Source organism: Capra hircus, chromosome 24 (genome assembly GCF_001704415.2).
Source record: "Capra hircus breed San Clemente chromosome 24, ASM170441v1, whole genome shotgun sequence".
NCBI lineage: Eukaryota > Metazoa > Chordata > Mammalia > Artiodactyla > Bovidae > Capra > Capra hircus.
In genome coordinates, this window is record NC_030831.1 from 62245368 (window position 1) to 62310066 (window position 64699).

The window sequence follows — 64699 nt, forward strand, 5'->3', positions numbered from 1 at the left end:
TGGAGAAAGAAATGGCAACCCACTCCAGTTCTCTTGCCTGGAAAATTCCATGGATGGAGGAGTCTTGTAGGCTACAATCCATGGGGCCTCCAAGAGTCGGACATGACTGAGCTTTCTAAGTTAAATTGTGTTCAAACATGGGTGAGCCCGCTCTGCCTTCCCACCCCAACAGCAGAGTAGAGGCAGCAGAGACCATAGGCTCACAAAGACTGAAGCATCTAGGGATTCTTCGGCTCTTCATTTGCTGAGACCCACTCAACATTCAGAAAACGAAGATCACGGCATCCGGCCCCATCACTTTATGGCAAATAGATGGGGAGACAGTGGAAACAGTGTCAGACTTTATTTTTTTGGGCTCCAAAATCACTGCAGATGGTGACTGCAGCCATGAAATTAAAAGACGCTTACTCCTTGGAAGAAAAGTTATGACCAACCTAGAAAGCATATTCAAAAGCAGAGACATTACTTTGCCAACTAAGGCCCGTCTAGTCATGGCTATAGTTTTTCCTATGGTCATGTATGGATGTGAGAGTTGGACTGTGAAGAAGGCTGAGTGCTGAAGAATGGATGGTTTTGAACTGTGGTGTTGGAGAAGACTCTTGAGAATCCCTTGGACTGCAAGGAGATCCAACCAGTCCATTCTGAAGGAGATCAGCCCTGGGATTTCTTTGGAAGGAATGATGCTAAAGCTGAAGCTCCAGTACTTTGGCCATCTCATGCGAAGAGTTGACTCATTGGAAAAGACTCTGATGCTGGGAGGGATTGGGGGCAGGAGGAGAAGGGGACGACAGGGGATGAGATGGCTGGATGGCATCACGGACTCGATGGACGTGGGTCTGAGTGAACTCCGGGAGTTGGTGATGGACGGGGAGGCCTGGTGTGCTGCGATTCATGGGGTCGCAAAGAGTCGGACATGACTGAGCGACTGAACTAACTCTAGGGTATGTACAAATAGGACCAAATTTTTATAAAGCTCACACATAAGCTAAACTCAACAACCTGTTATTAGACTTTAAGGTAGTAAAGGCATAAAAATAAAACAAGGGACTGATGAGTGTAAACTTAGAGTAGTGTAGGGATAGAAAAGCAAAAAATAGGGTGGGAAGGGATCCACAGTAAACAGAAGCTAATGGAAATTTTTATGTGTCTTGTATCTCTTTCAGTCAAGCAAGTCAGCTAAAAGCCATGAGCACGAGATGGTGTTTTTATAATCTCTTCAGCGCGTTGTGTTGTTGCCATTGCTCAGTTGCCAAGTCGCTTTCGACGCCGTGACCCCATAGAGTGCAGCACGCCGGGCTTCTCTGTCCCTCGCCATCTCCTGCAGTTTGCCATCTTAGTGCGGCGACTTGACATGAATCGGAAGACAGCACAGTGTGCTGGGACTTCCCTGGCGGCTCAGATGGTAAGGCGCCTGCCGGCAACGCGGGAGACCTGCGTTCGACCCCTGGGTTGGGAAGTTTTCATTGTAGCACCTTAGCATATTGCTCCATCCTCCAATTCATGCCAATGTCTTTCTCCAGAATGACTGCTGTTTACCCATCAGGACGAAAACATACAAATGGAAAGAGCAGCAGCCCCTGACATTTCAGAAGCTGGTCTGACACAGCCAGGTCATATTACTCTCCTGTTAGACATAAACTACCATGTCATGGGATACCAACCTCTGACAAGTCACTCCGAGACCATGAAAAAAAATGAGACAAAATAAGGTCCTTTCATAATATTGTCCAAACTCAGACAAAAGTGAAGTCACTGTGCCCCTCATGAAATACCAAACACCCTTAACCTTCACCCCTCCAGTGATTTCTGCTTATTGATCATTTAGTTTTATCCTCATTCTAGTCTCCCCACCCTATAAGCAAAAGTTTAATCAGATACTGGGAAATTATCCACCTCTCTTTCTGACAGCATCTAATGCAGAGAAAACCCCAGCCGTAAGTAGGTTGGGATGTTAGACAATGTGTTGCCAGAGGTCACATATCCTGGGAGGGTCCGGCTTAGCATATTGACTGAAGACTTATCATTTGCTAATGACTTTGCCAGGCTCTGGGGAAGTCAAGAGCGAATACCACATTGTCTGATCCTGGTGGTCCTGGTAGTTCCTTAAATAATCACAGAAATACAGACTCATACATTTCAAAAGTGGAAAGAGCATTGACCTAAAACATCTAGATTTAATTTAATTTTGGCCATCATTAACTATGAGGTACATTCTTTGACTGCTCTCCTATCTTATTTCCTCAGCTGTAAAACAATGATTTATCTGGTCAAACAGTCACTGAACATATTTAATAAGATAACGTGCACTAATGGGGCTTCCTGGTGGCTCAAATGGTAAAGAATCTGCGTGCAATGTGGAGACCTGGGTTCAGTCCCTGGGTGGGGAAGTTTCCCCGGAGAAGGAAATGCAGCCCATTTCAGTATTCTTTCCTGGAGAGGTCCACGGACAGAGGAGCCTGGTGGGCTACAGTCCATGGGGTCACAAAGAGTGGGACATAACTGAGCAACCAACACAATGTACATTGAAATACTTATGATTTGTTTGGGACCACCACAATGTGGTGGACTTCCCTGGCGGCTCAGAGGGCAAAGCGTTTGCCTACAGTGTGGGAGACCTGGGTTCAATCCCTGGGTCAGGGAGATCCTCTGGAGAAGGAAATGGCAACCCACTCCAGTACTCTTGCCTGGAAAATCCCATGGACGGAGGAGCGTAGTAGGCTACAGTCCATGGGGTTGCAAAGAGTCGGACACGACTGAGCGACTTCACTTCACTTCACTTCACCACTGTGGAAAAGAATGCCTAAGATGACCCAGCCATTATCACACAACTATTATCAGATGTCAGTGTAACACTCAACTGTTGTAATTAAGAGATAATTATATCTTAACTATATCTCTTAATATCTCAAGAGATAATTACTAATAATACTCTAATGATGTGCTCAGTTGCTCAGCTGTGGCCAACTCTTTGCGACCCCATGAACTGTATTGTAGCCCACCGGGCTCCTATATCCATGGAACTTTCCAGGCAAGGATACTGGAGTGGGTTGGCATGTCCTTCCCCAATAATAACAATATTGGGTGTTTAATACGCTCAGATGTTTTCTTCATGCTTCACCTGCGTCATCTCATTTATGACAACAATAGTTCTGAAAACAGAACATGCAAACATTTTCAAATCTCTCCTACTTTATAATTTTATCCAAAGCTGTTGGAACTCATGAGTACTGTTCATTATATTTTAGATGACTATATCAAACATTGGAAATGCAGGGCATGTGTGCAAATTTCCACACTGATATGATACGAAGGAAGAGGATCTTGCTTCAAGTTTGTGATGCCATATTAGAAAGTCATGCAGCATAATTTCAGTGTGAGTCATAGATTCAGGCTCAGAGGTCATGACTATTAGGCAAGTATGGTGACCAAAGGCTCTTCCTTGATGGTGGAGTTCTCCAAAAAAATTTTGTTATGAGCTTTAGTTACAAACTCTTATTTCATAACTAATTTCTGTGTGCCTGGACAATTCCATGAATTGGTTATGGAGTAAGAGTTTGTAACTACTAAAGAAAAGTTAGATTATTATACTCAATCTCATGTCCTGCCAGCATGTGGACAGATAAGCCAGCACTTTCAAACTGGCTTGGCCAAGAATTTCATTTGTGTTTTTCCATGATGTACTTCTTGGCCAACCCAATTTTAAGGCAACATGCTTGTGGGGGCAAGTATGGAATTTACCAAGAAATAGGATTAAAATAGTGTTGGAAGGGCGATAAGAGCAAAATTCACAGAGACACAATATACTTTGGGGAACATTCATTCCTTTGACTCAGACTTCAGATGAGCAAGGGCTCTGAAGGAATGGAGTAAGTAGCTAGAAGCAAATGTCAGGGAAAAAAAGTGATCACAAGTCCAGACCTGATGGAAATCTGAGATGTCCTGATCTTTGTATGATCTCATTAGCTTATTCACTTCAGTGCCACTGATTTCTTTCAATCATTGATTTCATTCAATTCATTCACTCATAAATCATTGATTTCTTTCAATGAAGCTAGTAATCTTGCCAACTCACATAGTCTATAACCTAAAAGGTGGTGTTTAGCAGCATCTTTAAAAATTCCTTTATCGATTGGAAGTTTTACTCACTTCTGTTTGGAGTCAAGTGTCCAACACAAAACTTGGGAGATAAGGGCAGATGGAGCAGACTTCTCCCCTGCGCAGCCCCCCTTCTGTGGCCTTGACCCTCAGCATCTTAGTTCTTTGCCTCCTTCCTTAGTTCTGTTACTTCCTCACTGTTTGGACTCTTGGGGTCCCAACTTCACTCAGACTCTGGAGTAGAGGAGATGTTTCCCCTTTCACAGGCCTGTTCCCTTCCATGCCTGTTGTACAAGGTAAAGGTGTCTGATCCTTTGCCTACCTGCCCCTGAAATTCCCTGAGCTCCTAGACCCAGGGTCCCAGCACTCACCTCACATCCAGTTCATGGGGCTCACTCTTAACTACTCTCTGTCCTGGAATATTAAGTTTTTGAAAAATGGAGTATTTGCTGCCATATTGGTAAAAAAAGAATGTCCTAGTCACCAGAGATTGCAGTCACCATGGATGGTGAGCTGGTGTGCCCTGGGAAAGCTCAGGGAGGAAAGAATGCCTGCCATCCAGCAGCGATCAGACTGCACCCACTCCCTACAGTGAGCCCTGGGGAAGCTCAGGTTGTGAAAACACAGGATCCTGGCCCCAGATAGCTGAGATACATACCAAAGGAATGATTTCAGTGAGCCCAGACTCTTGCATCTTCCCACATATAGAAAAGTGCTAAATTCCTTAACTTGGAATACTGATTTTTTTTAATTGACAATAATCTTTTGACATTCAGACTACCTACCCTTTGTTGCAAAACTTCCATATAACCTGGTTCTCCCCCATCACCTTGTTGGAGAGCAGTTCTCTCAGGGTTACTTGAGGTGGGCTTCAAGTCCTAAAAATTCCCACAAAATAAAATGCAACTCTTAGGTTGTGAATTTTTTTTAAAGTTGATATTTTCTATCCTCATAGTGAAGGGGAAAGAAGAAAAAACCATACTTCAGGTAATTCAGTAGTTCTACAAAAGATCAACATTGAGACACAAAACCTCATTTTCAGTTTAATTCAAAAAGCAGTAAGTAGATATCCACAATGAGCACATATTATACCAAGTTAAAAAATGAGACACCCAATTTCTGCCCTGAAAGAGCCTTACTGGGGAAACAAATATGCAAAGATAGCCCTTTAAGATAATTTCTAAGTACATGAGAGAGGTGAATGCGATAGTAATCACTAATTTTGAGGACTTACTATGTGCCAGCTATGGGGTTGGCCAAAAAGTTTCCCAATGTTATGATGAAAGCTTATCTAGAGTCTATAATGTGGTTTGAGAGGAAGGCAGGGGATAGGTAACAAAAGGTCTTAGACTCATGTGAACCCAGTCAGGACATTGAGTGTGTGTGTGCTCAGTCGTGTCTGATTCTTTGCAACCTTTTTGGACTATAGCCCACCAGACTCCTTTGTCCATGGGATTTCCCAGGCAAGAATGTTGAAATGGGTTGCCATTTCCTTCTCCAGGGGATCTTCCCAACCCAGGGATCACACCCATGTCCCCTGTGTCTCCTGCATTACAGGCAGATTCTTTACTGTCTGAGCCTCCAGGGAAGCCTTAAGTGACAGGTAGCATAATGGGGACTCACTGAAGAATTTGAAGAGTCAAGGCTGGGTCAGATTTCTGTTGTAAATACAATAAGCTGTGGCTTAAAGACCAAGACACGAAAGGCAGATCACGGCAAAGATGATGAAGATCTGAGCCGGGGCAATAGCTTAAGAGAAAAAAGAAGAGAATTCAACTCAAAATATCCTAAAACTGGAATTAGGGAATCTGTTAAATGATAGATGAGACAGTGGATGAAAAGAAATGCATCAAGGATGTATGTGGCTTTGATCTTGGCTTGGAGGACGAGTGTGTGGGGGAGCAGATAAGGAGACACATGTCTGGGAGGATGATGGGGAGATGATGTGTCCAGTTTTGGACACACTGAACCCCAAGTGGCCATGGTCAATCGGTGGAGATGTCCCTAAGAGGCTGGGTTTGGCATCTCAAGGTCTGGGAGAAGTCAAGCCTGGAGATAGAGTTGTAGGAGTCTTTGTTGTTTCCTGCACCTCCTCCTCCCCAGTCATCCACACATCCCACTCACATCCCCAGATTGCTGTCCATACATTCCATGAACTGTGACTAATGAACAGGGAAGAACTAAGCAAGAATTTCTTCTCCCTCCTCCTCATTTGACACAAGTCTAAATAAGGCTATCATAATCTGAAGCCCATGTGGATTCTCTGGCTTGACCCTGTGATAAAACACGTCCCTGCCTCACAATTCTTTTCCTTGCCCTGTCCTTCCTAGAGATTAAAAGACTCCCCTAGTCATTTTATACGAGGCCAAATCTGGACGTGCTTGTGAGTCAGGAATGTAGTCTGGTCTCAGATCGTTTATCTACTCAAGGGGAAAAAATACAGAAATTCATAACAGTGTGAAGCAAAAGTAACTGATACCTAGACTTGGAGTGCCTTAAATGAAGATGTGGTTATTCATCGTCTGTGTCTGTTTTATGGAGGCTGAAACTGAAGTGTTTGCTTTTACCAGGCGTACGCCTTTGACTGAGATGCCGTGGGAGCATGCTAGAGAAGGGAGAGAGGGAGCCAAGGAGAGTTAAGTGACACAATCGCCCGTTCCTAGGGGAGTGTCCGCGAGGACAGTAGGGTCGGCGGGTGCATGCCGCTGTGGCCTCAGGAGCCCGCTAATGCATCACTAGGTCCCTGAGGGAAGCGCAGCATCGTCAGTGCAGAGTTTCACCTGCTGCGTGAGGCGAGCGAGTGCATGCGTCCCGATGCATTCCGAGGCTGCTCTGGAAAGGCAGTCTCTTCGCAAGCTTTTGTCCTGACAAGACTTAGGGAGGTTGTTGACTTTCTCAAACCACTGAATCGCAGAGCCTTGCATATGTGTTCCCACAGTCTACCAACCATGGAGCCAGGTTGGGTTTATCACTTGGCAACAGGATAAATACTCTGATGAGGTGTTACACTCCCAAACAAAGCTCGTTTCCTGTACAAACTTTCTCACACCTGTGGCTAGCCTGGGGCAACATCTTAAAATTCGTGAGGTTTGCTTGCTGTTGTCCTGGATTCTGGAACTGTCGCTCTCTGTGGCCTAGCCCCCATCTCATTCTCTTGCTTGTCGTCTTCACACACCCCAAAACTCCTTCCTAGACCATGTCTCCTTCCACTCCATCAAAACCCTCTCTGCAGGAATTTTAAAACATGTATCATCTTTCCAAGAGACATTAACATACTATATTTTTTATTGCCAACTGTAAAAGGAGGTATTTATTCTCTTATAGAGATACTTCAAGGAATGTATGTTGGAGGATGTTTTAGTCAAGGTGACCCCAAATTCACACTACAGGGGTAACTACTTTCGTATACACTTGGTCCTGCTCCCAGCAACAACTATTCAAATTTCTAAAGTGAATCAGGCTATTTAAACACACAGGCTAGTTTGTTTTAATGATCTTTGTTATAAAAACAATGTTTTAATATATTTAACTGAAAGTATTTTATAAAGTAAGATTACTATATGGAGTTTTTTAAAAAATAATTTATTCTTCTTACAGTGTTGTGGGTTATCTGAATATGTTTTTTCATTCCAGTGATGCTTGTTGGAATCATCTGATACTGGAGCTGTCTGAGCTCAGCTGGTGTCCCACTTGGGCATGCTCCTCCATACATTTTCTCTCTCTGCATGATGTCTTATCTTTAAGGGCTGTTTATTTTTTTGGCTGCACCATGCATGCGGGATCTCATTTTCCGGACCAGGGATCAAGCCTGTGCCCCCTGCAGTGGAAGTTCAGAGTCCTAACCACTGGACCACTAGGGAAGTCCCACTGTACGGACTTTTGTGTCAAACTTTTGTGAAAATGACCTACATTTTCATTATCCTTTGGATAGCTTCAATAATGACATTACTGCCAGGGTAGATGCATCTTTCTAAATCATACAGTCCCCAATCACATGGAAAGGGTAAGTAGGAAGGGTTAGTGTTTGCTCATTCAAGTTGGAGGGAACAGGAAGACGTCACAGTACATTGAGGATGAAGAAGTCGTCTAACAAGCACTTAGTGAGGAGCAGTCTGAGCCAAGTGTCTATCCTGGCCGTCAGGAAGGATGACTGTGGCTGTGGGGCTCATGATGCTTACCCACCTGGCAGGAAAGCGGGCTCTGAATAGGTAACTGCAAGCACTATTCAACCACGGTTGAACTTGTGCTAAAAAAAAAAAAACAGGGTATGTCATCTCTAAATTGGAATATTAGAACTGTATTCGTAAAGCTGCTTTCTTATTTGGGGTATTCTGCATATTATTTCTACTTTGTACATAATTCATTGCAGTGCTACTGGAAAGAAAATGAACACTTCAATATAGATAATTTGATAATACATTGCTGATTTTAGAATAAATGCATACCAATTATAGTATATGTAAAAAATTTCTAAAGTAAATGAAAAAATGACAAACATATATGAAGCTGTAATGCAGATATATCACTGCTTACATTTTGACATATTTCCTTCAAGTCATATTTTTCCGCACATTAATTATATGTAGTTCACATCACACTATATGTTTATCCTTCCTTTTTCTACTGAAGATAATCATATGCACATTTCCTAGAAAATAAGAAAATGAGAAGGTGAAAGGTATTCTGTTCATTTTATTTTTTACCTCCATAGAAGTGATCTGTTCTGCAGTTGTTACATGTACTCTCTCAGGGTCACTAATCTTACCATAAAACCAAATCAAATATATTTAACAAGAGCAAGGGACACTTCATAGGGGCTGTGCTTTTCAAACTGGTACCCTAAGATGTGTTTCGTCCTTTGGGTTCTTTCTCTTCCAGACTTCCCAGAGTTTTCTCAGTAAAACGCCACCTTTTACAAGTTACTTCCCTTCTCCAGGGTGTGCAGTAGGCTGCCTTTAGATTGGGTTTTCCTGGTGGCTTATTGGTAGAGAAACTGCCTGCCAATGCAAGACACATAGGAGATGAGGGCTTCATCCCTGGGTCAGGAAGATCCCCTGGAGAAGGAAATGGCAACCACTCCAGTGTTCCTGCCTGGAAAATTCCATGGACAGAGGAGCCTGGCGGGCTACCGTCCATGGGATTGCAAATAGTTGGACAAGACTTAGCAACTGAACATAAAAGCGCACCTTTAGATTAACACCCAACTCCATCCAGCATTAAAGGTCCCTCCGTGCGACGCTGCCTCCTTCGCTCTCTCCAGCTCCTGGACAACGAGCTCCAGGCAGACCTCGGACAGCCAGTCAGCGTGCTCCCCACTTGGTGATTTCAGTGTCTTTTCTTCTCAATCTTCATTTTTAAAATTTATCTCAACCCTTTCCTTGCGGTCCTCACACACAGCTTCAATGCTTTCCCCTCCTCCCTATGACACTTCCTACTGTTGGCCCTATTCAGTGTGGTTCTGAATCATATATTGCCTTTTACAACTTTCTCCAGTTGCTTGATTGGTGAATGTCTTTTTCGGATGTTGATCTCATCAAATTGCTCTAATCTAGGCAGGGTGGTGACTTCCACACCTGGACACCAGCGATCACTCTGTTATACCAGCTAACACCATGGGGCACATGCCATGTAAAGGACAGTATGTTAAGTACTTGACAGCCAGTAGCTCATTCAATCTTCAGAAAAGTCTGTGTCTTTTAGGAATGCTTTTGGCTGCAAACAAGGACCCAAGATGTCTCACAATGCCTAAACAATACAGACTCATTCATTACATAATGTGACAGTAACAGCAAGAGGAAAACCGGAGGCAGGTGCCTTCCAGCACATGCTTAGGCTCTGAGGTCAGGTTTCTGGCTGGCGTCTCTACAAGCCTTTCTGCCTTCCCCGTGGTTGCCATATGGCTGCAGCATTTCCCGGTATCACATTGTCATACAACGCTGCTCAAAGTTGGGCAGGAGGGGATGGTGTAGAGAACAGGGGGTTCTCTTCACATATCTCCTTCTTATCAGGAAGGAAAAAGTTCCCCAGATTTTCCCCAGCAGGCTTCTCCCACATCTCATTGACTAAAACTGTGCTATCTATCCACCCTCCAGATGAGCAACAACTAGATCCTTCTTCCCAAGATCAAGAAATCTCTGAATAATCCTAAAAATCAGGAAGAAAGACGTGAACAATGAGCTGCTCTTGCCTAGGCAATACACAGTGCCAGCTGTGCGGCACGTTAGGGAATGGAAGCGCAGAGAAGTTGAAGTCTTTGCATAAGATTACCCATTCCAGCATTCTTGCCTGGAGAATCCCCATGGACAGAGGAGCCCGGTGGGTTATAGTCCACAGGGTTTCAGAGTCAGACGTGACTGAGTGACTAAGCACAAGGACAGGACATACAATTAGTAAATAGCATCTTTGTTGCTGTTTCATCACGAAGTTGTGTCCTATTTTGCAACCCTATGGACTGTAAGACCACCAGGCTCTTCTGTCTATGGGATTTCCCAGGCAAGAATTCTGGAATGGGTTGCCATTTCTTGCTCCACAGGATCTTCCTGACCCAGGAATCGAACCTGCTTCTCCTTCATAGGCAGGTGTATTCTTTACCGTCTGAGCCACCAGGGCTTCCCACTAAATGACAGGAAGAGGATCCAAATCAAACTTTCGGAGTCTCTCAGAATCCACATCTTTGCTCACCACACTATAAGGTCTTTCTAGAGAGTTTTAGCATCTTATTCAATTCATCAAAAAATATTCAGTACTCACTTGATGCTCAGCACTGTTCTTGCTGCTAAAAGGGAATGAAGTATATAATCTAGTTGGTGACAGAAGCTCAACCTAGATGAAACAGCTGGAACACACAAGGTTAATTAATTAATAATCATACATTTTTATGTTGCAGGTTCAACTTGAACGGGTATGGTTCTATGTAGCAGAAACTCACCAAAGTTGGTAGAAGTCAGACTGGACACTATGAAGTATGAATCAAATCTCACAGCCTTGGTTCAATGGAAATAAAAGTGACTAATGTTCTAGGTATTAATATGTTCACTTTTTTTTCTTTCTTTAAAAAGATTATTTATGTTAATTGGAGGCTAATTACTTTATAATATTGTAGTGGTTTTGCCATACATTGACATGAATCAGCCATGGGTGTACAAGTGTTCCCCATCCTGCACCCCCCTCCCCCCTCCCTCCCCACCCCATTCCTCAGGGTCATCCCAGTGCACCAGCCCTGAGCACCCTGTATCATGCATCGAACCTGGACTGGCAACCTGTTTCACATATGATAATATACATGTTTCAATGCTACTCTCTCAAATCATCCCACCCTCACCTTCTCCCACAGAGTCCAAAAGACTGCTCTATACATCTGTGTCTCTTTTGCTGTCTCGCATACAGGGTTATCGTTACCATCTTTCTAAATTCCATATATATGTGTTTGTTAGTACACTGTATTGGTGTTTTTCTTTCTGGCTTACTTCACTCTGTATAATAGGCTCCAGTTTCATCCACCTCATTAGAACTGATTCAAATGTATTCTTTTTAATGGCTGAGTAATACTCCATTGTGTATATGTACCACAGCTTTCTTATCCATTCATCTGCTGATGAACATCTAGGTTGTTTCCATGTCCTGGCTATTATAAACAGTGCTGCGATGAACATTGGGGTACACGTGTCTCTTTCAATTCTGGTTTCCTTGGTGTGTATGCCCAGCAGGGGGATTGCTGGGTCATATGGCAGTTCTGTTCCCAGTTTTTTAAGGAATCTCCACACTGTTCTCCATAGTGGCTGTACTAGTTTGCATTCCCACCAACAGTGTAAGAGGGTTCCCTTTTCTCCACACCCTCTCCAGCATTTATTGCTTGTAGACTTTTGGATAGTGGCCATTCTGACTGGCGTGGAATGGTGCCTTATTGTGGTTTTGATTTTCATTTCTCTGATACTGAGTGATGTTGAGCATCTTTTCATGTGTTTGGTAGCCATCTGTATGTCTTCTTTGGAGAAATGTCTGTTTAGTTCTTTGGCCCATTTTTTGATTGGGTCGTTTATTTTTCTGGAATTGAGCTGCAGGAGCTGCTTGTATATTTTTGAGATTAATTCTTTGTCAGTTGCTTCATTTGCTATTATTTTCTCCCATTCTGAAGGCTGTCTTTTCACCTTGCTTATAGTTTCCTTCATTGTGGAAAAGCTTTTAAGTTTAATTAGGTACTGTTTGTTTACTTTTGCTTTTATTTCCATTACTCTGGGAGGGGGGGTCATAGAGGATCCCGCTGTGAGAACACACTCGCCATTGGCTTAGCAGACTGTTGTGCTGCCTGTGCGGCTAAACAACAGCTGAGCAAATCAGTGGTGGTGTCAGGGGTGCCCTCCAGGGGACTGAGCCTGAAACAGAGAGAGACCTCGGCACCAAGCAACAGCCCCACTGAATGCTCACTTAGAGAAGTGGCTGAGCCCCACTGAATGCTCTCTGAGACGGGGAAGTGGCTGAGTGCCGAGGGACGTGAAAATGCATAAAAGGGTCAGTGCTGCCTGCAAGGTTTCTGTGGGCTAATGAAGAAACCGAGGATTTGAAAGGTCACCCTTGAAGTGAAATGTCAGCTCTTTTTCTTTATGTGACCTGAGATCTTCCAGAAATTAATAAACTGAATAATTCGGCTTTTGAAGGCCAGATTCTGAAGAACACACCTATCTCATGGCCCCTTTAATAATAATGAGGCATTTGGGTTAAGTCTGGTGGTTCAGATGATAAAGATTCTGTCTGCAGTGCGGGAGACCTGGGTTCGATCCCTGGGTGGGGAAGAGCTGCTGGAGAACGGAATGGCTACCCACTCCAGTATTCTTTCCTGGAGAATCCCATGGAAAGAGGAGCCTGGTGGTCTATAGTCCATAGGGTCACAAAGAGTTGGACGCAACTGAGCGACTAACACTTTGGGTTAAGTCAGTCCACTCCTTTTTGGCCAGAGACTCACATTAGCAAGAAGAGTTAAAGATAAGTCTGGCTCTGTGGACCACAGCCAAGCTAAGAAGCTCACACAGTGCTCAAACCTACAGGCTTGGTTTCAAGGACACTCCAGATTGTCGACACAGCTCTTCAAGAGGAGACATGGGGCTTGTGACACCAGCAGAGAAGAGGCATCTGCTTTTGCTTCTTTCCATCCTTATCACTTTGGGCATTTCCTGTGCATAAAAGTTGAGTGTGCAGCTAGAGATGCATACTAGGTGCATACTGGTCATACTAGGTGAAGTAAGTCAGGAAAAGAAAGACTAATACCATATGGTATCACTTATATGTGGAATCTAGAATGTGATGTGAGCGAGCATCTGTGAAACAGACTCAGACCTAGTGATCAGACTAGTGGTCGCCACCCGGGAGAGAGGAGGGGAGGAGGGACGGTTGGGATTTCGGCGCAGGCAGATGCAAACCGCTGCAGCTGGACGGCATGGAGCCAGGCCTTACTGCTCAGCCCAGGGAGGCACACCCCTCCCCGGGACAAGCTATCACGGTGCTTGTGCGTGCTCACTCGCGTCTGACTCTGGCTCCTCTGTCCATAGGGTTTTCCAGGCAAGAATGCTGGAGCAGAGGGCGATTTCCTACTTCAGGGGATCTTTCTGATCCAGGGATCGAATCTACTATTAGTGTCCTGCATTGGCAGAAAGATTCTTTACCTCTAGTGACAACCTGGGAAGCCCATGGTAGCAGAATATTAAAAACAACAACAACAACAACTATATATGTGTGTAAAACTGAGTCACTTTGCTGTGCAGCAGAGATTGGGAGAACATTCTAAAATAACTATACTTCAATAAAGAAGTAAAGTGAGAAGAAAATCATCTTTCAATGTGTTGCAAACACTTTTCAATAAGCTCTAACAATATGAACATTTAAAAACTCAGACTGTTTCATTGTGCATATCTTTTATCTGTTTTTATCAGATTCCTTTGGCTGTATCTAAAAATCTAGTGATTTTCAGAATCATGATTTCAACATCACAAATTCCAATTAACACCTTTAATTTACCCACTTAAAAATTAGCTTAAAGTACACAATGGCTTTTCACTGTTGGATTAAAGATAAGATCTATGTCTAAAGAAACGGCGAATGGAATGTTCTTTGGGTTGATTTGTGACAGATTAGGGTGGAACCCAGAATTATTTAGGGAATTATAGCTTGAGAAAATGTAAGAGGGTTTAAAATAGAGAATTTATAAGGAAGAAAAGTGTATTTTTCTTCCCTGTTCTCAAAGAATTGTTTGGGGGCTGTCTAGATTCAAAAGAGAAAGGATTCCATTGCTTTTAAGTATTGCAAAAAGCTCCCAGGCTGTCCTTGTCAAAAGATAGAAGAGACACTGTAGAATTTCTTACCAAGAGAGCAAGCTAAAGAGGGGACTGTTGAAACTGGGGCTGACAGATTTTTAGCTAATTTTATTTTATTTTTAATTTTTTTTAGATTTTAGCTAATTTTAACAGGCATGTATAGGTATTGCTAAATTTTAAAGTTTCTGAATGATGTCATCTTCATAAATGATGCCTTAGCAAACAAGCATTTCTATTCTAATGATGTCTTTCTGAGTAAAATGTTGAATCACTCAAAGGACACAGATAGACATAGAGAAAAAAAAAATGCCACGTGGGAGGGGCAGAGCATTATAAAACCGGTCATTGCCATGTCTGAACTCTAGCAACGCTCAGAAGACCGTTTCCTGTCAGGCAGAGAAGAACCAGGTATTTCAGCCATTTCCATGTCTCTCTCTGGGAAATAGGGTTTTATTTTGCACACTGGTATTATTAATATAATGAAAATTAAACTGTGGGATGTTTTTAGAGGATGAGTAAAAGTTTAATGGTGTTTTCTTGTTTAGTTGCTTGTTTGAGAATGTTTTGGTTCAAGATTTGAATTAAATCAAGTTATACATAATCTTAAATCTCAGAGATCAGAAGATGCCTACGTAACATTCACCAAACCCAAATGTACATTCTGGTTGTGATGTCAGTTTTACTGAACAGCTTAGAATGTGTGTGCCCTTCACTAGTTCTTGTTTGGCACCGAATTTAATGAAAATAGCTAGACCAATTAAAATGTATTTTTTTAGCAGCTGAAAGTAATTTATAAATTGTACATAACTATGATAAAGACAAAAAGAGGACTCAGTTTTCATCTTAAACAACCAGAAATAAAGCAGAAAACTGAGTGGTTCTGTCCAATGCCAGCACATACTGATTGAACTTAGTTTGATGACTGGTCAATTTGGTGAAAGAGGAAGAATAGCCCAGTTAGTTGCTGGATGGACTGAAGTAATAGTTCAATAAAGAATTTAGTATCCCATAAGCAAATAATTATTCATTATGAAATAAATCAAATTCAGAAAGCCTTTTAATTTTATGGGGAAATCTTGGCAATTTGGAACCGGGGATTTCCTTGAAGTTATTGTTTGCTCTGTGTCACTAATTTTTCTGATCAATTTCAAAATATTTACACTGTGTTGCTGCAAAAAAATTCACTTAAAAATGCTACAGCAAACTCAAATCTAACGTTCGATGCCAGTGAGCGGAGGGAGTGTGGCTGCGGGTCTGAGCTCTTGGTCGCCTGTGCCAAGTTTCAGTGGCACGCTTGTGAACTTGCGCTTTAGGGACCAACACAAACATCACGGAGGCCAGCCCACATACGCTTTTCATCTGTTTGTTCTTCTGAGATAGTATCAGATGTTGGTTAGGAGTACAATATCTGGAAATTGTTGAAGTTGTGTAACTCCCTCTAGTGTGAAGAAATCACAGCAGGTATTTCTTGTTCTGAGAGATTCTGATGTCACTCAGTGGCTTCGATTGTACGCGGTCTTAGGCAGATTCCCACTTAAATGCAGGGTGGACGTGTGGTAGAGTCAGAAGACACCGTGTGTGTATACATATATGTATTATACATTCATAGATTCTACAGACGGGAGCTTCCCAACCCTTATTTGAAAGGTCTGTAGGGACAGCAGCTGGAGCTGGGAATGGAAGCCAGTCTGTGCTTGGAAACCAGCTGTGCTATCGCCATCTTCATAGTTTCATCAGTATAACAAGAATCACTAGGTTTACCAGGCAAGTAATTATGCAAGGTAAATAAAACAGTGAGGCTGAAGGAATTTGGTAACTGTGATATAGACATCACACATTATTTTTTATGTTAAATGCAGTTAACTGCACCTATCTGAAAGATAGAATTTAGACTATTTTTAAAACAAGTAAATACATCTGGGGTGATTTAATTCTGTCCTTACTTTTTAATTTTTTTTTTTAACAAAATAGTCGCAGTCAACTGGACTTCCAACTTGGCATTAAAAACCCTCACTCTTTATTTGTCTTGACAAATTTTGCTAGTGTCAAAGTGACTGACTATTCAGGTCATTATAAAGAATTAGGTATAGGAGAAGCCTGCACTAACTAGTCAGTTAATTAATTGGTCACATGATGCAGCTTGTGGGATCTTAATTCCCAAGCCAGGGACTGAGCCCATGCCCTCAGCAATGGAAGTTCTGAGCCTTAAACACTGGGCCACTAGGGAATTTGCAGGCTTAAGTTTATTTTTATAGCTCCAATTCTTTATTTTATTGCACACAATAGAGAAATATTTATGCTATTAATTCTCTGTTTTTGAAATGTTTTTGAGAGGAATAATTCATTATAAAGATGGTTTTAAAATTGAGAAGGAAGAGGAAACAAATTTCTGAGTCATCCAGGTTAATCTAACCTCAGTGATGAAGCAAGAGAAAAAAAAAAGCAGTGATTTTTCGAAACTTAAGCCTTCTAGTAGTATTACAAACCAGCTTCCTTCCTCTTTTTATTTCCTCTTTCTAGCATTTCTCAAACCAGTAACTGGCTGAAACTGTTACACGTAGTAGTTAAACATCAGCAGGTGAGGTGTAAATGACATTGGACAGAGTGGGTTTCTGAAGCTTGAATCCTAGGCTGGAATCCCTGCATCATTACAAACTCTGTGACCTTATATATGTCTCAGGACATCAGGACGTAACCTATAGAATAAAGATCAGAATATGTACCTCACATTGATCCTGTGAATATTATATATTAAAGGAGACAAGAAGACATGAGAGAGTTTTGGGGACATGTTTTATTTAATTTACTATTTTGTCTTGATAAAATACAATTGGGTGGTATCTTGCATGAGAAATTTTGATACAAGTAGCAATCATTTTCTTCACGAGAAATGTTTGTGAACCGAGTGTTCAGGTGTCAGCCCTGGACTGGGGAGATGTGAGCCTGGGAGGCCCCGCCGAGGGAGCCCAAGGCTGTAGAGAGCCTCCTGCAGGGCCTCCCCCAGCGGCTCCCCAGCCACCGTCCCCAGAAGGCTCCTGTGGAATGATGAGTGTCAGCGTAGCTTGGTACATTTATAGATTCTGGTAATTGCAGGGTGTGTTTGAAGCCATTGTGAAAATGTAAGATACAGTCTGTTGGCTAGAACCAGCAGGTACCCACCCACACCCGGGTGTGTCCAAGCGTTTGGCTGCTGCGAGTCTTAGGTCACGGTAGGTGTGACTGTCATTTATCTTCAGATGGTGGATGGGGTGTGTGTGTTCGTGTGTGTGTGTGTGTGTGTGTGAGCTCCATAAATCCAGGACCACTCCTGCAGAGGGACCTGGTGTTGGCTGCCCTGCTAGGGGTGGTGGGAGGAGGGGGCCTTTCCAGCATCTCCAGCAATGAGCTGCTCAGCACAGGGGGTGCTTTGGTAGAAAGGCTGTGGTGTGTGAGTGAGTGGAGGGGGTGTAGGAACGGGAGATAGGGCGGTGTGAAATGCTGACTCTCAAAAGGTGAGTCTAAGCCACTTCTAGAAAGGAGTTTGGCCATCTCTGCTGGGGCCAACAAGAGTATGTGTGCACGTGGCTTGCATTTGGATACGTGTGTGTTTTCCTCTGGTGTGTGTGATGATGACGGTTTAGTCACTAATCATGTCCATTGACTCTTGTGACCCTGCGGACTGTAGCCCTCCAGGCTCCTCTGCCCACGGGATTTCCCAGGGCAGTATTCCCAGAATACTGGAGTGGGTGGCCATTTCCTTCTCCAGGGACCTTCCCGACCCAGGGATCAAATGTGGGCTTCCTGCACTGCAGGTTGTCTTCTGCATTGCAGGTGGATTCTTTACTGACTGAGCCACCAGGGGAAGTCCTAGTGTGTGTATCTGTGTGTCTGTACATGTGACGTGTGTCTGTAGGTACAACACAGAGGCTGAGAGTGTGACCCTGAAGGCCACCCACCCACCCGGCTTCAATTTCCAGTCCTGTCCCTTACAGTTGAGTGACAGGGGTCACTTTTCTGATTCTCTCTGGGGCAGTAGATTTTTCCTTTGTAGGCACAAGAATAGCAGTGCCTTCCTCACAGGGCTTGTGTGAGGACTGACTGGTTTAGTACAGGGGAGAGGCTGAACACAGCATCTGTTACACAGGAAGAATCCGGTAAGGGCCACTCACTGCTACTGCTGTCATTATACTTATTACGAGGTGGAGTGTCACCAGGCACCCCAGGACTGCTCCCTCTATCTCAGGATCAGCTGCGTCATTTGCAGGACCCAGTGCAAAAGGGAAATGCAGGGAGGGCCCTTTGTATAAAGTTATTAAGGAATTGCCGGGTTGTGACCGCAGTGCACTGCGCCGAGAGTGGAACCTTTAGTGGCTGCACAGGTCGCAGGGTCACGATGCTGCGGGCCCTGTTTAGTTAAAGGAGAACAGAGAGGGACCCCCTACCCTGTGCAGGGTGCAGCCTGAGCTACGCCGCTGACATCCCTCAAAAGGCTGAGTCATCTTTTAGAGCTGTTGCTTTGCCTCGTTTTCCTTCCAGATTGAGACAATGGAAGAACTTTATGTGGCAAACACAATCTTTGCCCTCAATTTCTTCAAGCACCTGGCAAATACAAGTGCCGACACACAGAATCTCCTCTTCTGTCCCTGGAGCATCTCCGCCACCATGGCCATGGTGTACCTGGGCGCCCGGGGCAGTACTGCGGACCAGATAGCCCGGGTGAGTTTCTGTTAGGGTTCCCACCTGGGACTGAAGGGCTCCTGACCCGAACTGCAGAACTGCTCTGGTTATGTGCTTGCAGAGTCTGGACTGTAACAAAGTCCGCAGCTAGTGGGGTTAGTTCCCCCACCAGGGATCGAACCCATGCCCTCAGCAGTCATCACAAGCCACCACAACACAAGTTACTCAGATTCGAATGCATAGAAGAGCCAAACCATGAAAACCCTCAATGGTGGATACAGTAGAAGGGTTATCAGTTTTCTTATCCTGCCACGTTAGAAATAGTTAATAATGACTTTATCTGACATCTGATAATGTTTATATTTCTCAGAAGGTTTGTCTGCTTTATCTCTTACTGGTTTTAAGAGCATCAGTGACAGGTGGGCAGTGGGGCTGAAGCACCTTTCCCTGGGTTCCTCTGGTTTCTGCTGTCTCATCTCAGGCTCTTTCCATCTATGTGAAGAATTCCTAGCAGTGGTGTTAAGAGCGTGCCATGAGGAGGAAAAACCGTCCCAGAGCTTGGTCTCTGCACTCTGGGGGAGGCACCGAGAGCAACACAACTTCGGAGGGCCTCAGCCAACACTCTCTGCCCCATGAGCTCATGTCAACAAAATGGGGCTGATGGCATGGCCAGCCTTCAAAGTCAAGGTGGTCGGGGGGGCCGGCACTGTGGGGTCCTTCTGTCAGGGCCGCTGGCTTCCTTCCTTGGTGAATGGACACCAGCTCAGTCAGGGGACCCTCTCACTGGGTCAGGGACTGTGGAAATACATTGACCTACTTCACTTGTACACAGCAGTCATCCTCTGGGATGAATGTGGTGCTATTAAAGTTCACACGATCTTGTCTTCCCTGGGTCCGTGAGCAGACGAGGTAATTATATCGTTAAAATTCCTTCCTAGTCCTGTGTGTGCATACGTCCGCACTGAGTGCTGGGCGTCCAGGCTCTGTTTCTCACAAGCGTGGATGCTGTCCTCAGTCACACCGGAGTTTCCCGTGAGAATCGCACCTGAGTGTGTGAGTACCGGGAGATGGACAGTCTTCCAGGTACACGGTGACCCGCTTGAGGCGGGCCTTGTTTGGAGTGGCTCACTCAGAGCATTAGCCAATCTCACCGCAGGAGGAAAAGGGCTGGGAGCTTCTCTGTGGCAGTTTGAACATCAAGACTCACAGCAAAGCCCAGTTGCCCAACTCCCTGATGCCAGCCGCATTTTGCAAAACTCCTTTCCCTTTATTTTCTTTGCCTTGGAAAAAAAAAATAAAGGCAGTGAACGCCATTAAAATCTTTGGAAAACATCAAGGACTTCAGTTTTTATTTTTATTTAGTTTTTGGCCGTGCTGTGTGGAATGTTAATTCCCTTCGCCCTGCACTGGAAGCATGGGTCTTAGCCACGGGACCTCCAGGGAAGTCTCCATTTTTCAAATGTAAAGGGATCAGAAGCGATTTTTTTTTTTTTTTTTTGAGGACAGATGCCAAACAAAATGCTCTAGGTGCTAAAGAGAAAATCTTGATTTTGCTACCAGAGGAAAATAACTTATTTGTCACTCATGGTACAACACAGCTTTTCTGTGTTTGGAAAGTATTTTCTGCATGTGGGACAAGAATTTTATATACAGTAGTTTTCTTGTAACTCTGCCACATGGGAAGATTATAAAATTCAAAGGCAAATTGGTTTAAGTCTCTACCAAGAAAAAGAGGAGACGCTTTTTGGTTTGGACATGGAAGCCTGGACTTTGGGGACAGACCTGCCTGTCTTTGGTTGGTGGTTTTGCCACTTACTAGGCGTGTAAATGAAGCCATTTAAATGCTCTGAGCCTCAGCTTTCTTATTTTTTATTTTATAAGAAAAACTTTGTTGAGATATAATTCACATTTCATAAAATTCACCCATCTAAAGTTTACAATTCAGTAGCTCTTAGTATATTCACAAGGGCTGTGCAGCCACCACCACGGTCCAACTTTAAAGTATCTTCTTCCCCAAAGGGGGTCTGTGTGGTCTGTGGCTATACCGCCCTGAACCCTCCCAATCCTGGAAGCTAAGCAGGGCTGGGCCTGGTTCATACTTGGATGGGAGACATTCTGTGCCCACAAACTATATTAATTTGATCACACGTAATGCGGATTGGTAACCACCTATTTTGTGCAATGGTTGCAGACCTCTCGAACACCATTTGATAACTCAAAAGAGTCTAGTAGTAACTCTCTTATTTTTAAAATGTAAGTGAAAATGTGTATTGGTCAAGATGAGTATGAAGATTAGAGCTAACAGGAGAGGCATGTGGTGGAACTAACTGTTTTCATAGCTGATACTTACAGTGCCCCAGCCAGGCACCTTGCTGAGAACGTTTTATGAATTTATCCACAGAATACAAAATCCTGTGAGGTAGGTGCTCTGATTGTCTTATTCACTTTATAGATGAGAAAATCAGGGCAGGAAGAGGCTGCCCACACTTGGGAACTGGTTTAGCTGGTAAGGCTGGAACGGTTGTAGTGGGAAAAAAGAGCAAATAGAATAAACAGATACTCTCTTACAAAGCACAGGCCATGTGAGATTTGCAGGGGTATTTTCACCCAGCTCTTTCCTTTAGGATAAGGCCACTGACCGGCCTGGGCCAGGCCAGCTCTCTGGGCAGGGTGCCTGCCTCAGCCTGGCTCAGGAGCGTGACACACCCCCCCCACCTGCAAGGACTCTCGTCATGCCTCGAGTGGGCTTCAGTGCTGCAGAGACCCCGACTTATGGGTCAGCTTCCTCAAATGGTGGGACCACCAGGGAAGCTCTTACAAGAAGTATTCCTCCCTTTTACACTGTCAGTCAGACTGATTTTCAGAGAGTATTAGGTAGGAACTTACAATATATGATCTTAAGAGCAGAGAAAGACCCCAGAGATCCTAACACCTCTCCTTCCAGCCTAGAAATCCACCATCTGCTGGGTAAGGTTACCTTCCCTCCCTTGGCAGAGCCTCCACCATCAATGCTTTACCAATAAGTTCCCCCCTGCCTGGGGCCCCATGGCGCTGGGACCCAAAGGAAGCTGGAGGTAGGGGTGGGTGGGGGTCAGGGCCAAGTGGAGGAGTCTGCTGTACTGGGGGAGGGGGCTTGAGGCACCTTCCAGGGCCAGGCTGCACCTGCCAGCTTCACTGTTAGCTGGACCTGCCACTTTCACCATAAAGAAAGTCACACTGGGATGCAAGGGGACCTGGGTCTGATCCCTGGTCGGGGAACATGTGGAAACTAAAGATCTTGCATGCTGCAACTAAAGATGCTGCCTGCCTCAACCAAGCCCGTGGGCAGCTGAATAAATACACAAATGAAAATAAATATTTTAAAAAAGGAATTCACATTGTCATCTGACCCCTGCCATCTTCCCCCAACATGGACAGAAGTGAGGGATTTCTTTATGTGTAAATGATGTATGTGCAAATGCTTTAGGTGACCCTTGGCAATACTGGGCACCCTGTTTTTGTGCTTAAGCTAGCTGTGGCTGCTAGTTGTTAACAGTCTAGAAGGGTATAATGTGTAAGGCCACTCAGTGGAGAGATACAAGGTCAGGAGTTAACCTTATTACTTCCTTCAAAATACTGGGATGTTTTCAAGGAAGTTTATGAGTTGGGTGATAATTTAATCAAAAGGTTATAAATCATCTCATTATATATATTTTGTTAAAATGGCCACTGTTTGAATTAGTATAAAATAATTCATGCTAATTCCCATGAAGGGAATGTCACTGACTGACACATATTATACCTGAAGAGCATCTGTGCTTGCTGCCCAGACACAAAGGCAAGGAACTTGACGTAGGACCACTAAGGTACTCGACAGCCGTTGGTTTAGAAGCTAAATAATGCAGCAGAAAAACGTGCCCAATTTTCTCGAATTCCGGTTGTAGGTGCTTCAGTTTAGCCACGCTGGAGTCCACAGAGGTGCCCCAGCGACCCCACGGAGCCTCAGCAGCTGTGATTTCTCACAGCAGACCCAGAGGGGCGCCTGTCCGGACGCTATTTTGCAGGTATCTGACTCATCCTTTCCTAGTTCTTTCGTATTTTGTTTTCAGAAAATTCTTGTCTTAAAGTCACAATATTAGGGAAGGAACCTAGTACAACTTCTGCCTTTCATAGGAAGGAAACTAAGACTCTCAGCCCTTGAGCAAACATCTTACAGCCACTCTCATAGGGAAGGGCAGAGCTGGGGTGGAATCCGTTTTTTGGCTTCCAGGTCAAGACTGTAAATTCTCTCACATTACTCTGCCATTAGTTGGGTTTGTATAATTTATTCTAAAGCCACGGTGGAGACTCCTACAACACACATGTGTGAATGCAGTCCAGAGTAAGAGGTGGCGAGTCATTGAGGAGTGGAGGTGGCCAGGCCTCGTGACTTCAGAAGAGGTCACTGGCCTTCCTGTGTCCTTCGTCTCCTCTCTCCCATCTATCTAGCGCTGCCCCGAGGCTCAGTGGTGAAGAGTCTGCCTGCAGCGCAGGAGACGCAGGTTCAGTCCCTGGATAAGATGATTCCCCGGAGCAGGAAATGGCAACCCGCTCCAGTACTCTTGCCTGAAACATCCCACGGACAGAGGAGCTTGGCGGGCTAAGTCCAAAGAGTCGCAAAGAGTCAGACACGGCTGGGCTACTGAGCACAAACGCACATCTATCTCCATCCCTCCCTCCCTCCCTATGGTCGTTACTGTGATCCTCAGCTACCATCTATCTATCTTCCTTCTCTCTCCCTCCCTCCCTCCCTCCCTCCTGTCGTCATTTTGTGATCATCAGCTACCATCTGTCTATCTTCCTTCTCTCTCCCTATCTACCTCCCTCCCTATGGTCGTCATTATGATCCTCAGCTACCATCTATCTATCTATCTATCTCCCTCCCTCCCTCCCTCCCTGCGGTGGTCACTGTGATCCTCAGCCACTGTCCATCTGTCTATCTCCCTTCTCTCTCCCAGTCTGTCGATCTGTCCTCATCATTATTAACAACAGAACGGCGCCAGTCTATCCACCTGTTGTGATCATCGTCTACTCTCTGTCTATCTACCCTCCATTCATCTTATCAGCCTCGAGCCAGCATCTTTCCCCAGTGCTCCACTTCCTTAAACACCACTCAGCTACACTTAGGAGCCTGGTGTAGATGGGCTCCTGTTGGTAAATAACGTCCACAGTCACACCCTGATTTAGGTCCCCTCACAGGTTAGGAATGCCAATGCTCCATCTACCTGTCACAGGGAATTATAGACTCAAGACGAGGACGAGCGGGCTTCTTCATAAGGCGACTCTGTCAGGCCTGAGTGGACAGCTGACGGCCCATCTTGAGGGCTCTGGCCTCAGCCTCACCCAGCCTCTGCTGTGACTAAGCCCCTGTCTGTCATCCTGCTCGCTAACTTCAGGTTGGGGATTGGGATTCCCCTCGATTTCAAGTTTTCTAAACTCCAGATTCCATTGCACAGACTACCCCTTAACTATGCCAAGGGGCTTGTAGAACTTCTGTAAACTTTTAGGAGAGCATTTCTAAGGTAACATTTTAATATAATAAAAGTTGCTTAGAGACTATAGCTTAGGTAAGTATCAAAGGAGCCTGACTTTTTCTAGAATCTCAGTTCTGTTACAGTTAAATCCAATCCTATGGGCACAGAAAAATCTGAAACAAGTAAAAAATTATCTGAAAAGTTTTAATGTACTATATCCATATCAACATTATTTCCTGAGTTACTTCTAAAATGCCAGAAAAAAGTATATTGTAATACAGTATTTTATTGATATCCTAGAAAAAAATACTATTGCTTAAGAAATATCTTGTTTAGAAGTCCTGAGTTACATAAAATGAATCCCTCCTTTCCTTTTAAGGCACAAGCTGCGGGGGTAATCCATTCAGCCTTCCATTCTCTCAGCAACGCCATCAACGTGTCCACGGGGGAGTATTTATTGGAAAGCGCCAATAAACTGTTTGGAGAGAAATCTGCAAGGTTCAAGGAAGTGAGTGAAACCTGCGATCTAAATGGCAGGGTCCCAAACTTGCAACGAGGTCACTTTCAAAGCTGTTTTCTCTGATTCATTCCCAGAGGGTCAGAATTCCACTAGGCTCACAAGGCTCCCCGAGGAGCCCATGGGACATGATCCAACACAGTCATGCTTATGTTCCCTCCGTGGGTGCTTCCTGTTTCTACTGTAAAAACCCCACATGGAAAGTCACAAGTCAGAAGGTGCGCACAGGTGTTCCCAGAACCACTAACCCCACGCCCAGCCTCTCGCTCTGCATTCAGTGTCGTTGTACAGAGCGAGAAGGAGAACAGAGGCCGTCGGGACTGGATTGGGGGGGAGGGTCAAGAGAGCACACAATCAGCCCCCAGCCAATCTCCCCCTACCCTGCTTCAGGCTCCCAGTCTTGACAGGAAACCTGCAATCTACAAATGCACCACAGATGGTTGGATATCCCAGAGGAGGGCATGGCAGCCCACTCCAGTATTCTTGGCTGGAGAGTCCCATGGACAGAGGAGCCTGGCGGGCTACAGTCCATGGGGTCACAAAGAGTCAGACACAACTGAGCAGCTAACACTTTCACTTGTTGGGTATATATTCTAAGTAATCTTGTCATTATTTTTTCGCTTTAAAGGAATACATGGAACTCTCTAAGAAATATTACTCTACAGAACCGCAGGCGGTCGACTTCCTAGAATGTGCAGAAGATGCCAGAAAAAAGATTAATTCCTGGGTCAAGACTCAAACCAAAGGTAAAATCAAGAAGTAGTTTCTGCTCGTCCTTCCATGTAGAAAACTCTGATGTGTGTGTGTTTTAAAATCCTTGGACTTTGCTCTTACTCCTAACCTTAGTTATTTTGGCTAATGTAACCTGATTCTTGTTGAGTTTTGTGGTGTTTGAAGTGAGAAAAAAATAATCAAGGTCTATTAATAGAAGATATATATTCAGTACTTCAATAATCTGGTTTGGATTATTACCGAATAGAATGTAAGAAGAGGCAGACCTTTGCTAATTTAGGAAATATCAGTGTTGAAAGAATTGTGACTTTATGCACACTGCAAACAAAAACAAAGGAAAAAGGAACAATATCCAACTGAGCAATTGGCGCGAGAAAATGGGCAACGGAAAAGGGAGGGATCATAGAACTTTAGCTTTCCTTCTGGTTCCCCGTCCAGAGTCAGTACGCTGTCCGGTTCTGTCAGTCCCTTCTTTATCTCCCGTTAACCGTCTAAGCTGCCTCCGCCTTTCCTATGCGTGTCCTCAGTTCCTGACTGACTCATCCAAGATCCCACTATCTTTTCGTGGAGCAGCTGGGGTTTCCTCTTCTTCTGAGCCTTAGTCTAATTCTGAAATTCTTCAAATTAACATTTAAAGAGTTTGATAATGCAGAAAACATATTTTCACGTATTTCCTATGCTTGTTTATTTACTTTAAAATGCATTTTTATCTGGCGTGTTGGGTCACAGTTGTGGCACGTGAAATCTAGTCGCCTGACCAGGGATTGAACCTGGGCCCCCAGCGTAGGCGACAAGGAATCGGAGCCCCTGGGCTACTAGGGAAGTCCCTGCCTCCTGTGTTTAAAACATTGTTTCAGACCATAGTATGCTACCCTCGTTTCTTAGCTACCATCATAGAAAAAGCACTTGTATTACGTTCTGTAGAATTGAAAAAAGAATTATTGTTCCTCTAAAAACAGTTGGCCTACTTTAGTTCTTCATTCCTAGATTTTTAAATTACTGCTCTGAAAGATTGATGCCCCACTGACAAAAAGGAAGCAGACAAAGTGAAGATTTAACAAAAATGAAGTCAAAGGAGATTGCAAAATCAAAGAGACGCATGAAAGCTTTGCTTTTCTGAGAACAGCAAGAATCTCTTCTTTCTAAGCGTTTGTGGTGAATGGCTACAAATCAATCAGTGAAATTGCAAAAATGCCAAATAGTCATTTAGATTGATTGTTTTACCAATTTTTATAGTACTTGGAGAAAGATTTCTTTTTTCCTTGTTATGATCAAATATTATGTGTGACAAAGTTAAATAAATTCCCAGTAGGTTTCCAAGTAGTGACCAGGAGTTTTATTTGCTAGGGGTTTTACTGATGAAGATATTGAATAGCTATACTGAAACTGGTCAGACTACAGTGGCCTTTTTGCTTGAGTCCTGTATCTGTCAGCAGAAATGGAAGATGGTGGAATTCTGACCAGCTCTCAAGCATTATGACCTTGGAAAGGTCACTAATATCTCACTATGGTGCCCGTTTGTGCTGTTGTTCAGCTGCTAAGTCATGTCCGACTCTTTGCCACCCCACGAACTGCAGCACGCCAGGCTTCCCTGTCCTTCACTATCTCCTGCAGTTCACTCAAACTCATGTCCATTGAGTCAGTGATGCCATCCAGCCATCTCATCCTCTGCTGCCGCCTTCTCCTCTTGCTCTCAGTCTTCCCAGCATCAGGGTCTTTTCCAATGAGTTAACTCTTCTCAGCAGGTGGCCAAAGTACTGGAGCTTCAGCTTCAGCATCAGTCCTTCCAATGAATATTCAAGGTTGACTTCCTATTTGTGTAACATGACACTAATAATACTCCCTCACTTGAATGGTTGTGAGGAGTAAATAGAATAATGTGGTTGAAATATTGCAGAGCAGGTATTCACTATAAATGGGCTGTTTCTTAAACGGACTTAAAATCACAGTCAGATATCATCACTTCTGGGAACTTTCTTGGACTCGGTCATTCATTCCCTTCTCTGCGTTGTTGCTGTTCTCTGCGTTATTCAGCTCTCTTGATAGAACTCACCGCACTTTCTTTCCTGAATGATTTAGAATGTCTCTTCCAAGCCCGCCCCACCCCCAGGACAGTTTTTCCTTTATTACTTCACGAATCTATGCTATTCCTGATGTAGGTGTAGCGCAACTTCCAAAGCACTGTTTTTGGATGAATCAATGAGTTAGACCTACGGGCTGTCTAGAGCAGGTCTACAAGGGGCCCTACTGACACGCTGGGGAAACGCACTATTAAACACCGTGGCAGCGCCAGCCACTCAGCCATGCCTGACTCTTTGCGATCCCATGGACTGCAGCTGGCCAGGATCCTCTGCCCATGAAATTCTCCAGGCAAGAAGACTGGAGTGGGTTGCAATTCTCTTCTCCAAGGGATCTTTGCCACCCAGGGACTGAACTCGGGTCTTCTGCATTGGCTGGCAGATTCTTTACCATCTGAGCTACAGGGACGCCCATTATATTCCTTAAGTCTCTTTTTCACTCCCATCTGAATGAACTAACTTCATATCACTGTAAAACTTTGAGAAAACAGTATAAAAGGAATTTAAAAATTTCTGGGACTTCTCTGGCAGTCCAGGGGTTAAGACTCTGTGCTCTCAAAGCAAGGGATGCAGGTTCAGTTCTTTGTCAGAGGACTAAGATCCTGCATGCAGCACAAAGAGAAAAAAATAAAAGAAACTTAAAATTTTTTTCCAAGTCTGCTAGCAATTCTAAATCTTAGTTACATTACTTCTTCATTTGCTCTTGAATTTCACAAACCTGAAAAAATTTTACTTATGTTTTAAATAAATTAAGAGAAAAATTTGAATGTGAATATCAACATCTCTGCAGAGTTTGATAAATGTGGATGTCAAGCTTGATGGTGACTGAAAAGATTCAAGAAATCATAATGACTTCATAATTGTTGATCATGAAACATAAGCATATATCATATTTTCTGTAGGCAAAATCCCAAACTTGTTACCTGAAGGTTCTGTTGATGCAGACACCAAGATGGTCCTGGTGAATGCTATCTACTTCAAAGGAAGATGGAAGACTCCATTTCAGAAGAAACTAAAGGGGCTTTATCCTTTCCGTGTGAACTCGGTATGAGACAATGACAATAAAACAGATTTTCTTAATATATATTTTAGGGTCTTTGACAAAATAGAAAAAGAGAAATTGGGACCACTCATTGATACCCATACATGATTTGCTATTAATAGTTAGAAGTTATGCACACTGGATAGTTGATTGACTCTTTCAGGTTACTGAATAGCACTTGGTAATTTTCTCAGAGGTCATATGAGTAATGGTAAAGACCATGGGCTTTATAATTACACAATCTTGGACTTATACGTAGGCTGTACCAACTATGATGTTACTTGTGGTTCATGCACTCCTTTTTTTGATCTGTGAAACTAGGATGATAATATCCAACTCAAAATGTTGTTGTAAAGATTCAATGAGATTTTGCAGAGTTCTTGACCCCTAGGAGGTCCTGAACAAATGTTTTAGTATTTAATTATAATTGTCCATTTTATTACTAATGGGTATAATCTTGAAAGAACAAAATAGGTTAGAGTCACTGTGAGAGTATACAAATAATAAATTTTTATTTTTTAAAATGTATTTTGACTTTTTTAGACAAATTTCAAAACAAATTTTTAATTAAAAAAATCTATTTCTTTAGCATGAAAGCAGAACCCATTCTCTTTTATGTCTGACTGTAAATTTTTTGACATCTTACTATCAACTTTCATATTTTACTTTTTAATTACTTTAGACTCAGCGCAAATCAGTAGAGATGATGTTCCTGCACGAAAAGCTAAACATTGGATACATAGCAGACCTGAAGGTCCAGATTCTAGAACTCCCATATGCTGGAGAGGTCAGTATGTTCCTGCTGCTTCCAGATGGAATTGCTGAGTCCTCCACGGGCTTGGAGTTGGTAAGAATTCCAGCTTACATTGTTTTAAACTCCTGGGGCTAAACGCACCTTTGCACATGTCTGCTGCTGCTGCTGTTCTTTAGTCGCTAAATCATGTCCGACTCTTTGAGACCCCCTGGACTGTAGCCCACCATACTCCTCTGTCCATGAGATTTCCCAGGCAAGATTGCTGGAGCAGGTTGCCATTCCCTCTCCAGGGGATCTTCCTGACCCAAGGATCAAACCCACATCTCCTGCATTGGCAGGTGGATTTTTTTTATCACTGAGTCACCTGGGAAGCCTTTGCACATGCCTACATCTGAGGAAATGGTGTGTAGTTTGAATATGCGAACTTGTTTGAGATGAATTGTTCCAGGTTTCCCGGTCATTCAGAAGCCTTAAACACATCTCATATATGCTATCTTGCAAAATTTTTACCTAACTTTTAAATTTTACTTTAATATAGTAAAGTCATTGGTTGTCAACATTAGAGGTTGTTGTCCTTCTCTGCTAAGCACTCAGTGGTTTTATGTTTTGGATTCATAGCTGGAGAGTGAAATCACCCATGACAAACTCAGCAAGTGGCTCAGCGAGGACACCATGGGTGAGGATGACGTGGAGGTGTACATCCCCAAGTTCAAACTGGAAGAGCGTTATGAACTCAAGACCATTCTCACGAGCATGGGCATGGGCGATGCCTTCAGCCAAGGCCGAGCCAATTTCTCAGGCATGTCAGAAAAGAATGACCTGTTTCTGTCTGAAGTGTTCCATCAAGCTTCTGTGGATGTGAACGAGGAGGGCACTGAGGCTGCTGCCGGCACTGGGGCCATCGTAACAGGGAGAACAGGCCATGGAGGCCCGCAGTTTGTGGCAGACCATCCTTTCCTCTTCCTTATCGTGCACAAGATAACCAAGAGCATTCTCTTTTGGGGCAGATTTGCATCACCCTAAATTGAAAGTTTCCGTTTCTGCACAGAAATTTGTAATATGAGGTATAAGCCTCAGGAGTTCTGCAAGTGCCAAAACTTGAGAGACCTCCGCGTGTTTCTGCTTTTCTGAACTTCTATTGCACAATAACTAGAAACACAGACATGGTGTGACATCTGTCAATCATAACATCACCTCCCCCCCCGCCATTAATCATTTGGCCTCCTAAAATGGGATGATCTCTCATTTAGCTCTTTCTTACTCTCAGTTTATTTTATAGCATTAACCTTTACTGTATTATTTATTGTTTTATATACTTTTATAAAAATTATGGTCACTGTCTACTGTAGCTGATACATTTACAGAAGCCGGTCATCACTTATTCTTCTTTCTCAGGAAATATATGTATTTGTGGGCGTCCCTGGTGGCTCAGAGGGTGAAGAATCCACCTGCAATGCAGGATACCTGAGTTCGATCCCTGGGTCGGGAAGATCTCCTGGAGAAGGGAACGGCTACCCACTTCAGTGTTCTTGCCTGGGGAATTCCATGGACAGAGGAGCCTAGCAGGCTACAGTCCAGGGGTTGCAACAAATGAGGCATGACTTAGTGACTAAGCATGTAGGCGTATGTATTTGTTCTTATAATGAAGGATAAGTAGATGGCCTTCCATGCCCTTTTGTAGGAGAGATCTAGAAGAAAGCTTTGAACAACAGGGAAATGTATACTGCGTGCATTTCTAGCACTATGTATCCCATGCACGTGGCTGTAACTTACATAAGGTTGCAAAAATATAGAAAATAAACCTATTTTCACAAACCGTCTGTTTGTTTACATTCTATTAGGTCTTTAGATTACAAGATCTGGCTATCTTGTCTCTCAGAAATCAGGCGTCACAGCTCTTTTGTGAGAACCAAGTAAACAGAATAAAGGAGCCAAAGGACTAACCAACTGCTTTGCAAGGGGCCCCGTGTCGGGGGTGGGATGGAGCTGCGTGAGAACCTGATTAGAGCTGCCTTCTCCCAGCAGGAAAAGTACAGCAGTGCAAAAGGACGGCTTGGGTCAGAGTCTTTGGGGGCCCCTGTGTTCAAATCAGGACATCGGGAATCAACACTGAGTCTAGCAGTGCAGACACAGCACCAGGGTCAGCTCACTGAGCGCACCGAGAGAGGGAGAGTCCAGAGGGGCAGAGAAGAGCTGGGCACGAGGGCAGGAGGAAAACGCAAGCTGACTTCTTTAAGTGTGTTTGCTTCAAATAGCACTGAATACTTTTGAGTGGATCAGCAGCACAGAAAAACATAATTTAAGTTCTGAGAAATAAGGAAGATCTGAGGTTTAGGGAGTCTGACCTGGCTACAGTAGTGTGGCTGGTCCTAAAAATGCATTCCAGGCACTGCCCTCTTTATGATGAAATCTAGGGATGGGTGACCCACTGGAGCATCATGGCCAAAGAGGCAGCCTTATGGCCTTGACTTAACTGCACCTAAATCCCAGTTCGCACACTTATGAGTCCTCTGACCACAAGCTGGGAATGATGCTTCTTCCTGCTTCAGTTTTCTTTCAGTGCTTTTCTCATAAGGTGGTTCTGATGCTGGAATGAACTCATGCCTGACAAGAAATTAAATGAATGCTTAGCACATACAGTACTTAATAAATACTAGTGAGTATAATTATTTTCTTAGTCGGCAATAAAACTGTCTCACTGTCAGCTGGTCAAGCATAGAGTCCCCCAAAATTATTCAGCTAATTCTTTAAGGCTTGAATTGTGATTTATTTCCTCTCAATCAAACATTGTTAAAAATTAGAGGTTCTTCCTTGCTTTCTCTTACCTACTTTTAGATTCATTAAAAATATGTATTTTACCAATCCATTCAGCAAGGTGATAGATAGAAACTTTCTGAATCATTGTGAGGTTGTGAGTCTTAAGATGTATATCACCATCATTACTGAGTTAGAGCATGAGCATAGAATTCTAGGTTCAAAGTGTTCTTCACACTTTGTTGTTATTTGATTGCTAAGACGTGTCTGACTCTTTGTGACCCCACGGACTGCAGCATGCCAGGCTTCCTTGTCCTTCATTATCCCCCTGAGTTTGCTCCAATGCAAGTCCATTGAGTCAGTGATGCCATCCAACCACCTCATCCTCTGTGGTCCCCTTCTCCTCCTGCCTTCATTCTTTCCCAGCATCTGAGATTTCTCTATTGAGTTGGCTTTTCCATCATGTGGCCAAGCATTGGAGCTTCAGCTTTAGCATCAGCACTTCTAATGAATACAAAGGGTTGATTTCCCTTAGGATTGACTGGTTTGATCTCCTTGCTGTCCAAGGGACTCTCAAGAGTCTTCTCCAGCACCACAATTCAAAAGCATCAATTCTTCAGTGCTCAGCCTTCTTTATGGTCCAGCTCTCACATCCGTACCTGACTACTGGAAAACCCAAACTTTGACTGTAGGGACTTTTGTGGGCAAAGTGATGTCTCTGTAGTTTTGCTTCTTGTAGATTAAATTATTAAAATTTAATAATTTTATTTTTGTTTTTGATGCTGTTCTTGATATTTTAGTGCATTAGGAGTCCTTTTAAATAGTTTTCAAAATTTAGCTTATTCATCAGGAGAAGTTTTCCATTTGGAAACCTGTGTCTTGGTTCAGTTCTGGGAAACTCTCAGCCACCACTATGGCCCGAATATTTGTTATCTTCATTCCAACACAGATGTTGAAACCCTAATCCCTGATGTAATGTAGTTTGTAGGCTGGGCCTTTGGAGGGTAACTGGGATTAGAATTGGTCATGAGGGTGAGTCAAGGATGTAATCAGTGTTCTTATGTAACCGGGAAGGGTTAATTTTGAATTCACAATGGATCTGCTCTGTGACTTTAATCCTTATCTTGCCAGCTTTGTTATTATAGGCATACATAGTGGTCTGCCTCAGGGAGATAAGCTGACTCTGCCCACCTGTGAAAGACTGTGACATTCTTAAATTCTTTGTGCGGCATATGGTGAGGCTCCCCTCACCTGCTGCTTACTGGCGTGGCCCAGAAATTCACTGGGGAGGCGGGAATTGCAGACAGATGCAGCATCTTTGTTTGTTGATATGACAGGAGATATTCCATTTCACACCACCTGTGAAATCACTGTAAGAAAGTGAAACCACATCCTCCTGCCTGAGGCTTGCCGTCCTCAGTGACATTTGCAAGGTGACATTTTACTTTGTTGCCTCACCACCTCCCCATCTTTGATCCATAAAAGAATCTGGCATCTAGGCTTGGACAAGATGGTTATTTTGAGGTGCTAGCCTGAAGTCTTCTTGGTAAGCCGGCTCTCGAATAAGGTCCCTTCTTTGACTTAACACCTCGTCTCGGATTTATTAGCTTATCATAAGGTGAGCAGAGAGAGCTTGGACTCTGTAACACCTACGCATGCTAAGCTGCTTCAGTTGTGTCCGACTCTTTGCAACCCTATGGACTGTAGCCCTCTAGGCTCCTCTGTCCATGGGAGTCTCCAGGTAAGAACAGTGCAGTGGGTGAGCCGTTTCCTCTGCTACGGGATCTTCCTGATCCAGGGATTGGACCCACGTCTCCTGTGTCTCCCGTGTCTCTTGCACTGGCAGGCGGCTTCTCTACCACTAGTGCCATCTGTGAAGGCCTGGCGACTTATAGAGAAAGGCGAGAAAGACAAGAGCTCTCAGCCAAGTAAAGACCAGGAGGCAACCACCTGTGAGCCAGGAAGCAAGCCCTCGCCAAGCACCCAGGCACACGGCACCCTCATCTCAGACCTGCAGCACCCAGAACTGTGAAAAATGCATGTTCACCAGGCACCTAGTCAGTGGTGTCCTGTTACCCAACCAGTGGTTGAATGACAGCCCTCACCCACACAACTGTCTCGGCTCCTCTCTATCTCCTCTCTTCTTCTGGTTTCCATTTGAATAATCCTGATGGACCTAGAGTTCTTTTTAATGTTCTAATAGATTTTGAATACTTAACAAATTCCTGCAATCTTAACATCAAATATTGTAAAAACAAAACAAAAGCTAGAGCAAAACTCTCCTTCTATGCCTGTTCTCCATTCATAGAGCCCCTATCCCTTCATTGTTATTAGGGACATTGGTACATGTTGCTAAGCATACACAGGGCAGGCCATAACTAACAACAATAAATAAACATACGGCAAAATCCTGCTGATAATGTTATATTGTTGGCTTAGGATAGCATTACCTCTTTCCCAGCCCGCTCCAAACAGCCATCAAAACAATGCAAAACCAAAATTTTATCAGTGTAGCTAGCAAGTGTGTGCTGTACTCTGTCACTTCAGTTGTGTCCAACTCTTTGCAACCCTGTGAACTAGAGCCCACCAGGCTCCTCTTTCTGTGGGACTCTCCAGGCAAGAATACTGGAGTGGGCTGTCCTGCCCCCTTCAGCCAGTCTTCCCAACCCAGGGATCAAACCGGCCTCTCCCGGGTCTCCTGCTCTGGCAGATGATTCTTGCCCACTGGCGCCACCTGGAAGGCCCATAGCGAGTACACCAACGTACACAGATTCCAGTTCCGTACTCACCTAGTTCCGGCTGCAGTGCAGCCTCTGGGACCTTCGCTTCCCTTGCAGCGGAAGTGCAGAGTCTTAAACAACGGCCTGCCAGGAACGTCCCCGAAGATTTTAAACAAGAGGTAAGTGAGAAAGGAACCTGGCGAAGGTTCGTGGGGAAACATAAATAGAACCTAGTCTGTGGTTTTAGAGAAGAGGTTTTAGAGATGAAACAATTTCTTGTTTGATCCCCCCAAATCTATATAGATGCATTGAATGTAATGCAAATAGCTATATCTGTGCAGTGATGAAGCCTGAGCCACTCTCTGGTGAACCACGGGCAGTCAAGATGGACAATCCCTCTATCTGGAGCCTCCATATGATATGTGTGTGTGTGTGTGTGTGTGTGTGTGTGTGTGTGTATGTGTGTGTGTGTGTGCTTGCTAAACCGTTTCAGTTGTGTCCAACTCTTGGCGGCCCTATTGATTGTAGTCCACCAGGCTCATCTGTCCATGGAATTCTCCAGACAAGAATACTGGAGTGGGTTGCCATGGCCTCCTCCAGGGGATCAGACCCAGGGATTGAACCAACATCTCTTAGGTCTCCCACACTGGGAGGTGTGTTCTTTACCACTAGTGCCTCCTGGGAAGCCTTGAGATCTTCCTGACCCAGGGATCAAGCCCACGTCCCCTGCGCTGGCAGGCAGATTCTTTACCAGATCCAGTAGCTTCATCTAAAACATCCATCCAGACCCCATGTCCCTGGAGTGGGGACAGTGGACACGAAACAGAGTTATGCTTGGGTGTCAACACCAGAGCCCAAGTGAGAAGAACAGAAACATTTCTTGGATATTTCACTCAATACCTTGTGAGCAATTTAACAGCAAACATGCTATTTATAATAATCTCTATTTCATTGCTCATAATTATTCTACTAACTTAAAACTTTCTGTTTTTATGGGAAAAAAAAATCTAGGGGAAGCCACTAATCGCTGCCAGCTGGCAGACTAGGGAAAACATGAAGCCAGGAATGTGTGAGTCACAATTTGTCAGAATTCCAGGCTCTGTGTACAGACAGACGTGGAAGATGTGGGCAATTAAGCAATTTTGGCAAAACCTTGTCTATCTTTCTTTTCTTTTGAGCTTCTGGCCAAGATAAACTTGAAAGGAAGAGTGTATGGGCTTGTAAAAGTGAATCAGAGGGTGGGGCTAAGAAAAGGGTGGTGCTAAAACTGCTAAAAATTACTCCTACAGTTAAGAGTTACTTAACTCAGCCACAATCTCTTACTAAAGGGACCCACTGCCAATTCTGCTCCAGTGGAAGAAAACAAGGTATTGTAAATATTTCTTTGTTTAAAACGTTTATGTTTTCTTTCTTCATTGAACTGCCTAGATGAATAACAAATTATCAAGACCTCCACAGAACAGAAATAATAGTTGAGGCCATCCCCCAAGAATTCTGTGCAAGTCAGAGATTTATCCCTAAACTGGTTCAAAGACTGTGCTGGGAGAGGCTAAGCAGGAGAGCACTTTCATTTCCGAAGCTGTGAGAGAGGTGGTTTTACTGTGAACTGTGAAATTACGAATGGTATTTTTTCCAGTCACATTTCTGGATTTGCTACCTTTGTATCTGTCAGCAGAGGCTGAAAGAAATAGGATGTTCTCAGAATGACTGAACCAAAACCCTTCTATCCCTTTGAAAGAGTAGGCTTGGCAACATGAACTTGATCTCACTCATTTGTGTAGGGAACTAATGATTTGACTCTCTACCCCCTACCCCTACCCAATTTCAAGTCTTGGCCGTCATTCCAGGGGCCGTTAGCTTTCTTCTCTTTCATGGAATAATCAAGACCCTAACCTTACACTACATGCTCATCAGAAACCCTCCCAGACGACTAATCCCTTCAGAAATGGCTTCGGGGAAACTCGGAAGTGCTGGGGGTGTGGAGAGGTCACTATCTGACATGCACGACTCCACCAAGTAGGCAGTGTTACCATCACCCTGGGGAGGGCAGGAGGCCTTGACTGTCCTCTAAGAGGAAAGCAGAGCAGAGTCCTTCTTGCTGCCTCCTCCCGCTCACCATCACCCCTCCTTCCTCCCTCCTCTTGTTCGACCTCTTTTGTCACCCAATCCCTCCCTTTCACCATAAAACCTTAAAGGCAATAAAATATAGCGGCAAAGGATTTGTGCTTGGAGTCCAGAGACTGGGATTGCAACGAGAGCCCCGCTGTTAGGTGGCTGTGCATGCTAGCACAATTTACCTCTCTGGGCCTTAGTTTCCTAGCAGATGGAATGGGACCATTTGATTAGGGTTAGAAGAGTCTTTCCAACACAGATCTGCTGGGAATACGTGTATCTATAATGAGACATTTTGATGAACAATACTATTCTTTCCTTATTTTCATATTTCTTTGGTTAAGCCCCTTTACAGACTGAGATATTACATATTTTACATAAATGTATGGATACTGATATATGGGTTAGGAAATGACAAGCCACTCCAGTATTCTTGTCTGGAAAATTCCATGGACAGAGGAACCTGGTAGACTACAATCCATGGGGTCACAAAGAGCCAGTCATGACTGAGCGACTGAGCAGGCATACTGATGTATCTATATTTCTCCTGGAAACAGCAGAAGAGCAGTTCGTTCTGAAAAGGGCACACATGGTTTTTGATCTAGACTTTAGTCTTTATTTATAGTCTCCTCTGAAAAGATCACTCTCCATCCCTTGAATGGATAAATTATTTCATGAGAATTTCATCCCCAAATTCTGCATCTTTCAGGAATCACTTTTAATGCTGGCTTAGCACTTCGGTACGTTTTTTTTTAAAGGCAAGAATTGTTCCTCTTGTATGTTCTAGGCTGCATCTGATATGCTAATGATGATATTAATGAGAGAGTTAATGAAGCTGAAGATAACTGTCTATTAACTTTCCACAAGAAATTAACTCTTTTGTCAGAGAGAATGATCATTTTCAGGAATTTGCTACCAGTATCTAAACTCTAGAATATTCATAAATCATAGGTAGAAAGGTAAAAGTCCTCAGCCTCAAAATAATAATTTCTCCCCTCTTCCCTTCATGGTGATTATGCTTTGGCCATGGAGCCGAGCATTTTCCATATGAAAAATTCATGAGTTCTTTTTTTTTTTTCATGAGTTCTTAAAAGAGAAAGCTTAGGGGACTTCCCCAGTGGTCTAGTGGTTAACAATCTACGCTACCAAAGCAGAGGACCCGAGTTTGATGACTGTTCAGGGAACTAGACCCTACATTCTGCAACCAAAGACTCCACATGCTGCAAATAAGACCCGGTGCAGCCAAATAAGAAAATTAAAAAATAAAAGATAAAGCTTAATATATAGATAGTAAATAAAACATCATTTAAAGGGATATAGCTGTAAAGAAAACAGGGAGCTTATTTCCAAGATGGCACTGGATCTGCCAGGAGAAAGTGCTTATATGTAAATTTCAAACATTTTATGAGGGTGTAGAGTTATTACGAAACAAGAGTTGTTCCTTTTTTCATTTAATAAAATAGTGTTAGCCTAGAATTATCATCAGCTTCTGCAATAGGTAGAAGCTATGACTAGAGATGATTTAAGGGCTGAGAAGTTGTTTGGTTAAGGGTAAGCCTAGGACTAGGAGGTGTTTCAACAGTATCACTGTTAATTCAAGTCATGAAGAAGTCAAAACTTTGTCTGCACATGTCTCTCCCTTGATTCAACCATTTAGCTAGAGAGATCTCCTGACTCCTCTAAAGCTGTTCTCGGTTTCTCAGAGGGCCGGATGATATCAGTGCAAGACCAAGTTCTATACAATACTTGCCCGAATAGGACTCTCTAGACCTAGGAATTTGGTTTACTTTAAATTATTTAATCAGTTTGAGAAATTATTTGGCCATAAAATGACAATAGATTGAACTCACTATTTCTTTGATAGCAATCCAGTTTTATTAAAATTAAATGAGAATATCAGGGTGATTAGAGGTGAAATTTAGAAGCTGAAAACAATATTTTAAAAAATGAGAAAGCTTGAGTTCCTTTGTCCATTATGATTGGTTTCAGGGGGTCTCAAGTGAGTGAGAATAAAGACAAGAGGCTCTTGACTTCTCTACTTCTCTATAAGCATTTCCACTAGCTTGTGAAAGTTCCAGGTTTAAATAGGTTTTAAAAAATGATGACTAGAACCTTAAATATAAACACTCTAAATAAAAAATAAATAAATATTTGGAAGTTTCCATTTTGTACAAAGTCCTGAGCTGGGTGCTAGCAGATGCACAAAGCAGAGTAAGAAAATTTTGCTCTCAGGGAACTTATTCTAGAGATGAAAAGATACGATACGAACATATGAAAACAGAACTAGCAGTGTGATAAGCACCAGGCAAGTGGCAAAAGCTGCTTATGGGACTTTGGTGGCAGACACGCCCCTATGAACCCCAAAGTTCAGAAAAAGCATCCAGAGGAAAAGGTCTGGAGCAGAGTTGGGTTTCATCTTATTATGAAGGAGGATAAAGGGTCTCTGTAAACCAGGATACCATCTATCAAGGTGCAAATGGATAAACAAGGTTAAAAAGTATAAAAATAGGGATGAAAGATAAGTGAGAAAAACTACAAAGTCAGAAATGTGTATAATTATTCCTCATTTACTGGTAAAGCCAGCAGGTATGTGGCGTATTGAAAAGAAGCACTTGGCTGATTCTACTGCAGTTTAAACTCTGGAATTTCAACAGGGAGACCCAACTGACCAGAATCCAGTTGTCCTCTCAGGTGCTTCAGCTCTAGAATTTGAGGGAGTCCTCTTAAACTCTCTGGACTTCAGTTTTCTAAGATTTATAATAATACTGGAATTATGTTCGTTCAGCTCTTAGGAGGGCATAAATACAGATATATAGATTGTTGTTGTTGTTTAGTTGCTAAATCATGTCTGACTCTTTGCGACCCATGGACTGTAGCCTACCAGACTCCCCGTCCATGGGATTTCCCAGGCAAGAATGCTGGAGTAGGTTGCCGTTTCCTTCTCCAGGGGATCTTCCTGACCCAGGGACTGAACCCACGTCTCTTGCATTGGCAGGCCAATTGTTTACCACTGAGCCACCAGGGAAGCCCCATATAGATTGTTACATAGGTTATTATGTATATAATTAGGTTGGATAATACATTCTTTTGTCATTTCAATGAAGGATGATAGAAAAGATAATTGTGTAAGCCAAAAAATCCATTTACAAAAGTAAAATAAATGGAAACGATTATTAATATGTTCTTTAACTCTGCTTTGTTTTTCTTAGATCTTCCCAATGGACTCTCTAGCAAAATCTATCAACCAATTTGCTCTGGAGTTTAGTAAAAAGCTAGCTGAATCTGCTGAGGGTAAAAATATCTTCTTTTCTCCCTGGGGGATCTCAGCCTCCTTGGCCATGGTGTATTTGGGCACAAAAGGGACCACTGCAGCCCAAATGGCCCAGGTGAGTAAGAAAGGTCAGCTATTCTCTATTGGCTTAAAATGAAATGCTTTTATTTGGCTTTCACCTTCATTCCTCTCCTGGAACCCAAATAGCCCACATTTTATAATCATGTCTTCCAAAATAAAAGACACACACATTTCCAGACCTTAAAAAATAAGGCTGAGAAAGTGAATCAACAAGCAACTGTTTCTAGGAAAGCTATTTAAGAACCTGTGTTCTCTGGCAAAATCACATGGAGACACGAGGTTATCACGTTTGGTTCAATGTTAAAAATTTTTAAAAATTTTGATTATTAAAATATTTCAAGAAAGTCATGGCTCATACTTTAATAGAGTTAGTCATCATCTTTCTAATCTTGGAAGGATTTTCTTAAAGACACAAATAGAGGACTTCTTTGGTGGCTCCGTGGTTAAAATCTGCTCGCCAGTGTAGGGGACATGGTTTGATCCCTGCTCGGGGAAGATCCCACAGGCTGCAGGGCAACTGCTGTAGCCTGTGCACCTAGAGCCTAGGCTCCAAAACAAGGGAAGCCCCACTCCGAGAGTGGCCTTCAGGCACTTCCAATAAAGAAAGCCCGCATGCCCACGCAAAGCAGCAAAGACCCAGCACAGTCAAAACTAAATAAACAGAATAATAAATTGATTTAAAAAGACGCAAATGGAAAAATCAGGTGAAATCTGTATCTCATGCTTTGTTTGGTTGTTACTTTGTTCGATCCCTGCTTGTCTGGGTGAATCTAACAAATACATGAAGAATATTAAAATAGTAGAACAGTATTACTGTTTGTTTCCAAGGCAAACCATTCAATATCGCAGTAATCCACATCTATGCCCCAACCACTAATGCTGAAGAAGCTGAAGTTGAGTGGTTCTATTAAGACCTTCAAGACCTTCTAGAACAAACACCCCAAAAGATGTCCTTTTCATTATAGGAGATGGGAATGCAAAAGTAAGAAGTCAAGAGATACCTGGAGTAACAGGCAAATTTGGCCTTGGAATGCGGAATGAAGCAGGGCGAAGGCTAACAGAGTTTCCAACAACACAAGAGAGGACTCTACACATGGACATCACCAGATGGTCAATACCAAAATCAGATTGATTATATTCTTTGCAGCCAAAGATGGAGAAGCTCTATACAGTCAGCAAAAACAAGACTGGGAGCTGACTGTGGCTCAAATCATGAACTTCTTATTGCCAAATTGAGACTTAAATTGAAGAAAGTAGGGAAAACCGCTAGACCATTCAGGTATGACATAAATCAAATCCTTTACGATTATACAGTGGAAGTGAGACATAGATTTGAGACTAGATCTGATAGACAGAGTGCCTGATGAACTATGGACAGAAGTTCGTGACAGTGTACAGGAGGCAGGGATCAAGACCATCCCCAAGAAAAAGAAATGCAAAAAGACAAAATGGTTGTCTGAGGAGGCCTTACAAATACAAATTCTCTTCTTTGAGAAAAGAAGAGAAGCTAAAGGCAGAGGAGTAAAGTAAAGATATACCCATTTGAATGCAGAGTTTGAAAGAATGGCAAGGAGAGATAAAAAAGCCTTCCTCAGCAATTAATGCAAAGAAATAGAGGAAAACAATAGAATGGGAAAGACTAGAGATCGCTTTAAGAAAATTAGAGATACCAAGGGAACATTTCATGCAAAGATGGGCTCAATAAAGGACAGAAATGGTCTGGACCTAACGGAAGCAGAAGATATTAAGAAGAGGTGGCAACAATACAAAGAAGAACTATACAAAAAAGATCTTCATGACCCAGGTAATCACGATGGTGTGATCACTCACCTAGAGCCAGACACCCTGGAGTGAGAAGTGAAGCGGGCTTTAGGAAGCATCACTACGAACAAAGTAGTGGAAGTGACGGAATTCCAGCTGAGCTGTTTCGAACCCTAAATGATGATGGTGTGAAAGTGCTGCACTCACTAAAGCAACAAATTTGGAAAACTCAGCAGTGGCTACAGGACTGGAAAATGTCAGTTTTCATTCCAATCGCAAAGAAACACGATGCCAAAGAATGCACAAACTGCCACGCAATTGCACTCATCTCACACGCTGGCAAATCATGCCCCAAATTCTCCAAGCCAGGCTTCAGCAGCATGCGAACTTCCAGATGTTCAAGTCGAATTTAGAAAAGCCAGAGGAACCAGAGATCAAATTGCCAACATCTGCTGGATCATGGAAAAAGCAAGAGAGTTCCAGAAAAACGTCTATTTCTGCTTTATTGACTACACCAAGCCTTTGACCGTGTGGGTCAGAACAAACTGTGGAAAATTTTAAGAGATGGGAATATCATCCACCTGACCTGCCTCCTGAGAAATCTACATGCAGGTCAAGAAGCAACAGTTAGAACTGGACATGGAACAATAGACTGGTTCCAAATCGGGAAAGGAGTATGTCAAGGCTGTATACTGAGTATTTTTTTGGCTCCAAAATCACTGCAGATGGTGACTACAGCCATGAAATTAAAAGACATTTGCTCCTTGGAATAAAAACTATGATCAACCTAGTCACGTTAATCACTCAGTCATGTCCGATTCTTTGGGACACCATGGACTATAGCCCACTAGGCTCCTCTGTCCATGGACTTCTCCAAGCAAAAATACTGGAGTGGGTTGCCATTTCCTTCTCCAGGGGATCTTCCCAAGTGAGGGATAGAGAATGGTTCTCCTGCACTGCAGGCCGACTCTTTACCCACTGAGCCATCAGGGATGCCCATGATCAGCCTAGACAGCATATTAAAAAGCAGAGACATTACTTTGCCAACAAAGGTCCATTTAGTCAAAGCTATGGTTATTTATTTTTTTATTTGGGCTTCCCTGGTGGCTTAGATGGTAAAGCGTCTGCCTGCAATGCAGGAGACCTGGGTTCAGTCCCAAGGTTGGAAAGATCCCCTGGAGAAGGAAATGGCAACCCACACCAGCACTCTTGCCTGGAAAATCCCATGGATGGAGGAGCCTGGTAGGCTACAGTCCATGGGGTTGCAGAGAGTCGGACACGACTGAACAACTTCACTATGGTTTTTCCAGTAGTCATGTATGGATGTGAGAACTGGACTATAAAAAAAGCTGAGCACCAAAGAATTGTGCTTTTGAACTGTGATGTTGGAGGAGACTCTTGAGAGTCCCTTGGACTTCAAGGAGATCCAGTCAGTCCATCCTAAAGGAAATCAGTCCTGAATATTCATTGGAAGGACTGATGCTGATGTTGAAGCTCCAATATTTTGGCCACCTGATGCGAAGAACTGACTCATCTGAAATTACCCTGATGCTGGGAAAGATTGAAGATGGGAGGAGAGCAGAAGGACAGAAGATGAGCTGGTTGGATGGCATCACCTATTCGATGGACATGAGTGTGAGCAAGCTCTGGGAGTTGCTGGTGGACAGAGAAGCCTGGCATGCTGCAGTCCATGGGTCACAAAGAGTCAGACATGACTGAGTGACTAAACTGAACTGATTACTGTATCAGCAGTTAATTTGATGTAAGCATTCTCAAATCACAGTGTTTCTATGTGTGTGCGTAGCCTTATACAGCAAAGTGAAAGTGAAAGCCATTCAGTAGTGTTATTCCTTTCTGTGAGCTGCATCCAGGATGCATGTGGGGGATATAATTAAAGGGTCTTTTTCTCTTCTCAGACAATTTCAGGGAAACACAGAGTCCACATCCTTCCTGTGAATTTTCACATAAATGCTGGGTGAACACAAAGACTCTGACTCTATCATCAGATAATGGTTGGCAGTGAGAAGTGAAGCACTTTAGTAGAGAAAACGACTAAAACTCCTGAATTTTCCAGATAATTAGGGCAATATTGGGTTTTGCTTAAATTGGCTAAATGATGCACTCAATTGAATACTTAGCTTTATTCTGAAAACAATGATAGATAAAAATGAACCATGGAAAACATGAGAATTTTACATCTAAGGGTATTCCCAATGTTATTTTCAATGTCCAATGCAAAGTATTAAAGTAAAGATACTAACAACTTGAATTCAACTTAAAAATTTATTTAAAAGCAGCTCTTGACTTACTCTGTTAGTCCAGGTATTACACCAATTAAATAAAATCAGAGCCCCCTTGATCCATTAATCATACGTTCTGCAGCTAGGGGAATGACTGGCTTGTAGTTACCGATGTGTATTTCGAATGATCACATCTCTGCAAAATGTGCTCATGTATTGCCTTTTTATTGAAATTATAGGTTCTTCAAGTTAGCAGAGACCAGGACAGCGAATTTTGTCCTGATGGTGAAAAGAAAAGGAAAATGGTATGTCTTGTATTTCAATATCCATTTGATAATTAAGGAGAAGGTACTTTTAGCATTTTTTTTTTAGTGGCTAGATCAAACAAATTTAATAGGTAATTTTTCTTAGAAAAAGATATTAAAACTATAGGAAAATTTTAGAGCAAACAATGTCTACGTTTTTTGAAAGAGTTATATTCTTTCCCCTTATCTCTCCCCTTTCTTTCCCTTCAAAACTATTTCACTTTCAACCTTGTTCTTATTTTTGCAAACTAAGTGTGAAGAAAATTATGCCTCAACAACTTTTATATCCTGCACTAAAAATATCAAAGGAAAAAAATTTACCTACCCTACAATTGATTTCATGATCAGTTCATGAACATGAAATCATTTCTTTTATTCTAAATTCCTCATATACATGTGTTTCTTTTTCAACATTTTTATTTGACCAATTTATTTTCTTTGAAAGGAATTCAATGTGGGCAAGCCTGAAGAAATACACTCTTATTTCCAGACACTTATTTCAGAAATCAACAGTTCCAGCCATGCTTGTATACTTAAAACAGCCAACAGGATCTACGGGGAGAGAACTTATCCATTTCACAAGGTAAGTGCAAACCTCTTATTTTAAGTGGATGGGAAAGAAAGAGCCATGTGAAACCAATCAAACACTTGGTACTTTTCTACAGGGACCCCGGGGACAATCTTAATGTATAGGGTGTCTGTGGTTAGTATTTCTGATGATCATTTAAACTGACCAATGTGTCAGGTTGTAAAGGAAACCAACACTGTATCCCAAACCACATCGAGTGATCAGAATTTTATGCCCATAACAAAGGGGTACAACCCACTGACACACATAGAAATGTGGCTTACGTAACCCCTGGGCCAACATTTGTTTCATGGGAAATAGAACAAAAGGTCTAGGGTAGTTCCATACGGTGAGTCTGAAGGAGCAGAGGGTGACATGACCATCAGAGGGTGGCTGGAGACTCTGTCCTCAAGAGCAAAGCTGACTTTAGGATCAGATAAATCGCTTCACATCATGACTTTAGAAACATTCTTTACATGCAGTTAAGTCATCTTCTCTTCTCTGGTGGCTGAGACCCCACAGTGCAGACCCTCAGAGGAGCCAACCCTACATCTGGCCAAACATTTAGTTCTTCCTGTTTGTCTGTCCCACTCTTTGGCACGTTTCAGAAAAGAGCCAGAAGACCCAGGTGCCCTGTGGGTAAGAAGTAAAGAGACTGAATAGGATAGAAGGATAGCAATAGAAAAAGTCGAGCTGTGCAGTGGTGAAGACTCCTGGGAATAAGATCCCACCTGTCACATGGCACGTATATGTATACGGATGTGGGGGCTCCAGAGCTGTGAGGGGGCAGGCCTTCCTTCCACAACTGCAGTTCTGCATGGCTAGTCTGCATCCAGCTAAGTTTGCACAGGGGAGCTTAGTTTTTAACCATAGCCAGAGTATGGAAAGACTGAAGAAAAAAATGGGGTGCGAGTTTGCAATTATCCATCTAGCTGGACTTTTTTTTTTTCCTGATAATCTAAATAGACTTGATGTCTCAGTTTTTGTAAAAAAAAAAAAAAATCTACAAAAGGAGATTTTGCCTATATCTTCCAGAAATATTTAGAAGATGTGAAAACATATTTTGGTGCAGAGCCACAGTCTGTGAACTTTATGGGAGCTTCTGACCACATCAGAAAGGAGATCAACTCTTGGGTTGAAAAACAGACTGAGGGTAAGCTTTCTCCAAGGTGGTCACCAGTGTATTTTTGAAAAGTATCACTTTATCATTTTGAATTGTGTTATGTTAAGTATTTGCATTTCTTAAATAGAACTGTGGGCATATTCTAATTATTCAGAACATTTGTTTTTATTCTAAGTCTTATCTGAAACAGATAAGACAACCGTTTTATTAATACCAAGTAAACAAGAAAATGATCAGACTCTAGTAGTTCCAAAGAGGACTCTAGAGAAATGCAAAAAGGTTTGGAATACTGATGCACATGCGGTTTCTAAAGAAAAGTGGCTGCTACTGAATAATTAAAGTGTGGTATTAAATATACTGTATAACCTTGAGTAAGTTTCAGAATAAGGTCATATATTAGAACAGATTTAAAATACAGTAACTATCCCAGTAATAGAATAGAAGCTTGTTGTTGCTGTTGTTGTTCAGTTGCTACGTCGTGTCTGGCTCTTTTTGACCCCGTGGACTGCAGCACACCAGCCTTTCCTGTCCTTCACCATCTCCCAGAGTTTGCTCAGATTCATGTCCAAAAAAGACAGAAGTTTATCTCTGACCTAATCTTCGCAGGACAGATAAGCATTCCGTTCCCAGAGGCCTTCCAGAGATACAACCTTGTGTGTTAGAGCTGCATTGTCAAGATGTGGCTTTTATATTTGCTTAAGACGGTGAAGAAGGCTGAGCACCGAAGAACTGATGCTTTTGAACTGTGGTGCTGGAGAAGACTCTTGAGAGTCCCTTGGACTGCAAGGAGATCCAACCAGTCCATTCTGAAGGAGATCAGCCCTGGGATTTCTTTGGAAGGAATGATGCTAAAGCTGAAGCTCCAGTACTTGGGCCACCTCCTGCGAAGAGTTGACGCATTGGAAAAGACTCTGATGCTGGGAGGGATTGGGGGCAGGAGGAGAAGGGGACGACCGAGGATGAGATGGCTGGATGGCATCACTGACTCGATGGGCATGAGTCTGAGTGAACTCTGGGAGTTGGTGATGGACAGGGAGGTCTGGCGTGCTGCGATTCATGGGGTTGCAAAGGGTCGGACACGACTGAGCGACTGAACTGAACTGAACTGAAGATGATTCTTGGGCTGCCCTGGTGGCTCAGTAGTAAAGAACCCATATGCCAATGCAGGAGATTCGGGTTCAGTCCTTGGGCTGGGGAGATCTCCTGGAGAAGGAAATGGCAAAACACTCCAGTATTCTTGCCTGGAGAATTCCATGGACAGGGGAGCCTGGCAGGCTACAATCCATGAGGTCGCAGAGTGGCACACGACTGAGATTGTGCACACAGGGGATGACTCTTAACACTTGTCAGTTTCACAGTCAGCAGGAAATGGGGAAGATAAAGCTTCTTTGCTTTTAAGTGGCTGCCCTGAGACTTTCACACATCAGTTCCACTTAGATCCCAGACTTGGGGACATGGCATACATTGCGCTCTGGTGACCATTTTGTCTTAGCTTGCCTGGGAATTTCCTGGCTTTATTTTCTGAAAGTCTCTCAGTTCTGGACAAACCGAGATAGTCAGTTACCTGGACTTGTAGTAAAAGATGAATCCCAACTCCCTAAGCTGATATAGAAGCTCAGCATGACCACGGGGTCTTGCCTGTCTCTCCGTTCCAACTCTTACCATTCTCTGACTCAAAATTAATGCTCAGGAATTTCAAGTGGCACAGAATCCCAGAAGATTCCTGTGCTACTTCTCAACCCCACACATTTACTCCTGTGTCCCCTCAATCAGAAACTGCCCCTCTCCTGCCACTCCCAGCCCCTTCACGGCCACTGGATAACAACTCAGGGCCTCCCTCAGACAAACAGCTTTCCTCCTTGCTCTCAAAGCCTCTTTGGGAACATTTACCTTGACACCACGTTGTTCCTAAAACTAACAATTGTTCAGTTGTTCATTGAAGTCCCTGCCTCTCCCACTATATTCAAAGACCTAAGTGCAATCAGTTCAGTTCAGTTCAGTCGCTCAGTCATGTCCTACTCTTTGCGACCCCATGAATTGCAGCACGCCAGGCCGCCTGTCCATCACCAACTCCCAGAGTTCACCCAAACTCACGTCCATCGAGTTGGTGATGCCATCCAGCCATCTCATCCTCTGTCCTCCCCTTCTCCTCCTGCCCTCAATCCCTCACAGGATCAGAGTCTTTTCCAATGAGTTAACTCTTCACATGAGGTGGCCAAAGTACTGGAGTTTCAGCTTTAGCACCATTCCTTCCAAAGAACACCAGGACTGATCTCCTTTAGAATGGACTGGTTGGATCTCCTTGCAGTCCAAGGGACTCTCAAGAGTCTTTGGCATCAATTCTTCGGCGTTCAGCTTTCTTCACAGTCCAACTCTCACATCCATACAGTGCAATAACACTACCTTATTTGAGTTTCTGCTATAAATCACTAACAAATAATAGCCTTGCTCATGGTAGCTATTCAGAACATTAATGTTTATTGAAGTGAATTGAGGAAGCTGGCAGCCGTAAATTCTCAGTCCTTATTTCACTGAACTAGTGACTCAGAGGAGAAGGCAATGGCACCCCACTCCAGTACTCTTCCATGGAAAATCCCATGGACAGAGGAACCTGGTAGGCTGCAGTCCTTGGGGTCACTAAGAGTCGGAGACAACTGAGCAACTTCACTTTCACTTTTCACTTTCATGTATTGGAGAAGGAAATGGCAACCCACTCCAGTGTTTTTGCCTGGAGAATCCCAAGGACAGCAGAGCCTGGTGGGCTACCATCTATGGGGTCGCACAGAGTCAGACATGACTGAAACGACTTAGCAGCAGCAGCAGCAGCAGCAGCAGCAGCAGCAGCAGCAGCAGCAGCAGTGACTCAGAAGCCATGCTGAGGCAGGAGTGACTGTTTTTCCTAACTTATGCCTGATTTGGATTCATCCAAATGTGAGTCTGGTTTGAGAATTATAAATTAGCCTGTATTTGCAGAACGAAACTACTTGCATTGTTCCAGTTCATGTGAGAACCAAATGTGATTGTACAGGCAAAAGCACATTGAAACGGACACCACAGACTCAGCATAGGAGCTGTGCTAAGTCACTCAGTTGTGTCCGCCTCTGCGACCCTGTGGACTGTAGCCCGCCAGGTTCCTCGCTCCATGGGATTCTCCAGGCAAGAATGCTGGAGTGGGTTGCCATGCCCTTCTCCAGGGGAATCTTCCCGACACAGAGATCAAACCCATGTCTCTTATGTCTACCTGCATTGATGAGAGGGTTCTTTCCAGTGGAAGTAGAAGCAATTACAGTGTCGGAGCTGCACTAAATCTCAGCTCTCAAATGCCTGCCCTCTGCCTGCTTGGGTCCCTAGAAGACGGAAGAGGGCCTTACAGACAGGAAGGCACGGAGTAGCTCATACACTGTCCTTCACCCAAGCACATCCTCTCAGAGCTGAGTAGGGAGTAGCTGTCTGATGCTCATGAGATTGGTTTGCATAAGGGTCTTGCCATCTTCCCCATATAGGCTGATGCACTCAAGGAGCATGACAGAATCCATTCCACCAGATCACAGAGCTGTCCAGACTTCCTATGATGAGAGAAGTGTGCCATAAATCTGAGGGCTGCCATAGCAGAGGACCACAGACTGTGTGGTCTAACCCAATGGAAAATATTCTCGGATAGTGCTGGTGCTTCCCTAGTGGCTCAGTGGCGAAGAACGCGCCTGCCAATGAAGGAGATGCAGGAGACGCAGGTGCCACCCCTGGGCTGGGAAGATCCCTTGAAGGAAATGACAGCCCACTCCAGTATTCTTGCCTGGGAAATCCCGTGGACACAGGAGCCTGGCGGGCTACAGTCCAGGGGGTCGCAAAGAGTCAGACACCACTTAGTGCTAAGCAGTGTGACCGCACAGCTCTGGAGGCTGCACCCCTGAAATCGAGGTGTTAGCAGCCTTTGTTATGCAGTCGCTAAGCTGTGTTTCACTCTTCGCAACCCCGTGAACTGTGGCACGCCAGGCTTCCACTTCTTTGGAAAGTTTTAGGAAACAAGCCATTCCATGCCTCTCTCCTAGCTGCTGACGGTTGCTGGCAACACTTGGCCTGTAGAAGCTACTCTCCGGTCTCGGCCTCTGTTGACAGACGGCTTTCCTCTCTTCTGCTCCTTTGTCTTTGCGTTTTCACACTCTGTGTGTCTGTGTTTGAATTTCTCTCCTTTTATAAGGACACCTGTCATTGAATTACAGGCCCAACCTAAGCCAGTATGACTTCATTTTAACTTGATTGCGCCTTCAAAGACCCTATTTTGAAATGAGATCACATTCACAAGGACTGGGGGTTAGGAACTAATGTATCTTTTGGGGAGGACAAAATTCAGCCCACAACAGCAATCAGTTCAGTTCAGTCACTCAGTTGTGTCCGACTCTTTGCAACCCCATGAACTGCAGCACACCAGGCCTCCCTGTCCATCACCAACTCCTGGAGTTTACCCAAACTCATGTCCATTGAGTTGGTGATGCCATCCAACCATCTCATCCTCTGTTGTTCCCTTCTCCTCCTGCCCTCAGTCTTTCCCAGCATCAGGGTCTTTTCAAATGAGTCAGCTCTTCCATCAGGTGGCCAAAATAAATATTAGAGTTTCAGCTTCAACCTCAGTCCTTCCAATGAACACCTAGGACTGATCTCCTTTAGGATGGACTGGTTGGATCTCCTTGCAGTCCAAGGGACTCTCAAGAGTCTTCTCCAACACCATAGTTCAAAAGCATCAATTCTTCAACACTCAGCTTTCATTATAGGCCAACTCTCACATCCATACATGACCACAGGAAAAACCATAGTCTTGACTAGACAGACCTTTGTTGACAAAGTAATGTCTCTGCTTTTTAATATGCTGTCTAGGTTGGTCATAATTTTCCTTCTAAGGAGTAAGCCTCTTTTAATTTCATGGCTGCAGTCACCATCTGCCGTGATTTTGGAGCACCCCCAAAATAAGGTCAGCTATTGTTTCCACTGTTTTCCTATGTATTTGCCGTGAAGTGATGGGACCAGATGCCATGATCTTCATTTTCTGAATGTTGAGCTTTCAGCCAGCTTTTTCACTCTCCTCTTTCACTTTTATCAAGAGGCTTTTTAGTTCTCTTCACTTTCTACTATAAGGGTGGTGTCATCTGCATATCTGAGGTTATTGATATTTCTCCCAGCAATCTTGATTCCAGCTTGCGCTTCTTCCAGCCCAGTGTTTCTCATGATGTACTCTGCACAGAGGTTAAATAAGCTGCTGCTACTGCTGCTAAGTCGCTTCAGTCGTGTCTGACTCTGTGCGACCCCATAGACAGCAGCCCACCAGGCTCCCCCATCCCTGAAATTCTCCAGGCAGGAACACTGGAGTGGGTTGCCATTTCCTTCTCCAATGCATGAAAGTGAAGAGTGAAAGTGAAATAGCTCAGTCTTGTCTGACTCTTAGCGACCCCATGGGCTGCAGCCTCCCAGGCTCCTCCATCCATGGAATTTTCCAGGCAAGAGTACTGGAGTGGGGTGCCACTGCATAGAAGTTAAATAAGCAGGGTGACAATATATAGCCTTGACGTACTCTTTTTCCTATTTGGAACCAGTCTGTTGTTCCATGTCCAGTTCTAACTGTTGCTTCCTGACCTGCATACAGATTTCTCAAGAGGCAGGTCAGGTGGTTTGGTATTCCCACCTCTTTCAGAATTTTCCAGGTTATTGTGATCCACACAGTCAAAGGCTTTGGCACAGTCAATAAAGCAGAAATATATGTTTTTCTGGAACTCTCTTGCTTTTTCCATGATCCAGCGGATGTTGGCAATTTGATCTCTGGTTCCTCTACCTTTTCTAAAACCAGCTTGAACATCTGGAAGTTCATGGTTCACGGATTGCTGAAGCCTGGCTTGGAGAATTTTGAGCATTACTTTGCTAGCATGTGAGATGAGTGCAATTGTGCGGTAGTCTGAGCATTCTTTGGCATTGCCTTTCTTTGTGATTGGAATGAAAACTGACCTTTTTCAGTCCTGTGGCCACTGCTGAGTTTTCCAAATTTGCTGACATAGTGAGTGCAGCATTTTCACAGCATCATCTTTTAGGATTCGAAATAGCTCAACTGGAATTCCATCACCTCCACTAGCTTCATTTCTAGTGATGCTTCCTAAGGCCCACTTGACTTCACATTCCAGAATATCTGGCTCTATGTGAGTGATCACACCATCGTGATTATCTGGGTTGTGAAGATCTTTTTTGTACAGTTCTTCTGTGTATTCTTGCCACCTCTTCCTAATATCTTCTACTTATGTTAGGTCCATACCATTTCTGTCCTTTATTGAGCCCATTTTTGCATGAAATATTCCCTTGGTATCTCTAATTTTCTTGAAGAGATCTCTGTTCTTTCCCATTCTATTGTTTCCCTCTATTTCTTTGCACTGAACACTGAGGAAGGCTTTCTTATCTCTCCTTGCTATACTTTGGAACTCTGCATTCAGATGCATTTGTTTTTCCTTTTCTCCTTTGCTTTTCATGTCTCTTCTCTTCACAGCTATTTGTAAGGCCTCCTCAGACAGCCATTTTGCCATTTTGCATTTCTTTTGCTTGAGGATGGTCTTGATCTCTGTCTCCTGTACAATGTCATGTAGGTCCATCCAGAGTTCATCAGGCACTCGTCTATCAGATCTAGTCCCTTAAATCTATTTCTCACTTCCACTGTATGATCATAAGGGATTTGATTTAGGTCATACCTGAATGATCTAGTGGTTTTCCCCACTTTCTTCAATATTCTCCCTCAAATACATAGCCTAAATATTATCTTGAGGAAGCATCAGAAACATCTGAGCTGAGAGGCAAGCATTCTAAAAAAAATTTTTTTCAAAAGTATCAAGGTCATGGAAGACAAAGAATGGAATGTGAAACTGCCTCAGCTTAAAGAGGACTAAAGAGGAAATGGCAGCTAAATGCAACTTGAGCCCTTGGATTGATTTCTAATCTAGGAAAAAAGGACACTATTGGAACAACAGATTAAATAATTTAAACAGGGGACACCTCTTGTGGTCCAGCGGGGTTGGGATTTTGCCTTCCAAAACATGGGGTATGGGTTTGATCCCTGGTTGGGGGGCTAAGATATCGCATGACTTGCGGCCCAAAAATGAAAACATAAAACAGAAACAGTATTGTAGCAAATTCAGTAAGGACTTTAAAAATGGTCTACATAAAAATTATTTTTTAGAAGAAGTCTAAAGAGATCTGTTAATATTAATAGTATTCTATCAATACTGACTTCCTGGTTTGAATTTTTATGGGTATAAGATGTTACTGTTAAACAGTATTTCATTATCATCAGTTTTAGAAGCATGGCATTTCACCAGGACGTAACTATATCATTTGGAATCTGTCCCTCTGCTTTTGTAGGAAAAATCCTGAATCTCCTACCTGATGACGCTGTTGGCCCTACAACCAGAATGGTTCTGGTGAATGCCCTTTACTTTAAAGGAGTCTGGGAACATCAATTCCTAGTCCAAAATACCACAGAAAAGTCATTCAAAATAAACAAGGTAGGAGCCTGTTAATAACCAGTATGTATTTTATAAGACATTGTAAATGGAATTCAATTTTGAATTCATTCTATCTGAATATATGTTCCTGTAAACTCGGGCAGGGATGACTGACCTAAAAGCCCCCGTTTCATCCCACCTGGACATCACCCTTTCACCATTCTAACCTCTGTACACAGACCGTGCACATGTGCTGTCGCTCACCCCCCGCCGTGGTGACGGTGGAGCAGGCAAGGGAGTCACTGCGCTTACTTTCCCAGTTAGAAATGCAGTGGGGAGAAGCGACCAGGTTCATTTCAAGTTTACTTGTTTTGGTTGCATTGCAGGTTCTCTGGTCAATAGAGGGACCAGCCACTGAATGTCCGGTGTTGGGGTGTGTGTGTTTACTTGCTTTTTGCGACCCCACAGACTGTACCCCGCCAGGCTCCGCTTTCTATGGGAGTGTCCTGGCAAGAACACTGGAGTGGGTTGCCATTTCCTCCTCCAGGGGATCTTCCCGACCCAGGGGTTGAACCTGGGTCTCCTGTGTCTCCTGCAGTGGCAGGCGGATGCTCTGCCGCTGAGCTACCAGGGAAGCCCCAGGTGCCTCGAGCTGTGCCTCAGTTAGCAGGCTGCAGAACCATGATTCCCTGCTCTTCACTTACGAGTTCTGTTCTTGTTCTAGTAAACTAGCACTGTCTTACACCAAACTGTTACTTTTCCAGAAGAAAAAGAAATAAAAAGCATTTTAAAGTCTCATCTCTTTCTTTAAGTTTTCCCTCTGGTCTGGCACACAGAGCATCTGTTTTTGTAGTAGGCACTTACTTCAGCAACAAGGGAGATGAGCGGAAGGTCACACACCCAAGGGCTGGAATGTGGCTGGGTCTTGAGACTTGAATGGAAACTAGGATTCAAATATTGTCAGGATTCATTCTCTGTCTTCTCAACTCTGTTTCTCCCATCCTTCTTCTCTCAATCTGCAGTCTGATCTCCATTCTAGAGATGAGTTTGATAGGTCACATTCCAAATTCTTAGGTAAAGAACTGACTGGCCAAAGTTTGTGAAAATGTTTTAGTCCTGGGTGGATTTATCTCACTTAGACACTGCTGCTGATGACACATTGCTGTAACAATATGTTGTGTGCAATAGGCAATTTTCAGATAATCTGTGGGGAAAAGATGTAGAAAGGGCTGAATTTATAATCCAACAGGCTAACTGGAAATAAGCTGGATAGTTACTCGGCTTAATAAAACCACTAGAAATTTTCAGCTGCAGGTGATAGAAAAGCATTCCAAACTAGCTCCAGTGACATGAGAATTATATTAGTGTTAGCTCGGGGGCTTCCCTGATGGCTCAGGAGTAAAGAATCCACCTGCCAATGTGGGAGATGTGGGTTCGATCCCTCAGTCAAGAAGATCCTCTGGAGAAGTAAACACCTCCAGTATTCTTGCCTGGGAAATCCCATGGACAGAAGACAATGGCGGGCTATTGTTCATGGTGTCACAAAAGAGTCAGACACGAATAAGAGACTAAACAACATCAAAGAAACTAAGAGGAACCGGGAGCGGGGCCTCTAGAGTCTCAAACAATCTGTCCTCTCTGCCTCTACCCTTGAGCCATCATTCCTGCTCTCCTTCTCTATATTAAGGATGGAGTTTATCCACATGACCAGGGAACAGGCCTGCCCTTTATTCTAGCTTCACAACGCTACTGTGAATACAGAGAGAATCCTGGCTGCTAGCTCTAGCAGAATGCTCCCAAAGAACACTCTGATTGGTCCCACCCATATGCTTATCTTTGAGACAATCATTTCAGCACAGAGCATCCTGAGTGAACAGCCCTGGGCACGAGGCCACCACCTTAGCAGAAAGGTAGGGCTTTGTGACGGACATTCAGCACCACATCGAGTGGGTGGATAAAAAGTATGAAATGTCTGAATTGCAGGGTTTCGCTTTTGCTTACCATTGGCTTTACTAACATTCCATAATGTCATGTGTCTACCATTATAGCATCATACAGAATAATTTCATTGTCCTAAAAATTCCCTGTACTCAGCATATTCACCCCTCTAAGTCTTTGGCAACTGATGATCTCCTTACTGTCTGTATAGCTTTGCCTTTTCCAGAATGCCATAAATTTGGAATTACATAGTATGAAACCTTCTCGAAGGTGCAACCACCTTCTTCTACTCAGCAATATGTCTTTAAAGTCCCTCCAACATGTGTTCAAAGCCACTTTTTCTGGCTTGGCAGGTCATTTCACTCCATTGCTGACCAACCCCCATCGCATAGATTTAAGGGTTGCTGGTCCGTTTGCCTTTCTGAAGGGCATTTTGGTTCTTTATGACTCAAACTGCTATGAGCATTTATGTGCAAGATTTTGCGTGGACATGTTTCTAGCTCATTCTGGTGACTACCCAGGAGCACAGTTGTTGGGTCACTTGGTAAGGTCGTGTTTAGCTTTGTAAGAAATCACTGCACTGCCATCTGGTGTGGCTTCCACTTGGCATTCCCATTGGCAGAGAATGCGGTTCCATCTTAGCTAGAAGTTTGTGTCATCAGGGTTTTGAACTTTTGGCCATTCTATTAGCTGTGACACTCCACAGCCAATCTTCACTGTTTTAATTTGCAATTGCCTAAGCACATAGGATTGAACATCTTTCACATGCTATAGGTTTTCCTTTGGTGTAGTATCAGTTCAGATCTTTTGCCTATTTTTTAGGTGGGGTTTGTTGCTTTATCACTGTTGAGTTTTAAGAGTTCTTCACAAATTTCAGATACTGGTATTTTATCAAACATATGTTTTGCAATCCTTAGCTCCTAGCTTATTGCCTGTGTTTCCCTTCTCTTAGTGGATTTCAGTTTTACGATATTAAAAGGCTGTCTCAAATGTTTGCATCTGAAATGCAACTTTGTTTCCGAATCATTGGTATTTTCATAGTTTGCTTAAGATTATATACTCTTTTATTTATTTATTTTTATTTTTTTTAATTTTTATTTTATTTTTATTTTAAAATCTTTAATTCTTACATGCGTTCCCAAACATGAACCCCCCTCCCACCTCCCTCCCCATAACATCTCTCTGGGTCATCCCCATGCACCAGCCCCAAGCATGCTGCATCCTGTGTCAGACATAGACTGGCGATTCAATTCTTACATGATAGTATACATGTTAGAATGTCTAAGTGTTTGGTAGAATCCAGCTTGCCATGATTCATAGAGGACGCGCTAATACTGTGGAGAAAGAAACTCTCACATCATTTATTGATGATGTCATCCAGTAGAACACATATTTCCAGAAAGCAAGGTTTGAATGATTTTATTTAGCATTTAGCAGAGGACCATCATCTTTGTCAGTGTCCCAGATGGCTGGGAACCAATGTTGCTAAAGAATTAAGAATTTGGTGAGATACCTCCACAGTGATGTTGCTGCATATACTCTACAGACTACAAGCAAACCAGTGCAAATGATGTCCATGAAAGAAAAACTTCAAGTATTTTACATAGAAAGTCCACAAGCCATAGGCCTTCAACTCTTCTATGAGAGCCGTGACCTCAGTCTGCTCATACTACTGCCAGAAGACATTGATGGACTGGATCAGGTAAAGGGATCAGTCTGTTCATACCTCCCTCCTTTCCTCTCCCCTTTGGTAACATTTCTTTTCTCTCTGTGAGTCTATGTCTATTTTGCAAATGCATGCAAAATCACTTTAGTGATGTTTGACTCTGTGCAACCGCATGGACCCACCAAGTTTCTCTGTCCATGGAATTCTATAGACAAGAATACTGGAGTGGGTAGCCATTTTCTCCTCCAGGGAAACTTCCAGATCCAGGGATTGAACCTGTGTCTCTTATGTCTCCTGCATTGGCAGGCAGGCTCTTTACCACTAGCACCACCTGGGAACATTTACTTGCATGGAAAAATAACTTAAAAAAAAAGACAGCAGTCTGACATGAAGATGGTTCTACTGTTTATCTGTCCCGGGAAAAAAGATATGATCTTATAAAGATATGATCTCCCAGTTCTTGAATTTCTGCACAGGAGGGCAACCAACATACCTTCAGCCCTAGGTACTGTATTTTCACGTATCACCTAAGTTTACAAAACTTTGTAAGGTTGATGTTACTATTTCTCAGGAAGGATAAGTAGTCTACAGAGACCTTTAGCATTGAGTAGCCACACAAACAACAGCTAGAAATATTTATTGTGAGTAACAAAGCTGTGTAGATTGATCATAACAATCTTTCAGGTAGTATAGGTCTTTTTTCTCCTTCTGGTAGAACCTACCTAATTTTTAAATCACATGCATTAAGCTAGCCTTAGATATACATTTTAAAACATTAAACAGAGTCTAAAACATTTTTTAAAGAATGCTTTTTATCAAGTAAACGCTCTTCAGAAGATATAGTCTGTATCAACGCATCTTCAGGTTATTACTTAAGTTGTTCTCCAGTTAAACATCTCTTAAGCCTGATTTTGGCCAGACCACATTTCTGAGCAATCCGTGTGCAATAAGTGGTCTGTCTTTCTTTGCTCTGTGAGTGAGTTTTCATGTGTGCCAGATTGTTTATATTTCTGCTTCCACTGCCCTCCTGTTGTTTAGAAAGATTTCTAGATAGTGTCATAAAATTCGTGAAACTGGAGAGGATGGTAAGACCAAGTGTGAATACTAAACCATTAGAGTTACGTCATTATAGGCCTTTGATTTTTTAGAAAGTGCAAGTTCCTGACCTGAAAACATTGTCACTTTAATGCACATCATTTACATATGTGTCATTGATAGCAATACTTGGATCTAGAAAACTCCAAAGTAGCAAAATCATGTGCTTTAAACAAACATGTTATTTAAAAAATCAAACATTGCTTTTTATCCTATATATGTAATGCATATGTGTATATACGTATATATTTATTGTTTTAAAATTTTAAATATCAAGAGAAAAAGCAGCTTCAAAATCACTATTTAAAACGTTATTATTCTTAAGATAGAATGATTTTCCTTTCTTTACTATTCTTTTTTCCCCATAATTTATAGTTACTAGTTTCATATTGGTGTGATTATAGAGTATAGGCAGTTTATTTTATCTCAGATTTTCTTTTCGAAGGATTGTATACTGTGCTAATGAAACTAATTTAATAAATTAGTTATGAACTAGTTTATTAGTTAATAAACTAGTTTTAAACTAGTTAATACAACTAATAAAAATAATTTTTTTGGTTCCCTGGCATACAATGTGTCCTAGAGTATATGCTTTTGTGTTGATGACATCTAAATGCATATTTATACTAATATATTTGTGTATGTAGTTGCTGTCTTGGAAATATCATAGAAGTACTTCTGTTTTGAATCAAGGTCTAACTTATTAAGCCTGAGAACTATTAATCTGCAAAATGATATATCAACAGTGTGAAAGATCTCTTTATAAACAAAAAACTTCCAAATGTGTGTGTTTTGTTACCTTTGGTAATGGGAGTGATTATAATTCATCTATGTAATATCTAGAGATTTCACTCAACCTTTATTTCTTATTTCTTAATTGGAAATTGCTGATTCTTTCCTCATTGGCTCCAAATTGCAGCTGGAAAAGGCCATCACCTATGAGAGGCTGAGTGAGTGGACCAGCGCAGACGCGATGGAGCTGTGCAATGTGCAGGTAAACCTTCCCAAGTTCAAGCTGGAAGAGACTTACGACCTCAAGTCAACTCTGATCAGTATGGGGATGAGTGATGCCTTTAACCAGAGCAAAGCTGATTTCTCAGGAATGTCCTCAGAGAGAGACCTATTTCTGTCCAATGTTTTCCATAAGTCTTTCCTGGAAATAAATGAACAAGGTACAGAGGCTGCAGCTGGTACTGGGAGTGAGGTGAGTGTAAGAATGAAACTCCCCTCCATCGAATTCAATGCAGATCACCCGTTCCTCTTTTTCATCAGGCACAACAAAACCAACGGCATTTTATTTTATGGGAGATTCTGCTCCCCCTAAACCCTGCATCTCTCTCATCAAACAAGAGCCTCTTACAGTGTGAAAAATACACGTATGATGGAAAACACAATTACAGTAAAACCAGTTTGTAGCCTGACTCTTTCTTATGCATAAATATTAGAAAGATTATCTTGAAATAATATATTCTAGTGATCCTATCAGGCCTATATAGCTAGAGAGAATGCAAATTTAATTTTGTAATCATTTTAATGTGATTTTTATTTACATTTCATAAACTTGGTTATCCAATCAAATGCCTTACAATGCTTGGCCTACCTGGTCACTGTATTTCCATTGTCACTTATATTTCACATGCATCATTTAGTGAAGAAAAATCTTTATAAAGGTGATATAATGATATAACTGATATTGATATGTGAATTTAAAAGTATTCTAAAATAAAAATTTTATTAGAAAGAATTACTATGGGTAACAGTTGTCACATTAACATCTTTGCTTTTAAAAATCTTACAAACTAGAAGAGTAAATTTCTAATTTATATAAATGAATATTGTTAGGTATAAGAAGATATTCTTATTAAAATTTTATCTCCACAAAAATTGCCTGTGTTTTTCCAATTTCTACTAAAAATGCTCCTACACAATGGCTTATTGGTAGTTGCGTCAGCTGTTATTCTAATTTTAGAGACTGAGTGTATCATTCTAGTTTCTTTTTCCATTTTAATTTACTAAGTGAAAGATATAATCTACTAGGGATCTGATATGAACAGTGTATGAACTAGCACAAGAAAATGTGTTTTCTGTATCAAACCTTGTTTTGGTATCATAGAATTAAAAAAAAAATCGTATACTTCGGGCTTCCCTGGTGGCTCAGATGATAATCTGTCTGCAACACAGGAGATCCGGGTCCTTTGCTTTAGCTCCAAAGAAGGGAAGTTGTAGTATATGTGACATTTTTCACATCATCATGAAACATTTTGCCCCTACCCATAGCACCACACCTTAAGTAACAATGAAAGAAATCCCTGTGTCTGTGTTCTGCCAAATTAAAAGTCCTTATGTTTTGGGAGTCATGTGGACTCAAAAGAAAAGCATGTTAACAAGTGAACAGGGAGCCTGGAAACCAAGCCAAGAGAAAGGAAGACCAGAGTGACTCTGTCAGAAGCTGTCAGTCAAAGAGTATTCAGCACAGCATTTTCCAAACAAAAAGGAAAAGGATGATACTAGAAATTGCAGGTTGGTAAGATGCATTCTTAAAGTTATGACCAACCTAGACAGCATATTAAAAAGCAGAGACATTACTTTGCCAACAAAGGTCCGTCTAGTCAAGGCTATGGTTTTTCCTGTGGTCATGTATGGATGTGAGAGTTGGACTGTGAAGAAAGCTGAGTGCCGAAGAATTGATGCTTTTGAACTGTGGTGTTGGAGAAGACTCTTGAGAGTCCCTTGAACTGCAAGGAGATCCAACCAGTCCATCCTAAAGGAGATCAGTCCTGGGTGTTCATTGGCAGGACTGATGCTGAAGCTGAAACTCCAATACTTTGGTCACTTCATGTGAAGAGTTGACTCATTGGAAAAGACCCTGATGGTGGGAGGGATTGGGGGCAGGAGGAGAAGGGGACAACAGAGGATGAGATGGCTGGATGGCATCATCGACTCAATGGACATGAGTTTAGGTGAACTCCGGGAGTTGGTTATGGACAGGGAGGCCCAGCGTGCTGCGATTCATGGGGTCGCAGAGTCGGACACGATTGAGAGACTGAACTGAACAGAACTGAAGATGCATTTAGGCAGTCATTCATTTAAAAAATGGTTACTAGACATTATGCTGTATCAGTTGATATTTAGGGCATGAAGACTATGTTTCTGAACATAAACACCCTGATCCCCTGTCTCTTGGAGTCATGGAACTTATAAACTCAGGGGGGAAATAGACTCAAAGTGGATGCTAGTGCAAAGAATGATTGCAAAATAAACTGCAGTCATTCTGGACACACATGTATGTGTGTGCACGCATCAGACTTTTTCAAAAAAGAGGCTTAAAATATTCGCTGATGATATTTGTTTTTCTCCCTTACTGCAAATGTATATATATATAGCCTGCCTTTTTAGAAGTATCACAGACTTTAGAACAATAGATAACAATCATGGTCTGTTAACCTTTTTTCCCCCAGGGAAAACAAAACTATTTTTTTTTAAATGGAAAAGCAGTATAGTAATTAAAGAGCATATGGGTTTCCCTGGTGGCTCTGGTGGTAAAGAATCTGAAAACCAATGCAGGATACGCAAGTTCAATCCCTAGGTCGGGAAGATCCCCTGGAGAAGGAAATGGCAACCACTCTAGTATTCTTGCCTGGAGAATCCCATGGACAGACGAGCCTGGAGGGCTACAGTCCATGGGGTCACAAAGAGTCGGACAGGATTGAGCAACTAAGCAACAACATGTTACATAACATGGACATTCGTGTAGTGGCCAAAAATACTACTAGACAGGCTGGAATCTGGATTTCGAAAGTGCTCTTCCATAGGCGCACTAAACAAGGCGTATTAAACAAGCTTGTGCATGCCTGCTGAGTCACTTCAGTTGTGTCCGACTCTGTGCGACCCCATGGACGGCAGCCCACCAGGCTCCTCCGTCCATGGGATTTTCCAGGCAAGAGTACTGGAGTGGGGTGCCATTGCCTTCTCCGATAGGCGTACTAAACAAGGCGTATTAAACAAGCTTGTGCGTGCCTGCTGAGTCGCTTCAGTCGTGGCCCTCCAGGTTCCTCTGTGCATGGGATTTCCCAGGCAAGAATACTGGAGTGGTTGCCGTTTCCTTCTCCAGGGCATCTTCCCAACCCAGGGATTGAACCCACATCTCATGTCTCCTGCATGAGGTTCTTTATGCCACTAGCTCCACCTGGGAAGCCCAGTAAATGAGCTAAGACTGTGGCAAATTAACACAGGAAAGCACACGCATTCTCTAACTGGAGAGGCCTTCCGCAAACACCCTCGGAGGCCCAGGTGCTAGCTTCCGCCGCCAGTCCGTCCGCTCTCAGGCCGGGGTAGGGGAACACGCGCGAGGCTTGGCCTGTGTCCACGGTCCAGCCGCTGCACAAGCCGGGCCATCTCCCGGAGTTCTGAGTCATCGCCAGAAGCCCGGCCCGAATCAAAGCGGACGCGAACCATCCACTGAGCTGGAAGGGCCGCCGCCGCCGGGAAAGCAGGAATCTCCCACATACCCGGTGTGGGGGCGCTCCCGACCCCTCGGGGTTCCCCGGCAGCCTCCTGGAGCCTGGAGCTCAGGCGGAGAGATGCAGGGACGGCGGGAGGGCCGCGGGGCTGGGGTCGCCCCGGTCCCTGCCGCACCCTGGGGACCCCGGCCCTCTTGGTTTGGGCCTCAAAGGTGAGTCTCCAAGGGTGAGGCTGGGAGACCCGCGCTCAGGAGCGCGGACCCGTCCTGGTCACAGGGTGATCCCTCCACTGCGCCGCGATTTGCGGGCAGGGAAGGCGCGGCCGGAGCCCCTCCTGGGCGGTGGTTCCTGGAGAAGGACGGGGGCTCCCTGGCGGGGGTGAGGGTCTGTGGGCGTCTGTGGCCCCCGATGCAGGCGGGAGTGGAGCGTTGGGCGAGTTCTTGGAGGTGCTGGGTGCTGGCCACCTCCAGACCAGCGTGTGACCAGCCACCTCCCCTCCCCTCCAGTTCCTCCCCATTCTTCTCTCTGCTCCTCCTTCCCTCTGTCCTAACCCTAACCTCGTAACCTAACCCTCTAACGCGCTAACGCCGTAACAGGCTAACGCCCGTAACGCTAACGCCTAAATCGGCCTAACCTAAAACCCCTACACGCCTAACCGCAACCGCTAACCCCAACCATAAGCCCAACGGCCCTAACCGGGAACCCTAACCGGCTACACTAAGCGCTAACCCCGCGCTAACCACGGCCGCTAACGATAGCCTACCCATCCGGCCTACCCGTAACGCCTAATCTAACCACCTAACACGCCATAACCAACTGCAGTAACCCCTAACCTCTAACCTATAACCCTAACCGCGCAACCCTAACCACCTAACCGGCTAAACGGCGCTAAGCGCCTAACGCATAACCCTAACCCTGACGTACCTAACGGCAGCTAAACGCCTTACCGCTAACCGCTGAACCGTAACCGCTGGTATCGGCGACGGAGGGCAGTTCGGATCAATTCCCTCAGCAGAGTTAGTGGAAGCAGGAACCAGGGGGCTGGCGTATGGGGGGGGAGTCGGTGGTGAGATCCATTCTGTGGCTGCTGCGGAGCCCAAACTGGGAGGAAACTTTCTTTCACAAGAGAGAGAGGGCCTCGCTGGTAGCTCACCTTGTAAAGAATCTGCCTGGGTTCTTCAACACGGGAGGCGTGGGTTGAGATCCCCCAAGATCCCTGGAGGAGGGCACGGCACCCCACTCCAGTATTCCTGGCCATCGATTTCACCGCTGGATCTAATGGACGAAGGAGCCTGGCGGGCTACACACAGCCGATGTTGTCTCAAGGAGCCAGGCCCGACTGAGCGACTAAGCACAGCGAAACACAGAGAGGAAGCAGTCCCTGAGTAAGAACAGATGAAAGATGTTAAAGAAAAACAAGAAAAAGAAAAGGAATGGAAGAAATGCAGAAAGAAAGGAGGGAGGGA

General features: G+C 43.4%; 2 protein-coding genes across 2 annotated transcripts; both read left to right on the forward strand.

The window, feature by feature from the left end:
* LOC102181552 (plasminogen activator inhibitor 2) lies at nucleotides 14724–31373 on the forward strand. The gene is made up of 8 exons (XM_005697318.2): nucleotides 14724–14807; nucleotides 18915–19094; nucleotides 22979–23098; nucleotides 24927–25055; nucleotides 25693–25810; nucleotides 28777–28919; nucleotides 29599–29763; nucleotides 30289–31373. The coding sequence occupies exons 2-8, from the start codon at nucleotides 18924–18926 to the stop codon at nucleotides 30691–30693; spliced, it is 1251 nt and encodes a 416-aa protein (XP_005697375.2). The 5' UTR covers nucleotides 14724–14807; nucleotides 18915–18923; the 3' UTR covers nucleotides 30694–31373.
* On the forward strand, nucleotides 36417–60517 carry LOC102181826 (serpin B10). Its single transcript, XM_005697319.2, has 8 exons — nucleotides 36417–36511; nucleotides 40466–40642; nucleotides 44849–44914; nucleotides 45360–45497; nucleotides 46518–46635; nucleotides 53992–54134; nucleotides 57559–57714; nucleotides 59693–60517. Exons 2-8 carry the CDS (start codon nucleotides 40475–40477, stop codon nucleotides 60095–60097), a joined length of 1194 nt encoding a protein of 397 aa, XP_005697376.2. The 5' UTR covers nucleotides 36417–36511; nucleotides 40466–40474; the 3' UTR covers nucleotides 60098–60517.

Excerpts from the sequence above, each read along its gene's own strand:
- LOC102181552 (XM_005697318.2), top strand. The coding sequence starts at position 18,924 with ATGGAAGAACTTTATGTGGCAAACACAATCTTTGCCCTCAATTTCTTC. Across the intron at positions 25,811-28,776 it reads GGTCAAGACTCAAACCAAAG|GCAAAATCCCAAACTTGTTA; the intron begins GTAAAATCAAGA and ends TATTTTCTGTAG. Across the intron at positions 29,764-30,288 it reads CCTCCACGGGCTTGGAGTTG|CTGGAGAGTGAAATCACCCA; the intron begins GTAAGAATTCCA and ends TTGGATTCATAG.
- LOC102181826 (XM_005697319.2), top strand. The coding sequence starts at position 40,475 with ATGGACTCTCTAGCAAAATCTATCAACCAATTTGCTCTGGAGTTTAGT. Across the intron at positions 44,915-45,359 it reads GTGAAAAGAAAAGGAAAATG|GAATTCAATGTGGGCAAGCC; the intron begins GTATGTCTTGTA and ends TTTCTTTGAAAG. Across the intron at positions 45,498-46,517 it reads GAACTTATCCATTTCACAAG|AAATATTTAGAAGATGTGAA; the intron begins GTAAGTGCAAAC and ends TATATCTTCCAG.